The sequence below is a fragment of the Rissa tridactyla genome, chromosome 4, assembly GCF_028500815.1.
Source record: "Rissa tridactyla isolate bRisTri1 chromosome 4, bRisTri1.patW.cur.20221130, whole genome shotgun sequence".
In the NCBI taxonomy this organism is placed as follows: domain Eukaryota; kingdom Metazoa; phylum Chordata; class Aves; order Charadriiformes; family Laridae; genus Rissa; species Rissa tridactyla.
In genome coordinates, this window is record NC_071469.1 from 56101185 (window position 1) to 56173273 (window position 72089).

At 43.2% G+C, this 72089-nt stretch overlaps 1 protein-coding gene across 1 annotated transcript; it reads left to right on the plus strand.

Moving 5' to 3' along the window:
- The first annotated feature begins 5358 nt into the window (after window positions 1-5358).
- On the plus strand, window positions 5359-35392 carry LOC128908041 (protein TUNAR). The gene is made up of 2 exons (XM_054197496.1): window positions 5359-5480; window positions 35207-35392. Exons 1-2 carry the CDS (start codon window positions 5442-5444, stop codon window positions 35390-35392), a joined length of 225 nt encoding a protein of 74 aa, XP_054053471.1. The 5' UTR covers window positions 5359-5441.
- The last annotated feature ends 36697 nt before the right edge of the window (window positions 35393-72089 follow it).

Below are 72089 nucleotides of genomic sequence, written 5' to 3' on the forward strand. Positions count from 1 at the left end.
CCTTTACATACAATACTGCTTTTAAAAATCTAATTAAGTTCTCAAATGGCAGCTACCAGAAAAGGTGCAACTTGCAAGGAATAAAGTGATGGTCTCTGTCAAGTATTAAACCATGATTGAGATGAAGGTCAATGTTTTGGTAAATGGGCTATTTCATTTGCTTCTAGTGGCCAGGCAGCTGGGTGGAGTGGAGAGGAGGTTTCCCCTGTCACTCAGCTCAGAGCCCGTATGGGTGGCCCTGTGGGCAGGCATCTCCTGGTGACAGTGGCTGCTGAGGTGGTCTGAGCACCCAAGGAACAATGCTGGCACACCTCTACTTCCAGCTCCCTTGTCTTCCCTGCTCCTGACACTTGCAGGGAGATTTCTGGGAGATTTTTGTGCTTCAACTTCTTAAAGCCTGACAGCCAGTGCCCACATCTTCCAAGTCCCCAGGGGCCTCTGCTCTGCTTCAGTCTAGGTAGGAGACAGCAATTGCCCAGCACGGTAAGGAGCCCGTCCACCCTCCATGTCTTCCTGGGGACTTTCTCTAGTTACCAGGTCTCAGCAATGTAGAGGAGCCAGTCTAAGATCTGGAATGGGCTTCTGCCCAAGCGGTTGCCAAGGCTTGTTGCATCTCCTCATTATTTTGATGCCCAAGGTCTTGCAGCATGGGCCCTGTCTGGCTACGGGGCTTGAACATGGAGGGATGCAGCCGGTCTGATTCAGCTGCAGTAACCTACGTGGTTTTGGTCGCACACCAGTTGTACCATTCCCCCGGGGGATGAGGGCTGACTAGGTACTAGCTTGCTCTGGTTCTTAGTCTCACAAGGCACTTGTTTTCTCAAGGAGGATAATGTTACTATTGAAAGGAAGGTAGAAAGGTGGGAAGAGAGAAGATAAATAGAAAATGGAATAGAAACAGAGCATGTGTATTAGTCAGCCTTTTCAATGCATAATAAAAAGCATTTATATGAGATTAAATTCAAGCCTTGTGTAGGTGAGAGACACTGCACTTGCTTTCTGTAAGAGACTGAATTTTATCTAAGCAGCTTTACATTTTCTAAAAAAAAAAAAAAATAAAAATTGCACAAATGTCGATATCTCCAAACCTACCTCTCCTACGATTTCTTTTAATAATCTAATGGCTCCTTCTTACACGCCAAACAGTTTGCCTTCATTCTGAAATCACCAGTTGTTGACTTGCTTCCTTTCTGTGGTTGTTTTGTTTTATTGCTTTGCCCTTCAACTGCCCTTCCCTAGCACTTTTTGTGATATTTGCTCCAATACAGAGAGGTTCAACACTGTCTGGTATTCCTCTTTGTAAAAATAAAGTGCAAAACAAGGCACATTAAAATATTAATAATTTGTTGTCACACTTTTTAAAGCTTGTAGTATTGAGGATAAAAACAGGCACGGGCATGCATGTAAAGCAGTAAAAGTGGAAAAGATAAAACAACTACAACTTATCATGTTGAAACAAATCTTCCTTTACTATGTGTGTGGTGAAATACGTTCACGTAGACTTAATTTCTTTGTGAGAATTTGGGAAATCTCTCCACCTCCCTTTGTTCCTTTAGTCTAAATGTTCGTATGTTTTCCAGCCTTTCATCACTCCCAAGCACTTACTCCGCCCCCCCTCAATCTTTTCTCTGTTTCTATATCTACTATCTACTTGAGTTCTTGTGCTAGCTTCCCTCTTCTATTTAGTATTTCATAAATCGTTATACAATTTCAAAGGAAAAAATAGTCTTTTTTTCCTTATGCCCTTAAATTGAAACATCTTCTTCCACAGGTTGGAAGGACTTATTGACAGAGACACACAACCTAGCTGTATCGAATCTCCCCCTTTCTGTCACCCTATTTCATTCAGAAAAGAAAAAAAAGAATATTGAAGCACTATTTAACATTATTATCACGGCTAGATGAAGCAGTCCCCCCTTGTTTTCCAGTTCCTATGTTACATGGCTCACTTCCTAAGTGAGACACTCTCTTTAGTACCTTTTACTTTATCACGCATTACTGTGCATCCTGTACACGTGTAATTTCACACTCAGTTTTCTGTACTCGTATGACTCAAAGGTCAGCGTGTGATTAAACCATTCTCTAAAAAATTGACAGAAGAGTAAAGGCTCAGATAAGTTTTTAATCTAGAAAGGGAAAAGACTGAGAAGAAACACAATGAATTTTATATACATAAAAGGTATTCGCAAGGAGGAATGGAGGAGATCTATTCCTTGATTGTTATGAATAGTGTGTTTAATTTTGCAGCAATGGAGCTTAGAAATACCCTTTTTGTAGTTATAGTAGTGAGGCACTGGAATAAATTGCCTTTTATAAGCATGGAGACTCCAGAAAGGAGACCAGTAAGCACTGGTTAGAAAGCCATTTCCCAGGACTGGCATGTGTGTGATTGATCCTGCTGTGGGACAGAGATGGATTAGCTCCCTTTCAACCCTGTTTTTTGTCATTCTTCAGCACTTTGTTGCAAGCAAGTAAACTTGTGGGCTAAAAGAAGCAATGTCATATACACAACACAACAAAATACACTATTTGCATCAACTACTGCTAGAGGAAACTTTGTTGGATTTATTCCCGTCCAGGAGCGAAGATTAGGTACTGTGAAAGATAGTCAAAAGAAATGTCCGAAGAGTTAGAAGAAGAGATAAAGGGAGAATCACTGATACCAAATTAATTACATAAATTGGTATGACCAAGAACTGTCTATGTTTATTATGTGTGGTTTTAATGTGTTTAAGCTATGTTTAGTATGTTAGAAGACTTCAGGAGACACATTTTCACGGATCAGGTGAAGTACAGGATCTCTTGCTTGGAAATATCCTGCTGTATTCTGTTGTTGCAGGAGGCTAAATGACTTTCATTACTAAATAATACTGAAGTTCCCATATTTCTTTGTGTGTTGTACTTGAGGGATTAGGAATACCTAGTATATGCTCATATCAAGAGACGTATTGGATGAACTAAATAAGTCTTGCTGTTTCATACTGCAGCTCTGCTAACCTGATCTAATGGTCCTTCCTGAGCTTTGAGTATACATGAAGCATCTGGCTTTGCTAAGAAAATGAGGCTAAACTGACTATGGTGGGGCTAAACTACTGCCAGAAAAGTTACTTTTGCTTAAGATAACCTGTCACTTTTTCACAAAGACCCTGTGTTTGCCATTTAGATAGCACACACAAGCTATAGGTTAGAGTTTTTCAAGGGAAGAATTGGATAATTCTGTTTATTTATGTGACTGCAAGCTAAGGCAGTTCTCAGGGCCTTGCCCTTTAACTTGTCCTATCACTGTAACAGAAATAAAGAGCTGATCTAGCTCAGGTCTTTGACGGTAATCACACGTGAGCAGTTTGGCCAAGATCTGATATTGCACTTATTGCCAGGTCACGGGGAGAGAAATCTTACATCTTACCTGTGTAATGGAAAGACAGCTTACTCAGTGCTGAACAAATGCCATGATCTGACTAAGGATTTATCCAAAATGAGAGAACAAGAGAAACATCTTGTTTCGGACACTGGGTTGCTTTGGAGATCTTTTTTCAGGCTCTACAGTCACAGAAGTCAGCGGAAAGCCCTGCTACAAATTGCAGTGGTCAGGCAGTATTCAGGGTCCATCCATGTGGCATCAACCTTGCAGGAATCCTCTATGTCGCTCCTATGGGGTCATCAGTCGAGGTGCTCTAAAAGGAGCCTCTTGGAGCCATCTCCAGTTATCCCATTTCTTTTAAGGGCCAAAACTAAATGGCCTCATTGCTGTTTCTCTCCTATGAGGAACGTAAACACAACATTGGTTAAAGCAGTGACAAGTTTATGTAGAGCACTCCATTTTGCAGTCTCCGGCAAAGATATCCAGGCAATTCCTCTGGATGGTGGCTTTGGGATACTGTGTGCCCTTTCGGCCAGAGAAGCATCTGCTCTATCTGAAGTGCAACATGATAAAGAGGTCAGAAATAAGTAATACATTTATGCCGTTAATGCAGGGACAGGGCTTAAGTGACCACAGCTTCAACTGGAAACTCACTTTTTAACCCGTGAGTTGGCATAAACGTGAGAGTTGTTTTGTCATTTTAACGACATCTTTGCAGTGTGCCTGGAGAACCGGAAGGTTAACTCAGCTTTGCTTTTCGGAAGGGAACTGCACCACCCTGGTTTGTCTACCTCCCGCCCTGCCTGGGTGGGTCTGCTGTGGCTGCCAGCCCCACTGGCCTGGGGTGGAGGATGCTCTTTGGGGCTACAGCCGTGCTGTCAGCGTGAAGCAGGGCAGCTCGCCCGAGTCCTGCTGGTGCCACACAGGGTCGGGGGAGCGACTCATCTCCTCCCCCTGCTGCATTAACTTTTTCCTGGCAGCTTTTTCCTGGGCAAAGCTTCCTGGGGGTGGCTGAGGGCATCCTGGGGAGGGTGAGCAAGCCCCGGGAGGAGGAGGGAGACAGAGGAGACTGTACCCTCTCCCTGCTGCTGTTGCTGAAGCTGTGCCGGAGCCGTCGATGTGGCTCCCCAGAGTTAGTTGCTCAGCAACCAGAATCAATTAATATGCTTTGCAGAAAGTGCAGGGGAAACCCAGGCTGCTGTCAGTGAGAAGGCAGGAGGCTGAGGGTGACTCAGGATCCCACTCCCTTCTGACACCCAGTAGGTCCCACCCCATCCTCTCCAAGCCCCCCTTAGCCACCCATTCTTTATCCCTTTCTCCTTCCCTATGATGACTTAGTGCGCGTGTCCCCAGGCAAGGCATCTCCTTGCTCAAGAACACTCCTGCTTTAGGGGTTTTGCTTTTAGATCTAATTTGTGGGTTTGGGTTATTTGTCAAGCTTTCTCCGACAATTTTCTAGAAATTCTAATATTCATGTTCTTTAGGAGGGGGAAGGTACAGCTGATGTTTTTTGTCAGATGGTTTTAAAGATTCCTCAGGATGAGAAGGCTTGTTTGGTAGTGCACAGTTGAGCAGCAGTAATGAAAATGCATCATGTGTGAACTGGAAAAGTTTTTGCCTCTTCCTTTATTACAGGTAATCAGCACTGCATATATGAGACCAAAGAGGTAGTACTGATTGTTGTGAAACACGTAGATAATAGAATAAATGAGGGGTTGTTTTATTTTTTTTCTTCTCCTTTTCTGCATAGTAATTTTAGGGCTTCGGTAAGGTACTATTTTCTTTTTTTTCTTCCTTTCTTTCTTTCTTTGATTTTCTTTGGAGTCCCTCTGATGACACCACGAATCTGGGAATGAAGAACTTCTCAGAGCTGATTGGAAATGGCATTGCGGAGCTGAAACTTAACTGGAGGAAATATATCTCCTGAAGAAGAAAATATAATGCACTGTAAGGATCTGACTTCTGGTGAAAAATTCAAGCCTAGAGAAAACTTGTCCGCTTTGTTAGGAAGAATGGGTTGGACAATTTTCTTCAATTCCAAAGGATATCAGAATGCCATGCTGAGCTTAATCTCTGCAGCATGCTCTGTGCTTCTCATCTCCTCCTGATGCACTGCATGGTAAGGCCTTTTTCCTTCCTTTTAATAATAACCATATTTCTGTTATGGTGAGAGGTAAAAATAATAGCAATGATCAAATGAAAATTGAAAAAATGCAGAAAGCTAACAAAAGAGTGTATGTTTGTATGGTTTTTTCCAGGGGCAAGTGTCTTGATTACTGCAGCAGCTTTGTAAGATCATTTCTGCCTTTCTCCCTCGCTTTGTGACAGCGTGTGTGTGTGTGTCCACACCTGTGCTGTCATTTGCACTTGGACTGGAGCATCAGTAGCTGTATTGTACACATTTCCACGATAAAGAGGATGTTTAAGAATTTGCTTTGACATTTCTTTCTCTTTTTCCCTCCCTCCATTCCCCTCCTCCTGCCTCCTCTTTCTCTCGCTCTGTCTGTCTCTCTGGGGTCATGGTGCTATACCTTCCCTGCACCTTAGTTGTGCCCTGACCGCTAGAAGGCAAAAATAGAAAAGAAATCCTGTACCAATGTAAGAATAGTTCTGAATATGTATTATCTGAGTAAATAAAAGCTACAGAAGGGGTTTGAATGTCTGCAAGATCTGCAGGTACAAAAGATTATTTTGCTTCCCAAAATCAATTGCAGACTTGGATGCTGCGTTTTAGATACGGTGGGAGGCAGATCCTTTTACACATGTCAGAAAGCCAAAAAATGACCACTGTGAATTATGACAATGTTATTCTTGATGACCCAAGTCATAAAATGAGCAAAGCCAGTACGAGATGTTCTCGTATCAAATAATTTTTGTCATGTATTAGCAGGGTGTTGAGAATTATTATAAATGGCTCCAGTGAATGTTGCAAGATATTTTTCATTAACAGCTGCCATGTGCTTTCATCTTCCTGGATGAAAGGTGCTAGGGGAGTGCAAGGTGATGTTATTAACTAATTACCTGACTTACTGAAATTTAGGGTCATTATCAGCAAATTACCAAGCAGATCGGGAATTATCTAGTGAGTTGTTCTGAGATGGAAGAAAAGAAAGCCTGGTTTACTTGGATTTCTGTTTCAGAAATCAGGGTAGAACTAAAAGATGAAGGAGTGGTGATGTGAAATATATATATTTTCTTATGCATTCTGGTGGATCACTGAGTTTGGAAGAGGGAAAGTTGAGTGCCTCTTGAGGAGCAAACTGTGATGAGGGCCTGCCCCCACCCTGATGGTAATTCTCTGCAAATCCCACTGCTTTTGATGGGGTTAGAGACGGACCAGGAGTGGGTTTGTGCGGCAGTTGTCATGGGCTGTCCAGCTGGGTGTGGAGGTGATGGGTTCCTGGCAGCAGCTGAGGGTGAGGGGGACACAAAGAGCCAAAGCAAAAAGGCCAGACCAGGCCACACCAGGACTCATGAATGAGCATTAAAGCTTAAAACCTATTCAAAAGATGGAATTTTGTGGTAGCTTCCAATACATCTTCTCCTTGTACGATGAAGGACTCCAGAGGACAGTTTTTAGAGAGAGAATGGTAATGCGGGTTTTTCAAATCACTGCAGTAGGAAGAGAGATGATACACATTCCTGCGGTGTGACAGTTTTTCTGTAGGGTTCAGGGAACCAGCCTTGATTTTAGGAGTAAAGGTTCAAAGTATGTATACGTGTGCACTGAAGTAGATTTTGGTGTATTTTACCATCTAAAATGGTAAGTAGTGACTAATGGTGACTAGTATAAAAACCAATAAGGAAAACTGAGGAAGGACAGCACAACCCTTAAATATCATGTTCCAATCTTCACTGCTGGAAGCAGCTCTTACGTGTGGAAGTGGTCCCCTCAGCTCTTTATGTGAGCAAGGACTGCATCCTAAACTCAAGTTTCCCACTGCAAATCTCTCCTCACATCAGCAGTTCTATTTCAATCAATGGGACAACTCGTATGAGTAAGAACTACTCATGTGAATAAATTATGAAAGGTTTTATAAGACCAGGCTCTTTGATTGTCATGGCAACAGATTTATTAGGCTTCAGGCATAATTTGTATTTCCCTTCTAAACAAAACCATTTTTCCTTTTACCCCTGTGAGTCCTTTTGCCTTGTAATTAGGACAAGAAAAATAGGTTAATTACATTCTTAAAGATCATGCAACTGTACAGATACATTATTAGTGAAGAATTATCAGAGTATGTGAAAGTTTACTTTTATTAGTGGTCTCCAAATCCAAGAGATGTGTATTCTTACTAGCATCATTCATTGCCTTATTTATTTTTGTGACAGTATTACCATTGCTACTAGGTATTGTCAATTCTTCCGGCAACTCAACCGAAAAAAAAAAAGAAAAATAATTCCTTCTTTAAAATATCACTGCTCTTATAAAAGTATCCTCTACTATTAGGTTCAAGGATACTTACCAAGCTTTCTTCTACATTAAATATGTTCATTTTTCCTTTAATACATGATGTTTAGCTCTTTACTTGATCCAGGAACGTATTTATCCTTAGGGTATAGAAACACAATATGAAGTCATAATTATAATAAACTTCCTACAGAATATAGGTATATATTGAAATAGGAAGCATAAAATCATCTGGATTTTCTTTCCCTGTGCAATTTTGCATGCTTATAAATGTCTATATTATTAGGATATATATTACATAACAAGTAATATTTCCTTCATTGCAATTTGTAAAGAACAGTTCCTTTTCAGGATACAGTGCATAGGAATTTTTATTGCACTAGGTTATGCATTATGGAAGAAAGAAAAATATTAGAAAAAGCAAGCATGGCATCCTTTAAATTGTATCCAGTACATTAATGCAGCAATAGGTTTGTTTGTTTCTTTTATCCCTATAATAGCAACATGTACATAACAAGAATAGCGGATTATTTTCTAAAGAGTCTGTGATCTTGAGAGAAGGTTTTGCACAATAGAGGATATTCATTATCTTTAGCAGACATTTCTGTCAATGATTCACCGTGACTTAGAACTCTTTCTTTAGTGACATTTCTAATAATTTACTTTAAACGTTTGCACAACAGCTGTATTTGGCTTTCTCTGTCAATTCTACAGCAAGTAAAATTAGTGCTTTCCTTTTCTTTTAAGATACTATTGAATAAAGGTCTGATGCTGAAAACACATGTATTTCATTTCAGTCCATTGAACTGTTTCTTTAGAATAAACTATGTGAATTAGAGCTTGAACCACCTGCCTTATCAGGGATGTTCTACTGAACAGTGGAAATACTTTCCACACTCGCAGCAACTATTTCTAGTCAAGAAAAATGTATTTTAATGATAGAACACATAAGCAGTTCCTGTGCTTGGGCTGCCTTGAGCTGTCTTGATTCAAGATCCAGCAAAAACCTGATTTTTGAAAGGCCCACAAAAAACCCCAAAATAAAGCCAAATCTGTCTTAAACTTTTATTGTTTAAACAAAAATAGCCACAGAAAGAATATTTATCGGACAAGAAATTTCAGTACACCAGCATCTGTGTTTTTCGTAAACCAGGATAAAAAATTGCAAAGGCATAAAGTTTTTAAAAAATTAAAAGCTCTAAAAAAAAAATATATATATATATGGAAATACTGATTTCAAAATGACACAGCATTTCATTTTAACATTTTTAATCAGATTTTAATTTGTTACAAGAAATTGTACGGATACTTGTTCACCTGTTTTTCTCAGTGCAAATTCGCAACATTTTTAATTAATTTTTTTTTTAATTTTTTTTTTGACAGGAAAACATTTTGTCATATATTTTTTTAGCTAGATCTGTTAGAGTTGTCCCAATATTTATTGGCTCCCACAGGTCAGCTCTTTAATTAGAGGCTCTCTGAAGGGCCATCTTTAACACTACATATTGTATAGACCCTGATGCTAAACCACAGTTTTTACCAGGTCTGTGGTAAATGTAAGATCTGACTGCGATCCCATCCTTTAATTCGTCTTGTGTCTTTGACAAAAAGCAGGCCTCCATTTTGCTGAGAGTTTCACAGATACCAGAGGAAGTAATTTCTACTACAGAAACCTTCAAAAGGCCTTCAAAAGGCAAACAGGCACGGAGTAGAATTAATCGAGTATTAATATCCTTATTAAATAGATATGGAACTGAGGAACAAAGAAACTGCCCAAAGCTATACTGGCAAGGGAAGAGTTCGGAATTGAACCCAAATGTCCTTATTCTCAGTTCACCGCTGTCCCTGCAAGGTTGCTCTTCATTTTGTTCATTTTTTTTGCTTAATGACTTGCATTTGGACTTTTAAGTTAATACTATTTGAAGTATCAAATGTGAAAGGGAATTATTGATGCATACTTCCTTTCCAGTCTGACACAGTTGTCCTTAAAAATTCTTTTTTCTTTTCCGAACCATTCTGTCTGAATGTAACCATTAATTATGCAATTGCGTTACTACTCAGGGGAAGTATATTTTAGATTAAACAGAAAATTACTAAATAGAAATATCCTAAACACGTCATACAGGTTCTGGGGGAGACGCACGTGAATCTGTTTATGCTGTCAGGGTTTGAGGATCGCTGTGGGGGTATGTAATGGTTTTGAGGGCCCTTGGTAAGTGAATCAAATTTCAACACAGAAAAAAAAATCTAGTTAAATCATAAAAAGACTGATCATTTGCTGTCTAGAATTCACAAAGGTCATTATGAATCTAGCACTTGTGTGCAAAAAAATGACACAGAGAATATGGTACCTAACAGTGATTCTTATTAACCCCGATATGCCTCCTCTGTCCGAGGGAATCTCTCAGCTTTTTATCCTCTTTATGAAAAAGGAAAAGATGGTTTGTACAAAAAATACCTAGCTGCTAAAATTACATTTGAAGTTGGAGAAAAAAATCTGCCTTGGCATCTTAATACAAACCCAGGAAAATGTTGTACATGTTGAGAAGGAAAAAAAGCTTTTTGCTCTATTAATAGACTCTGGTCTATTTATACAGCTCCAGATGTGACACACCTCTGGATGCTGACAGGGACTGCACTTACCCAATTACCCAATGACGTATGAATGTAGAAGAGTATGAAAGACTGATTAAAAGCAGTACTTTCACTGGAAACCTCATCTCACTTGTGTTTTATTCCTGAGAAATGTTAAGAAGAGAACTTAAAATGCACCCTACAGCATCAAATACATTCTTTTTTTTTTCCTGACATGAACTTTTTACTGGCTTACAATGGAAGAGGGTTAGAAAGGAATGCCTTAGTGAAAACATACTCCATGCTAGTGAGCAATTGCATAACTTGATTTAAATTACTGTTCTCCAATGCACAGAGCTCAGGGCAGCCAGGGGGACCACCTACACTCCATTTTCATCAGCAGTGATGGTGCACAGGGTCATCCCCGCCTTCCTCTGTTCTAAACTAGACCTAATGTTATGTATAAATATCATAGGAGAGGTTCTGAAAGGCTTTTCCAGTTAAGCTGGCAATTTTTCCATGGAACCTGGGATATTGTAATACATAAAAACGTTTAAGTTCAAACACATGCTGGTGTTTAAGAACTTAACATGTCATATAGCCCTTAGTTCTTTTTTAAACCAGGGCAGGTAAGGGATCTAAAAATACCTTTGAGGACCTGAGCACGGGATTTATAATATTTTTATATATATTAATAGATCAGGAAAGTAAATCAAATTATTATAGTAGGGTAATTATTGAACCCTGACAGGTAAGGTGGTTTTTAGTTGCCTAAGAAACATTGGAGAACCACTGAAGTCTGTGAATATAAATAAAAAATTTCATTCATGGTAAGGGCCTCAGAAACAAAAGGCCTGGAGAAAAATAGAAGAGCCAAAGAGATCAGTAAGCTTTGATGAAATAAAAGGTTGCAAAAAGGGTAAAGGATGTCTGGTACACCTCTTTATGAGAAAACAGAGTGGAGGAATGCCTGTTCCAGCTTTCAACCAAGCTAGACAGAGAGAGTAGTGTGAGTAGAAAACAATGTGGTGTTTGTGGATATAAATCATGCCGTAATAGTTTGTTACCAGTTTAATGAGGATAGTAATGCAGTGCATATTCTTAATTTCTGACTTCTAAAATTTTGGGACTTACAATTTTATGCATACGTCTTTAGATATTGAAAAGCACCATTTCCTCCTCCATGTGAAACTGTGATGTAGGACTTCACCTTGACACATCCCAAAACCTAGCAATACTCTGTAAAGTGAGATGTTACTGAACTGTGTTATGAGTACCAGAAACGTTCCTTTAAGGAAGGCAAGTCTGATGCTTAAAAACAAAATCATTTAACTTTTTGGATGAGAAAGCAGATAGCAAGACTCTTTATTAAGACCTCTGACCTGTGTGTTGTTGGAATTTCTTTTTTACTTTGGGCCTAAACCAAAGACTGGTTGAAAGGTTTTTGTTGTTATTCACAACAAATGTAACTTTTCACTGACTATAGAAGCAGTACAAAATACTTAGCAGGAGAAAGTAGGATTTTTGCAGGGCTTTTAAAGCATTCTTGAAAGTGGGTCTTAATGGATGACCGCAATGGCCCTTAGGATAGTGTTGTTTCTGTGCTGCTGAACATAGTACTTGTTCTCTATCTGTCTTAATCAAAACTAGAAAACAAAACTTTCCTTAGGAAGAGTCATCCGTTTCACTGATGTCATATCCATTTATTTTGGGTTCCTGTGTTTTCATTCCATAGCAAATGCTTTATGTGCATCAAAATATTCTGGAGCTTGGCGCAGCTGGAGGCGTTCTCAAAACACTGTTATGGAAATGTGTGACAATCTACGTTGTACCTGCTCCTTTGGAGCCACGCTGAGATATTGTTAACTCAGTATAAAGGGAGCAGCATCTTTGCCATGATTTTGTGTAATGCTCAAAGTGTTTCGGTGTGTCACGTTACTGGGAAGATCCTGAGTGTGCAGTGTTACGTACCTTGTAATATGGTTTTAATATCATTAGCACATCAGTGCTGACTGAGGAATGCTTGGTCTCTTACTTTTTCTCCTAATTGCTGTCCCTCAAATTCTGCATCTGATCATGTGCTTTTGAATGGAATTGTAAGGGATCACGTGTATCTTTGGGTCTAGTCGTTGTCCACACACTGAAAACCATGCAATGGATGTTTAATGCAGAAGAGCCCACCGAGCATCTGCTCCATCCATTCGTGCTCACCACAAAATAGTTCTACTCCTCCTCACTGAATTTTAGGAAGCCAGTAAAAGACCACAAGTCACATCTGCAATGTTTCACAAAAGGAGATAGATCAAAAGCATCACTAAAGTCGTATATTCCTTTGGAGGGAAAAAAAGGCAAGTAAAGCATGCCTAAAGTTACAGAGAGAATCCTAAAATAGTTTTGCTGAATCTGTCTCCAAATTAGTTTCAGTAGATTTATGAGTACATGAAGAAGGCACACCAAATGGGCGTCACAGGGATTTTAACATCAGAAACACGAGTGCTCCCTACCTCACAACCTGTTCCTACACCCGGCCCTCCTCTGGAGCCTCACGTGGAGGTGCAGCATCTCCCTGCAGAAGTCAAGTCGTGCGTGAAGAGAGAAACAACCTTTCAGGATCCCTGCAGGTTAAGCATGGGAGTAGTACAGTGTGGATATGATGCAAATAGACAGGATCAATAAGCAATTTCCTTCCTAAAACAGAGGAGACTTTCTGACATCAGCTGTTTAAGGATAAATCACAAACATTTTTACTAAGTAACAACATCTGAAGAGACCACTTGGCCAATCTGGACATCCATAAGTCCATGGGCCCTGATGAGATCCACCCGTGAGTGCTGAGAGAGCTGGCAGATGTTATTGCTTGGCCACTCTACATCATCTTTGAAAGGTCACAGAGCACAGGAGAGGTGCCTGAGGACTGGAGGAAGGCCAGTATCACTCCAGTCTTCAAAAAGGGCAGGAAGGAGGACCCAGGGAACTACAGACCGGTTAGTCTCACCTCCGTCCTTGGGAAGGTAATGCAGCAACTTGTTCTGGATGCCATATCCAAGCAAGTTCGAGAGCAGAAAGTTATTGGAAGTGGTCAACATGGATTTTCCAAGGGTAAATCATGCTTGACCAATCTCATAGCCTTCTATGAGGTTATAACTGGTTGGCTAGATGAGGGCAGAGTAGCAGGTGTCATCTACCTTGACTTTAGCAAGGCTTTTGACACTGTCTCCTATAACATCCTCCTTACGAAACTGAGGAAGTGTGGACTAGACAAGGGGACAGTGAGGTGGATTGAGAGCTGGCTGTGTGACAGGAGTCAGAGGGTTGTGATTAATGGAGCAGGGTCGAGTTGGAGGCCTGTAACCAGTGGTGTCCCCCAGGGGTCAATACTTGGACCAGTATTGTTTAATGTATTCATCAATGACCTGGACAAGGGTACAGAGTGTATGCTTAGCAAGTTTGCTGATGATACCAAACTGGGAAGGGTGGCTGACACTCCAGAGGGCCGTGCTGCCATCCAGCATGACCTAGGCAGGCCAGAGAGTTGGGCAGAGAAGAACCTAATGAGGTTCAATAAGGACAAGTGTAGGGTCCTGCACCTGGTGAGGAAGAATGTCAGGCACCAGTATAGGTTAGGGGTGGACCTGCTGGAAAGCAGCTCTGAAGAAAAGGATCTGGGGGTCTTGGTAGACAGTAAATTATCCATGAGCCAGCAATGTGCCCTTGTTGCCAAGAAGGTCAACAGAATTCTGGGCTGCATAGGGAAGAGTGTGGCCAGCAGGTCAAGGGAGGTCATTCTCCCCCTCTACTCTGCACTGGCAAGGCCACAACTGGAATACTGTGTCCAGTTCTGGGCTCCCCAGTTCAAGAGGGACAGGGAACTACTGGAGAGAGTCCAGCATAGGGCAACAAAGATGACTGAGGGACTGGAGCACCTCCCTTATGAGGAAAGGCTGAGAGAGCTGGGACTCTTTAGCCTGGAGAAGAGAAGGCTGAGGGGAGACCTTATTAACGTTTATAAGTATGTAAAGGGTTGGTTTAAGGAGGATGGAGCCAGACTCTTTTCAGTGGTTCCCAGTAACAGGACGAGGGGTAACGGGCACAAGCTGGAACACAGGAGGTTCTGAACAAATATGAGAAAAAACTTCTTTATGGTGAGGGTGACAGAGCACTGGAACAGGCTGCCCAGGGAGGTTGTGGAGTCCCCTTCTCTGGAGACTTTCAAGACCCGCCTGGATGCTGTCCTGAGTAATGTGCTCTAGGCAATCCTGCTTTGGCAGGGGAGTTGGACTAGATGATCTCTAGAGGTCCCTTCCAACTCTGAAAAATTCCGTGTTTCCGTGAATTACTACATATCTTAAGAATCTGGTGGCATGTCCTCCTTGCCTACACATCTCTAGCAGATGCCTGTACAGACGCATCCTCCCTTCTCCCTTTTTGTGTCTATCCCAGTCTATGTGAATACATGTTGCTAACCCCTGTGACAGCGTATCTGGGTACATCTGTCCCTGGTGCGTGCGTGTGAACTGAGCCTTTCGCCCCTTTGGTGCATACATGCATGTCCCTCCTGCAAAGGAACACAGCTGTGGGATCCCTCCCCATCTTGCCTCTCCAAGGACCTGCTCTCCCAGTCCCCTGTGGCTTATGGACAACTCCTCAGCCCTCGGTGATACTGCTAAGAACAAACCCCTCAGCTGCATAAATGATGTGTGCACACATGATGCCTCACAGGTGATTAAATGAAAGAGCCAGCATGGCCTCATGAGCCATGGCCGTGTCTCGTTTTGTCTCTTGGTCGGTGAGCTCTGCCAGTATGATCTTGTGGGCCATATCCATCACAGATCCTTACTGCTCCTCAAGGCAAAGCCCAAGCCTTGTGCACAGGACTCAATTTTCACCCACGTGCTAGTGTGTGATGACTGCTGCTGCTTTCAGAAAGATCCCACTGAAATGCAATGAGCTGAGATGCTTTGGATAGCTGTTTGGGTAAGCAAATTGCAATCAGGTAGGACTTTTCAACTTCAGCTGCCTGATTTGCTTTACACTGTGGGTGTGAAATGCAGTGCTCTGCACATGAACATACCTATGTCCTCTCTGCTGGGGTGAGATACTGTCCTTCTTGGGTTTGTAACAGCTGGTGTGAAATCTGTATTTAAGTCACCACAGCCTTGGTTCCCACAGACACAAATGGCTGGGCCAAAGCTGCTCTCTGCTTCACACTTCTTTTTCTTCTGGTCTGGAGGTATGAAGTCCCATCCCCTTCCCTGCTTTTATAAGACGTAAAGATGCTGGGTTCTCTTGGAAATCAGGTTACAACCACTGCATGAGTCAGCTTCCAGATCTGTTCATCAGGGCTACTGAACCTTGCTTGTGTGTCCCAAGGTGAGGATTAATCTGCTAATGTTTGTAAAAAGCTATGTAAATGATCTGTATCACGCTGACAGGTCAAGTACTGCGTTGCTCACTGGCTGCTCCTCCTGACAGTTTAAGATATATGCCAAACAATGTCTGCACTTTCAGGTGGTGTTCACTGATGTAGCTTGACTGGCTTAACCCTCTCGGGATTTGGCCGTACTTCTTCTGGCTTACCGATCGGGTGATAAAGCACAAATATGCAAGGCGGATGCTTTTCACATAACCTAGAATAAAATAAATACATTGATTTATGCTTGTGCAGAACCACGAGCTCAAAGGAAACCTCTTGGATCTATTATAGCACGTATGCAATTCAGGTCCTGAAGGACACATGGACATCAACAAGGGTGAGCAGAGCTCGGTGCCCTGCTGGGCTGTGGGAGAGACGCAGCAGCAGAAGCCATTTCTGCGAGCCATTGGCAGGATTTGGCCCTTCTGCACCCGCAGGAGCTGCAGGTGCTCAGAACGGCTGTGAGGCTCAGCACGAGCCCCTCCGAGAACACGAATTCAACCCAAGAGAAGGGTGGGCTTGAAATCTGGGAGCCTTTTTGTCCTGTGCTTATCACGTAGATTGCAGCTGTTGTCAGTTATTAAGACTAGGGCCGGACAGTGGTAGATACTGTGCAAACAGTAAAAGAAACAGCCTCTTCTAGAGAATTAATTTATAAGTGAATGCAACTTCCATACCTAACTCCACAAGCACACAGAACAACAAAATGTGGCCAAAAGTTGAGTAGCTGCTTTCACTGGCTGCTTTACCACCTACCTGGTCCCAGTTATCAGCATTACATGTGGATTTTTGTGTTGATTTTTTGGTATGAATGATTAATGCTTTCATCATCTTCAATGCTTTTTGCAGTGAAGATCACTTGCCACTGGTCTTTGCTGATGTCTCTGTGGGTATATCTATGCTTTTCCTTAAATACCTAAGCTAAAAAGCAATGCTTCAGCATGAGGCAGGGGCTGTTCTCGGTACAAGCTGTTACTAAACGAGAGTACAACAGCCAAAAGAAAGGGACTTTCTGTGAATCTTCATTGTCACGCAGTCCTCTTCTTTGAGGCTACTGGAGCTGATAACTTGCTGCGCGAGTCATTTGCAGGAACTAACACAGGGATAAGGGGTCAGTACATATGCTTTTGCATGCAGATCTCCACTGGTATTAGCAGAGCTGCATTGTAACTGGGTATCTCCGAGATTTAGCACACGTCTTGTTTAGTTTCACTCAAACAGCCCGTTTGTCAGCCACAAAACTCTGTGAAAATGATCGACAACGAAAGGAACTGATTTCTTCTTCCTCCTCATAAACTGACTGCCAGTCTCCGTTTAGGGTGTTTGCTTACACTCGTAATAAATAACCTGTATAAATGTACCCAGCTCACGTTGATCTAGCTGGATTAAGCAAAATGCAGAGGAAAGATGGCAGAGTGTGGGCTTTGGGGCACGTCTAACAGATGTAGCAGGATGGTGGCTGTGGTTTCAGGTAGCTGCTCCTCATGGGGGTGGAGGCCCCTTCTACTTTCCGGGAGACGACTTCTCCCACCTGGCTCTGTTGGAGCTATCTCGGGCACGCTTACATGTGCAGCAGTCCTATGACTGCAGCAGAGATCTTGGCAATGCCAGTTATAAATGACTGCAAGTTACAACAGGAGGAATTTATAGGCCACGTTTGGGTGGTTTTAAATACCTTGTTTACTGTGCTGTTAAAAAAAAATGTGCAAAATCATAACAAAATAATCAAGACCAAACATCTGTAAATCTTCCTTTGATGAGATGAATAGTGATATTCTAGTGTTTATGGTCTTGACAGCAAAATGACACGGGGGGAAAAAAAAAAACCAAACCAAAATTAGCATTTACAAGAAGTTAGGAATGAGAAAACAGACGGAAGGCAACAGAAACTTGTGCTAACAGAGGGATTATGGCTCTTGAGAGAGGGCAGTGTGCCATCTACGAAGAGCAGTCATTTTTGCAAATCCCTGTTTTCCTGGTTAGCAATTACCACCTGGCAACAGTGAGGGAGAAGCAGCCCATACCGTGCTTTGACAAGATGGAAATCTGGTGCTTCAGTGAAATGTTTGGTGGCTCTGCACAGCACCCTCCTGGCAGCACAAACCTGGGGAGAGAGTGCTACTGAGCGGGCGGGACGGAGATGTGGTTCCTCAGAGCCCGGGTTGTTCATGCTGACCAACCTCCCACCTCCAAAGGGTGTCCCCATCCTCCACGCAGGTGCACCCTGGGACCCCAGAGGTCCTGAGTCCCCAGTGTCACCTGGTGCTTTGGGCACTCAGCCATCCTTCCTGTGATAGGCAACAGCATACAGCAAAAATCTTGTTGCAAGTGTGTTGTGGGAGTTTGTTCTAAACTGGCTATGAAGTGGGCGGAGTGTGACATAGTCCTCACACTGGTAGAGGATGGTGTGGATGCAGGTGTCTATGAGAAAGCTATTCTGTTCCTTAATTATTTGCAAATATCTGCATGTGGTGGTGAAGTGCGGTGCATTTGTAAGTCATGCAGGTTTTCTCCTTAGTGATGTTTACTTTAGCCCCAGGGAGTGTGCAGAGAGAGTAGCTGTGACCAGAGAGGATGACTTCGTCAGAGGAGGGAACTTACCCAGCCTCACTGACAGATTTTTATGAAGGGTTTCCCGAGGCCAGCCTGCAGCAGCGCATCACTACAGATAGGCTTTTGACATTTGTAGTCCAAGAAGCAGCGGTATTCAAAGTAAAACACCGCCAGTGGCTTTCCATAAAAAGCCTGATTCTTGGATTATTTGTGGGGGTTTGAGTGTAGCTTTGAGTTGTACAACCCTAAGCTTTCTCTTGGAAGGACTCCAGGAGCTTACATCCTTCTTCCTTTCCCCCCTCCGAGCAAAGGGAGTCACAGCAACGCTGATTTGCTCTGCAAGCTACTTGCAACAACTCCCAGCCAGGGAGCAGCTCCTGCTTTGGCTTGCACCCTCCAAGCAAGCTCCAGTGAAGAAAGGAATGGAGAAAGGAAGAAGGAATTGGGAGCAACTGGAAGAGAATCATGAGTTTGGGAAAACAGACTCAAGAGTCCTCTGAATGTTTTCTTTCAGAAATAAGACCAAAAATGCTCCTGTCCAAACCTTATCTTCCTGAAAATTTGACAAAATTAATTTCTTCTTCATAAAATAGATTATCCTGTTGGAAAAATAACTGGAATCTTTCTTACTAGCCCATGCAGAATAGATCATCCAGTTTTCCTATGGCCGCTGCCATAGGTGCTAATCTGATTATAGGCATGAAATGTAGGCAAGTGTAATTATGATGCGGACAGATTTATGTGTCCCTAGACAGGTTTTCAAATAACAAAAAGAATATAAATATTGGATCTATGGAAAGAAAATGTCCATTATTAAAATCAACCCACAAGCTTGTACCGTGAAAAAGCTTTCTTCTTCAACTGAGCTGTCAGCCCCGTTGAGATTTTAAATTGGAGTTTGTCTAGTGTAACTCTCACTTTCTATTTAAAAAGCAAAGTCAGAAGCATTAAACTTTTGTCTTGGGTTTTTAAAATACAGGAAAGCTAATATAATTGCTGTACTACTGTAGAGTTATGAGCTTTTAGGCGCTCCAGTTTTTGGCAAAAAAATGTTATGTCTTTTGATTCATGGCATAAGACATTTCCCTCTATAAATTTGCCATACGCATTCTCTTCAGAAAAAAAATCTTCATCCCTTCCTCTCCTCTGAACCATTTGGCTTGGCTCTTTGGTTTTTAACTGCCTGTGCTTCACTCGAGAGCTGGCTGCATTTCAGTCACCAGTCACTGTGCAGAGTTTCTATGTGAATTATTGGAGTGTGCTTGACATCGGGAGATCTAAGGAATCGAAAAATGTGGTTCAAATGTCAGACTGGAACTTGAAAGGCTTCTGGAGATGCAGAGCCAGGTCTGTGGTCTGACTGAGGCAACGCCCGTGCCAAACTCAACAGAAAAAGTCTCTGGGTGACAAAAGGATGTCCCCTGTTGGACCCGTGTTGTGGGCAACATGCCAGCTCACCAGCTGGTGTAAAAAAGAGTGGTTTACAGGGTGACACAAAGTCACAAACCCTGTGAGGAGGACGAGGGTTGGATATGTTACCTGTGTCAGTGATGTTTAGAAGAAGCTAAGGACTGATAAGCTAAGCAAAATAGGACTTAGCTTGAGTTCTTAAGTTAGACAGGTGTCTGTGAATGCAGTTAGCCAGCATTCTCTGGAGCAAGTCTCTGGAGAAAAAGTACTCCAAACAAAGAGAAATCTTTGGAAGGTTGCTTCTTTATCAGGAGGAAATGGAGAGGAATTTAGTTTAAGGATATTTTTCTGAGTTGTGTTAATTTATTTTTATTTGTCATTGATATTGGGTAACACTGAATTGACAGGATGGTGTCATTCTTAATGCTTTATTAATCTTCTCTAGCAAAATAGTATGTATAATAGAAAAAAAAAAAGGAAACCTGCACATTTTATTTGGCTTTTTTGCGCCCTTCCTTGGAGTCTCTAGAGCCATAGATCAATTGCTAGTGTTTAGTGACCTCCTGCCCAAGCGTGTAGGGCCTGTGGGTGGGTCTTCTCCTATGGCTGGCACTTGTACAGTGCGTAATCTAAGATGACACTGACCCTTGCAGCCTTATGGGAATAGTATTTTCAAGAGGATGAATTGTTCTTGAATATTTTCTTCAATGTACTGTGTTACATGCCCAAACATTTCTTTCATCTTCTTGAGCATATGTCCTACATTTCCGCTCTGCTCTTTTTGTTGCATGGTTTTGATTGTAGCCAACAGCAAAGGTCAGAAGACATTTTACTGTTTTTATTTCTATGTTTCTGTTAAGCTGAATTAAATTGTTGGTGCTGCAAAGTGACTTGTTAAAAAGCTTATGCTGCAAGACTTCCACCGGTATAAACTGAAGCTGAGCTGCACCAGTTCAAACCAGATGGTTCAGAGAGAAAATGTGGCCCAAAAAATAGGTACTGATCTGGAAAGCAAGAAAAAGAGTTCGGTTCTCTGGAGCTTCAGTGGGCAGCTTCATGAATTTAGATAAAGTTTTTCATCTTGCTCTGCTTCAGGTTTTCTGGATGGATGGTACAGTGACGCTGTATTTTAAAGCACTTTGCACATTCAATTTTTCTTATTCCTTTCACATCTAGCATTAATCAGTACAACTGCCTGTTTAATTCACATTACAGATAGGTTCTGAAATCATAATATCTAGGAATGCTGTGATATCATTGAATAAGTTAATTATGTTTACCAGTGTCGTGAGTATTCACTAGAAGGCATCACTTCTTGGTCCAGAGTTGAACCAGCACTGAGTTTTGCCCATCAAGCAGCCTTCCATTTCTTTCCTACATAGTGTAGTGAATCCAGAAGTTTTTCTTGGAGTATGACTGATTCAGATCAGAATTTTCATATTAACCTGAATAGTTAGTTCTGTCTTTTAAAAGCTCTCAAATGGCCTTTGGAGGAGTTTGGCCCAAGCGCCTTTTTTATTATTTTTTATTTTAATCCCAGATATGTGACTCATGCAGGATCTTCTTTTTTTTTTTTCTATCTATTAGAATTTCCTTAAATGTCGTGAAATGGCAATACCTAAATATCTCTTCTATGATTAGTGCTTATTTCCAAATTTTGCTTTGTGAGAGTGAAAGTCCTTCCTCTCACCAGAGCCTGAAGAACACTGTTCCACTGCAGGGCTGCCACCTTCTGTGGGTTTTAGGTGGCACTCCTTGTTGCTGCCTTACAGCGCGAAAGGAGAAGAAATGGATAAACACCTCCCTAGAGGACCATTTGGCTTTAAAAATAAGAGTAGAGCCAAATGGATACTTTACAAATGTGAGCAGAGTATCTTAACCAAGAAAGCAGCAGTCCTATAGGGATGTTGCGACAGCTGCTAGAATAGCCAACAGGTCTGTGTGGACAAGCACAATATCTTGGCCAACAATTCATAACCGATAAACACTTTGTTTTGAAAATTAAGTTGAAGGAAACATTGCCAACCTACCGTTTCTAGGCATGTTGCTATTCATTCACTTATCACGGTCTCAGTGCTCTCCCTGTGTGTTATAAGGACGCTGGGAGCTACACACAATCCTTTCCAATGACCAATTTTGCATAATACAAATACTATGAATTTTTTATTTTTTATTGTCAGCCTCTTCATTGCAAGCAATATTTTTAAAGAATCCATTACATGTTAAAAAAAAAAAAAATCAGGGTTAAATTTGGCGCTTTGTTCTGGGGGCATAAATCCACATTACCTTTCCTTTTAACAGTATTTTTACTCAAGATTTTGTGAACAGAACTTGGCTTGGTGTCCATTGAAGAAAAATGTAGCAAGATATACATTCCTCTCCCTAAATCCTTAAGAAGAATTACCAATATGCTACTGAATACTGTTACTATAAGAAAGCAGTGAAATATTTTCAGTTTTGTGGCTATGTTCTTGGTCTTATTCACATTTTATATGGGCATTGTTTTAAATTACTGGCACTACATTAGAGTATGTCAAGACGCATCATATAAACAGATGCAATTTACCATGAGCTTGAGGCAACATGATGTGTATGTTGCATTACATTAGCTACCAAAATATGTTCCTTATATAGTACGGTACTCACTGCAGACAGAGAAAGAACATGGGTTGTTAGGCATACTGTATGGAGTTGGAAGACATATGCAAATAATCTCTCTAGATCTATAGCCACATCCTTCGTATCTTTTTAAAGAGAATAGGAATAAGCTATAGGACAAAAAAATAAATCCAAATGGCTTTGCTCCATATGCAAGGCGACATCCTTTGCTGAACAGTGGAAACCTCTGAAGACTGGGAAACATGTTACTTTGAGGGTGACTGAGCACCAGCACAGGGTGCCCAGAGAGCTTGTGGAGTCTCCATCTTTGGAGATGTTGAAAAGCTGTCTGGACATAGTCCTAGGAAACTGACTGTAGATGGCCTTGCTTGAGCAGGGGGTTGGACCAGGTAACCTCCAGAGGTCCCTTCCAACCACAACCAGTCTGTGACTCTGTGATATCCACAACTCACAACAGCGAGCAGTTGTTAATAGCGATGCGCCAGTGCACAGGGATTAGGAAATCCAGCTCTTCCCATTCCCCTTTCTTCACTGCCCATCCTGATGGCCTTGCCAGAGCATTTGGTGAGTTAATTGTGACCTTTTCACTTCCAAATCCCACTTGTCTGCTGTGCCACAGAATTCTACCCCAAGCCCTGAAGAGGTGTCACCTCACTAACGTGTTTTCCCACACACGCTACTCCCTGCAAAGCCAGCTTGTTTCCTGTCCTGGTTTGAGGTAAAACAGAACCAATTTTATTTTCAGTAATTTCTCTTTGTGGCTAAGCCTCTTCTAACTAACTGAACTTTGTGAAGTTAATGGTGTATTTTTAAGACAGTGTCTGCTTCCAGAGTAAGACCTGATTTTTTACAATTTATGCCAAGGAATGGTGTGCAGAGACGCTCTTGGTTGTACTTACTGCTATAAAAACCAAGGTCAGCTAACTTTGTTATTTGCCCCATTGGAGGGTCGGAAGCGGAAAAGTGTAGAGGGGTCGCACCTGCGGGGAGGAGCGGATAGGACAGGTGACCCCAAAATGACCAAAGGGGTATTCCATCCCATCTGCATCACGATCAGTATAAAAGCTGAGGGATCAAAGGGTCAGCCCTCTTTCTTCAGTGGGCAGTGTCCAAGGAGGACTATCTGTTCACCTGCCTCTGATCCCAATCCATGTGTTCTTGAATCCAGACCCAGAATCCAGTTCCCACCTGTTGCTGAGTCCAGTCTGGGACTTTCCCAGTGCCTGCTGATGATGTCATCCTGGGAGTTTGATATGGTTTTGTATAAATTGTATATATTTAATTATTTTCTTTTTATTATTTTATTACTATTTTCATTAAAGTAGTTTTGTTTTCTTTTAAACTCCTAAATCTCTCTCTCTCTCTCTTCCTCCCCTCCCTGGAGAGAGAGGTCGGGGAGAGCATCTGTCGTTCGTTTCAGTGGCCAGTCCGGCCCAAACCACGACATTTCCTCAGGAGCGTGGGACCTGTGCAAGCGGAGCTGCCTCTGCTCCCGCACGCCTGCGTGCTCTGAGCACGAGCCAGAGGGGCAACTGCTCCCACGGATCAAGGGCCTGGCTCTCCTGCCTGTACTGGGTTTGTGCAAATCGACCTTCAGCAGCTCGCTTCAACCTTCTGTTCTTTCCCCCCCTCCCCTCCCATACTTCATACTGGTGTAATTTTGTAAGCTGCTCGGTCTCGGTACCGTTCTCGCTGTCTGTGTCTGGTTTCTAGCCCAGACGTCAGCAGGGGTTGCCACATGCTGCTGCAATATAAATGACTAATGATGATGATAAAAGGTGTGGGAGTTGGTTGCCTGGAGTGTTATCCTACTTTGATAACTTTGTTTTAGAAACTAGCTTCTTCCTCAAATTATCTGTTATTTTACCTTATTAGGTCTAATATTTTAAAGGCAGACAGGGATTTTTGGCTGCCTCCATTTTTGAATGCTCATCCCAGGACTTTGAAAGAGGCTTTGAAATTTTCGGAGTTTGGATGGTGTTTCTGTCACAGTGCCAGTAGCCTTCAGCGTGAACTGCAGGTTATTGGCACCTTTAAGACTCAGCTGCAGCTGTGTCCTATAAGAGGCATTCAATAGGGAAGTGCTCTATTTTTAAATTTGGGCTGATATAGGTAATAATTACACACAAAACAGTATGTGAAAAGAACATTATCAAGGTTGCACAGCTCAGCACTTGAAGCTAAGAAATGCTGCAAGTAAAATTGTCTCTACTCCGTTAATTTGCCACCTTGCACAGGTGCATCAGTCACAGACTATTTTTGCCCAGGATCCAAGTCTCGCTTGGTGCGCATAATAGATGACACACTTTGTGACTTCAATACTTCATTTTCTTTTCACTGTTCAATGCATAGCTCAGACTCTGCTGTGAAGGCAAAATTATTTTCCGCTGGGGCATTCCAGGGTGTTCCATCGTGCAGGTCCTTGCCACGTGCAAACACTGACTTATTTCCGTTTACAGCACCTTAATAGCAATTCTGGGTATCATTACTCCCTGGTACAGCTGGTAACCTAAGGCAAAAAAGACTAAGATTACAAGTATCCATAATTGTGGGTGCCTGATATAATTTTGAGTACCTGGCAGCACATACTGCAGCTCCCATTGCCTTCCACTGCAATGGCCAGTACTCACCAGTTTCAGATATTCAAGCCCGCAGGCTCCCAGAGATACAGAACAGGGCAGCAGCTTTGAAAAGCCCGGTGTGAATGAATTGTCCCATTCCTCAGGGCTCCTCTTCTCAGGCTCTCCTGCCACCTTTTAAATTCTGCAAATAAATTTGAAGAATCCGACAAGCAAAAGTTTTTTTCTCTCCTCTTCTCTGGCAAATGCTCTGACTGAAGCTGGAATTCGGTGGACACAATAGTGCTTAGCTAAAACTTACCTGATAACTCATGAACAGGAGGAGGTTGAATTTATCCTAGAATTTATCCTAGATCACCTTTAATTGCGGCATTTTTGGCTGGTCTTCTGCAAATTAATTAAAAAAAATGAAATAAAGAATTTATTTTTGAAAAGCAAACTCAAAACTTTTTGCTATTCAAATTTTCATATTGATAGCTGTCAATGTCATTTCAACCCATTGAACTACTGCAAAGGTGCTTTGAGATAAGAGAGTAATTAAGCAGGAAAAAAATGACAATAGTGGTAATTTCTTTTATAACACTAATCACTTAAAAATTAACACATTTTCATACGCACAAGACCTTCTGCAGCACTTATATCAGGCCATCTGTGCTACAACAAAATTGCCGATGCAATTAAGATACTTGAGTATTTCATAGAAAAAGTTGTCAGGTTTCTATATGGATAAACCCCCATTGATTCCTGTACAAAGCAAAACTGAATTTTCCCCAGAAAATACTACCCCTGAGACAAATGGCTGGAATGCATAATTTCAGACTAAATAGTTATAATTGGAAGAAGTTATAAAAAAAGCCTGAACACAACTTTCCTAAATCAGAAAGTGTCAGTTGGCTACAATTATTTGCAGTGTCCCTTGATGTAGCTGCAATCAATTTTTGGAATAAAGATATAGTTGGAACTAAAAGATTCAAGATATTTGCTGTACCCACAAACTGTGGGTCAAAAGCAGAGGTCACTTCAGAGGTGAGGGTGGTTAGATCCATTACCGGCCAAATTATCTTCTGGCCTTGGCAGAATTTAGGGACATTATATAGCAAAAATTTAATACAAATTTGTGTCACTTTTCCATCTCTTAATATTTCTTAAATGTCTTCTGAAGCAGCTCAGTTTCTGTTCCAGCATGCAATGGTGAGGGCAGATCTTCAAATTGCTTATGACAGAGGTTATGTGCCTCCTGGCAGAGAATGGAGACCTGTCTTTCACTGAGACTTGGGTATTGTATTTTTTCCTTTACGGGGATTCAATGTATTTTTACTCCTAAAAGAGAACCCTGGAGATGCCCTTGAAATAGAAAATGAGGTGCTGAGATTTGGAATGATGGAAAGAGATACTTTAAGATCTCATTCTTTCACATAGCTGTGTCATCTAATGCTACTTTTATCTGAGCAAAAACACAAATTTTGAGGCTTTTATCAGGGCTATTTTTAGCTGAATATACCAGCATTCATGTGTTCTCATTGCAGATTTTTGTTCTGCTTTTTTAATCTCAGTAAATATGGGCAGAGGACTAAGAGAGAGAACTCTGACTTCAAACTTCAAATCTTTATTCTATCATAATTTCTAGGGTGTGGGAGGGAGAGATGTTAGCCTTTTTTTTACTTCTTTTTTTCGTTTTTTTCTTTGAATGAAAAGTGTCCCATCTACCAACCTGGGCAAGTATAAATCATAAAATCTTTGGAGTCAGGACAGTACATCTTCAGACGGTTTAACACACAGGCTCCATGTAATACCAGAAGTCCGGAAGAGTTTTGTTCTTTGTTGCTCCAAAACCCCTTTTTATAACTAGCAAAGGCAGAGGGAAAGGCAAGAAAGAGAACCAAAAGCATGGACTAGCTTCTGTTTGAGGAGCAACCAGACAGACCAGGATTTTTCAGTCTTGAACAAAGATGATTACAGGGATACGGTAAGAGACTTACAGCATTCTAGGTGGCTTGCAGAATAAAAGCCAATTACTCACAGTTTCTCAAATTACATAATGAGGAATCAAGTAACAGATTCAAATAACAAGTGGATACTTTTTCAGACATCCTTCAATAATCTTTTGAGCCCATTGCTAGAGGACTCTGTATAGAAAAAAAATAATAACACAAGTTCAAGGAGCAATTAGACAAATTTAGAGAAAACAAGTCTATGAAGGGTCATTAAACCCAAAGATGCTTCCTCTGGGGGAGGAAGTCCTTGACCTGCAGATTTCTGGACTGTAGTTAGGTGCAGGGGGGGTAAGCATTACTGCACACTTGTGCTGTGCGTCTTTGGCATCAGCCACTGGCAAGGGGACGCCTGATCAGCTGGGCTGAGGTCTGGCTCCATTTGGGCACTTTTATACCCATTAAGACAGCAGTGTGTTTGGCTTTTACTGGGCATCATAAGGCAATTCTGGGAAGTCTCCACTGTGGCTAGCTCTATCTGTCCTTTTCCCACCGATGGGAAAGGAGCAGCAGTGAGACAACAAATACCAGTTTGCGGCTGGTGTTTGGTTCTTCTCCTTCCCCATTGCAGCTGCTGCTTTGGAGCCAGGAGCCAGTCAGGCTCTGCAGGACGGGGCTCAGAAGACACTAGACGAAGAGGGAGCTTAAGAGATCTGTTCCCCATCATTGCGTCCACAATATGCAACTTTTATCTCTCAGTACTAACTGCTCATTGCAGCAGAGCAGTAAATTGTCTGAAAATGGAGCACACACATCATCAGTTATTTTTTTAGAACCACTGCACACGTTGCAGAGGGATTCATGTGAACAAAATAAACAGAGACCATGTCATTCTTCCTCTCTTCTTGCTGATAGAGGGTATCAGGAGTTAATCTTGGGAGGAGTGGGAGGGAGAAAATGCCCTTTTGACTCAAAAGGTCTGAAAAGAAATACCGAGTATTTAAAAGGAGGAAAATAGCAAGTGTGTGCTGCAGTACCAACCGAGAGTCAAACACTTCTGAGGTGTAGCACCAAGCAACCAAGCACAGTGCTGTGTATCAGGAAAATGGACTATGAACACAAAATAGGCCAGTCTGAACCAAGAAGAATTATACTGATATTTCACCACTGTTTGGGCCAGAAAATGTATCATCTCTGGATTTGTGAAATTTGGAGTTTGAACTGTACATGCTTCCAGTTGTGTTTTAAGTAGATTGCTAATTTTGACCAATAACAACTCATTCTTCGTAGTGCACCTCATAGCAAAGGGGAGAGGGCTATGTGTTAGTGGGTGACTTACTGTCATTTCAGTCAGGTTGGTTTCTTTCACAAACTCGGACTCATGAAGTTTTGTGAATCCTGGTATGGGAGACCTTGCTGTAGGTGGAGGAGCCAAAGGCTGTCTGGGAGTTTACGGACAGCACTGTCTGCACACAGGCAGGTAAAGGAGAGGCTGTAGTAATAGCCTGGTATTTAAGGATCATTATTCTGCTTCAGATCATAGCTTTGTTTCTAAGATAGGGATACTTGTATTCAAAATACCTGGCCTTCATATAATAGATTTTAGGTATCCTGAGCATTTCAGGGTTGTGCACGGTCCCAGAGACATGAATGAGAAGAGGAAGGTAAAACTGTAGAGCTGGCTGCAAGTCCTTTGCCTCCTCTGAGTTCTGAGGTGCCTGGGGGACAAAAACAGCCGCCAGAACAAACTGGGTTGGACCCATGGTAGGGACCAGGATGAGCCCTCTAATGCATTACCTATTTGAATTCTGCCCTCTCAGAATAACCTCTTTGCCGTTGAGTGCTTCCCTTTATTCTAGAGGAGGTCTCACATTGCTGAGACCTTTGGAAATATCCTGGCTGTAGTGCTATAAATAGCGTGTGTTTCCCACTGACTCAAACCTGCCAGCATAGCAGCAGCCTGACGTGGGTTTATTTTCCTGCTCGAGGACTACACAAGCGCTTGTGTCCTCTCTCCGCTGAGACATCACTTCGCTTTAGGCACTGGTCTCTGCTCACTGCTGGGAAGTGTTATAGAACCTGGCTCACATTCGTGCCCTTTCTCATCTTTTTTCTCTAATGAAACCCCTCTCCCTGGGCACTTCTTGTCTCCCCTCTCCCTTCTTTTCTGGCAGGTGTCTGCTTTTCTCAGGTATTCTGATTGCTACCGTATATTCGTTTCTGCTCACATCATTTTGGTTCATCTGCTCTTCATATGTACTGCACACCGCCTGTGCAAGCTGCTGCGTCTGAATGAGCTTTTAGTAAGGCTCCTTATGACCCCAGAGCTTCCTTTGGCCTTATCTTGCATTTACATGGTGCCTTTCAGTCCCATGAAATCCAGCTCTAAAAATAAGCACATCTGTGTGTCCCGACAACCCATCAGTGTTTCTCTGAGCAGGATCTTGTCTGATAGCTGACAGCACATTTTGTTAGTGGAGTTTAGGAGAGGATTTACCTAGTCAAAATGGCACAAGGATGGTAAATGGATACAAAGTCATCACAGAAGTGATAATAGGCCAGTGTAATGCTTAGAATAAGGACTGCTAACGAGCACAAATGCGTTCGATAACTTTGTCTTCCTACCCCAGGCTGTGGGCAGCAGTTCGGTATCCACTTAACTGACCTGCTCAGCATCTTGCCTGGGGGCTGTCCAGGACTTTGAGCTGAGCACCCAGCTTTCCCAAGTGCCCTTGGAGCAAAATGAGGTTTAAAGAACTTGTTGGGAGGAAAGGAACAAAACTCTGCACGTCTGTGATGTTCAAGTGGGGTTAAATCCTCGAGGAGCCTTTCTCCTCTCTGCTTGGTAATTCGAGCACTTCTTTGTGAGATAAGGGAAGGTGTCAGCTCCAGCAGCATCTGAACTCACGCTCTGCTTTGTATGATTTCTGTGCCCTCTTCAGTTTGCTAATCAAAACAAGTTTCCGCTGCGTGTTTCTTATCCCCGGAGGGTGGAACTATCCTCAGAAAATTAAAGCTCTCTTATCTCTTAATGTGTCATCACAACTAATAGCCTGGGGACTGTAAACAAGTTTAAATATCAAAACAATTTGGCTGGTGATTGTCTGTGATTATGGATTAAGAATACCAAATTTGCGCTCGCTGATATTCCAGCTAGATTGAATACAAGAAGCCGGATCCTCAGCTGGTGTAAACAGAGGGAGCTCAGCTGAGCTCAGGGGAGGGAGGCTGCTTTGCACCAGCTGAGCCTCTGACCCTGGGAGCTTTTCAGAAGGTTTCATTCTTGTTTTTCAAAATGCCAGATAATACATGACAGTATGGGCTGATCAGGAGGAGCAAAGCCGGGGCCGTCCTCCCTTCCTCTGACTTCCCAGGAGCTGCGCTTCCGCTGGCTGCACCCTTCACTCGCAGCCTCTTTGGGGACCTCATAAATAATGCCTTAGAAGAGAAATGATTTAAGATTACAAAACTTTTTCAAGAGCAAGTCAAGGTGCCAGCATGTTCAAAAGCTGCCAGATACGCCGGGGCAGGTACTTTGGGAGGGATGTGCTTTGTATCTTCGATGTGACAAACATAGTGCAGTAAATTCACAAATGTGCACTTGCTGCTGCCTTTTCCAAAGCCCTGCCACTAAGCCGTCACCTTTAGCTCAGTCACTCCTCACGTTGAGTGCGAAGAGACGAGGAAGGATTATCTCCTTTTGCTAGAAATGCTTTGCCTCAAGCTCACTGGACTGTTTGCAGTGACAGTGATGTGCAACGGGTCCCAGTCAGCTGGGGAGATGGTAGTGGGTGTATTTTATAGCATCGTTGCATTCAAAATTTTTCATGTTAGCAGCTCCCTCTTTTGGAAGTGTTTGTGGGGCCTCGCTTTTGTTATGGATCGTTTTCTGGCAGAGTTTGGGCAGTTCTTCAAAGAATCCCACTGAAGAGAAACTGAGGCAGAGAGAGGCTAAGTGGATTTCTCGTAGATATATAAGAAGTCAGCAGTAGTGCGAGGAGTGTCCTAACTGTCCTTTCTCCCTTGTGCAATGCAGAATACATGGAATACATATCTTTTCAGGGATAGCTTTTTGCAATACACATTTTTTTTCAAAAGGCTGAAGTTAGGTTAATGAATATTACAAAATGAAGTAGGAAACACGTGAAATTCGATGTAGCAGGAAAGCATTTTCCTAATGAAGTAGTAACTAAATAAGAAGGATAGTTATTAAAGAACTGGTGAATCTAGTGCTCTCCATCCCTCCTCTCTCAGCATTTCCATCAGCAGTTCTGGGGAAGGAAAAGGAGTATTTCTGACAAGCATGAAGTCCCACCAGAAAAATATAAAAGGAGCAATGTGTCATAAGAATCTTAAAAATATGAAACAATGTCAAATAAATGAAATCAATTTCAGAAGAGAATAAGAAAGGCTGAAAAAAGGTACCCAGAAAGCCAGAAGACTTTTCTATTATCTTAATTAGGGTAATTATACTAAAACTGACAGCAAATATTTTCCCAGTAGCAAAAAACCACCCACAAACCCCAGCCAGCCAAAATACTGCTCTGAGCGTGAGATCTGTGAAGGTTAAAGGCTTGAATCTGCCATTAGGAGAGTGTTCCTCTTCTCCCAAGGTTAGTCCTTAAACGTGGAGAAGAAATTTTGATTCTGGTCTCCTCACAGTTCAAAGTCAACGCTTACCTTGATTTCAACGGTGCTATATTTGGCAAAGTACTAATATAATTGTATTTGGTCCTAGTCTTGTCCTGTTTGAATGTTAAATGCTTCTTAATACCGAGCCCATTGTGCACTCTCTCTCTCATAATTAAGGTGATGTATAAAATAGGGAGTGGTGTGGACCTGCTGGAGCAATCCCTCCAGGGAAAATAATGGTGCCAGTGTCCACACTACACGTGTTTTGGGGTTTTGCCTTTGGACCAGCTTTTGTCTGGACCTCTGCTCCCACAGGCTGCAGTTTCTTTTATTGTTTTTCTAGCACATGAAGAGCTCATGAAGCATATCTCTGGGTGTAGTTTCATCCAAAAACGATTTGGTTCACGCAGTCCCAGGCTTCATCATAGCGTGAGCCAAATACAGCACATAGGCATGGCTGGAGCAACGGAGATGACCTCCAACAAATAGCACTGAGCGTCAGCCCACATATAAACTCACAACTGCTGTTGCCTCCTTGTTTGTTCATTCATATTCATCATGGCCCTGGTCACCAGCTTCTTCATGCATATTTCACTGCGTCACACTGAGGACCTTCTTCCTCAGTTAAGGCCACTTAGTGGGACAAAAATAATCTGGCAGTCTGAGCCGCATTGGTGGTGTTTGGATTTGAAACCACTAAGTCCCTCCTTGCTAATAATTAGAACTCACGAAGAAGAAAAAAGTGACTGTACAACCTCAGATCAGAGATTGTGGAGCCCAGGGACTCCCTCTCTTGCAGTAACCAGTAATGGGTGCCTGAGAGAGACTTTAATAACGAGACAAGGATATGGTGGTACTTCTCCAGAATACTTTCTTAGCTTCCAAAAAACTCACAACTCAAGAATTTCCTAAGCCAGAGGCTTTATCTTTATACCTAGTAGCCTTTCATATGTTTTGTTCTTTTGTGAATTATTTAACTACTTTTTAGATTTATGTTAATTTTAGGATCTATAGTGTCCTGCAGGAAAGAGTTTGACACTAACTTCATGCTGCACACTTTGGATATATTAAGAAAAGAGTGAGGCTGTTAATAAGAGGGGTTCAAATGCCCCTGTGCTGCCTCTGCTCCCATTAATCCTAGGAATAGGATTGTCTAGTGCACGTGGTGCAGAGTCACCATGCCCAAGTTAAGTGTCGGTGGATCCAGTGCATCTGCAAATCCACCCTAGCTGGGGCTCTGCACAACTTTGTGTGGGTTTATGTTGATGTAAATGGGAAACTCGGCCCAAACCATGGGATGCGAAGTGACCCGTTGTATCTTCTCTGGCTTTTTTCAGAGCCAGAAAGGCGGCTTGACCCACAGGATGCCTGGGTATGACCTTATTTCTGTGGGAGCCAGAGTGCTGAATTGAGAGAGCTCAGCTCTCTCAAAAAAACCAGCCAGCAAGGACTTCATCCTCCCCTCAAATCCTTGTGTTCCAGGCCTGGGATTTTATCAGATCGTATTTGTGATCCCACTTGTTTTTTCAAATAAAGAGTGAAATGCAAACGTTTGCCAGAGGGGAAACTTCCCAGTTACTGAAGGGGAAAAGAACACGATATCCAAATGACTCATGGCTTTGTGGGTGAAGTAACAGCTGCATGTCATAGCTTGGGATGTGGGTTTGTGGTCCGATGCCACACGGAGTGGATGTGCTTGGGTTGTGCGGTTAATGTAAATGGCTTTGGTAGGAATTCTGTGACTTCACAGAGCCAATTTGCTTGTTAAGATATCACTGACTGCATGGCAGCAATTAATAAGATAGTGAGGGCACCTGCCAGATGCAACCAAGCCCTCCTCTGGACATCAGCTGGGGGCAAATATGACAAAGCCCTTCTGCTGCTAGAAGAGGTAGGTCCTGCAGGAGGAGCTGCAGGTGGCCATGGCTGGAGGAACTGTGGGGACCAGGGAGTTTCGGAGGGCTGGAGGGAAACCTGGAGGAGGACAGCAGGAGCCAGCATCCCTGGGAAGGTGCCTCTGAAGCTTTGCACTCCTGGGGCAGGTTACCTGCTGGATGAGCATGCTCTGGTGCCTGATGCAGTACGCCTCTGCCTGGTGCCCCCTGCTCCCACTGACTTGTGTCTGTCGTGGGTGTGCCATCAGGTTACCGACTCCCTCGTTCTTGTTTTTCTCTGAATCACTTGGTGTCGTGTAGGCAAAACACATAAATGCTAATGCAAGTGTAAATGTAAAGGCCAGTGGCACCTCCGCAGACCCCCACTTCTGCCTTACTCACCACTAATCACTTGTACCTGCTGGGACTCAACCACAATGCCCTTTCTAGGAAGCTGCCAGCAGTTACTCGCTGTCCTACATACGAACAACTTGCAGATGTGACAAAATACAGGTTGTTTTGTCTGGATTCTCTGTTTTCCCTCTCTGTCTCTCCATTGCAGAATTTCCTCACGTCTCCCACGCCTTTTGGGACTCTGGTTGCTGCTCCGTGGCTGTGCAGCCCAGGAGCTTGGTGGAGCTTCAGGTCAGGCCTCCCCTCGGGGATATTTGCCTGTGCAGGTGGTGGCCTCTTCTCAAGGAGCTCAGACCGCCCTGAACATCCATGCTGCATGGGATCTGGTGGTTTTGCCCCACGGGTTAGTGGAGGGAGCAATGAGGGAAGTGCCTGTGCCCCCTTTCTCCTCCAACCAACCCCCTCCTATAGGCAGGAGCTGTTGGGGAGGATTTTTTGCTACATCCTAACACTGCTTCCTGCGGCAGAAACATCATGGGATACGGTTTACAGCTTGGGAGACAACAGCAGGGCATCGCCTGAACCCAGCTGCTGGCAGATCAGTTGGCTTTGGGAAACCAGCCAACCTTTTTCAGTTTTCTGGGGCGCTCCGGTTTGCCTGTGAGATAGAATTCGCAGCGTTAGATAAGCACGGGTAAATAGAATTTATCCTTTTCTAATTTGAACAATCAAAATGTTTACCCAGGTCTCAGCACCTGGCTGGAAGACCAAAGGAGCTTCTTTGTTTGTGACTCCAGCAGTGCCAGGAGTCGGGGCTGGTCCCACATTTGAAAAATCTTTTTTTTAAGCCGTTCGAAGGCTGGGGCTGCTGCTTGGGAAATGGTTGTGTTCTCCCTGCAGGCAGATCGATACACTTCAGCTCACTGCACTGCGAGTAACTTTTCATCGTACATTAAGAATGAAGAAAATAAAAGCCAAGATGGATGTTATTTTGGTTTTGCTTTTATTTTTAATAATTTATTAGGAAGTCACTGCTGCCTTCCTTCTCGTCAGGAGACAAAATGCCTTTGTCTTTGGTGATTTTTCCTATTAAAAAGAAACGAGGTCTTCCCAGTTTTGTTTCCCTCACCCACTTCTGTAAATCTCGGGTCTCCGCAACTTGACAAGATGGTCTCCTGCAGTCCTCATGCAGGCAAAGTCCCCACTGACACCAGTGGAGTCACACCTCGTTGGCAGATGAGTTGTATATGTTACAAACGATTTCTGGCACGTAAGCAGAGTGTAACAGAATTAACAGTAAGTAATCTCCAGGCTAGCTGAACTACCATTTTAGTTAAGCATTTACTAAATAGCTAGTAAAAATATTAATCTTTTTAAAGTGAGTTCTTAATATAACACATTATGGGGCAAAAAATCTGCAATTGGTTCCACTATTAATCTTAGTTTGCAAGCTCAAACTAACAATCCATTTTGGTGTTTTTCTTCCTAACTGTAGGTTATCCTGAAGGGGAGGATAAAGAAACTGGCCACCAAGATGGTAATCACAAGTGGAAATGAAGAAGATAAAGGCAGTCAAGAAAAGGAAAGCAAAGAAGAAACCATCTTGGCAATGCTTGGAATTATTGGGACAATTCTGAACCTCATTGTGATCATTTTTGTGTATATTTACACAACGTTGTAAAGTAGAAGGCATGCAAATAGACCAGATAAAACGGCCATTAAGAGTGACTACAAACATTGCTGGCTATTGACAAGTTGTTTAATCAGAATTGACTGTGTATTATATTAACACATCATAAAAGCACTGCCTGCAGGCAGCGAAGGCTGAAGCACAATTAATTTAACAAGACTTTTTCACACAGTAACAAGCTTAACTCTTCTGCCCTGCCCTCTTCCTTTCCGTTTGGTTTTAGGTTTGGGGGAAAATGACTGCAATTATGTAAATTGTAGCTTTGAAGAAATCCACCAGGGATATGTTGTTTTAACACAATTTAAAAAGAAAAAAAAAAAAAGAAAGAAAGAAACTGTACACTACATACAACTAGAAATGTATACTGTATACCCGCAAAGATTGAACTTGAAGATAGCTTCATAGCACTGATCACATGTCCGTCAGGTCAAATGGATTTTTTTCTCTTGGTTTTTGCTTTTGCTTACATTGAATCTGACAAGCTTTTTATTTAGAATGAACATATGGTGCAATCATGAAAAAAACAATTCCATTGAGCAAGGTCTGCCTAAACCTGATAAAATGTTGGGAGAAATACATTACGTGGTTATTTTTCCTTTCTCATTTGCTTAACGTCTGTGTCTGTTCATACCAATGTTTATAAATATATATTTTTAATAAATGTGCTATATTTTTAGCATGAACCAAATATTTGGAGACACTCGTATTCATGCAGCTAAATTTTGTTTGACGAAGTGCCCTTTTTGACAATGGATGTTATTTTGCTCAGCAATTATACAGCAGTCTCGTTTGCAGCCCTCTCGCTGTGGTCTGAAGCGAGCTCACATCGTGCTCATATGCATGACTTGAAGTTGGAATGTCAGCTGAAAAGCTTTGCTGCTTAATACGGGAAGTAGCAAAACATTGTAAGGTGACCTTTGGAGACTGGTTGCAGAAAGAAGGCTCTATTTATAGTTTAAAAAAAAAAAAAAGAAAAAAGAACAGGAAAAAAAAGCAAACGAAAGGAATATTGAGGCATCTCACAAGATATTACAAAATTCACAGAACTGACGGCTTTCCAAATCTGGTCACGCTCTCTAAGTGCTTATATTGAGAGAAGAGAGCAGAGGTTTATGCAGTTGAGAAGAGAAATATAGAGCGCCTGTAGTGAGGGGCTTAAGCGAAATCCAGACTGTAAATACAGAGTATATTTTAAATGTGAGGATCATTAACCCTTTATGCTTCTCTGATGTGTGCTTTAACTGAGGTTGGCGCAGTGAAATTCTCTGACTTGTGTTTTTGACAGGAATGTACAGTGATGATGATCACCGTTTTTCTTCAGAGTTCAGTACCTATAAATATATGAAGCATTAAAAATATGAGACCTCAATTTTGCCTCAAGCTGCCTAAGTACATTGCCCATTAACTCTGACATATCCTCTTAAAAAATAGGTCAATTAATTGTTTACTGACTTGTGGTTTGGATTGCGTCCTCGGATAGACCAGGGGGATTGCTATTGAAGTCAGCTGGAGCTGTAAAAAGTTCGATCCTGGAGTCTCATTGATTTTAGTGATCAGTCCTGTCCTTCTGGAATCAGCAATGAGCTTTTCACTGGTTTCCAGGGGATAGGACTGGTCCGAAAAATACAGATTTTCGTTGCAGGCTATAAAAGCAAGCCTGGAAAACCCTGAGGGGCACCTCTTATAAACAGAGGTGTTCAGTCTCTTGTGGTAGCTCACATTCAATAACAAAACCATTAGGAGAAGGGAAAAGGTCGGTAAATAAATTAAAATGAAATCCCATACGGAGACTGAGGGAAAAAATAGCAAAAATAATCTCAGGTTAATGAAAACATGACAGAGGTGAGAAAACGAGCAGAGATTTGAATGAGCAGAGAACGGCGCGGAAAGAGGGTGCTGAGCCGGGGTGGTTGAGGAAACGTTTGTGTTCGGAGGGTGCTGGTAGGGCTGCAGGTCTCGGGGTGGGGGGGGGTGAGAAACATTCGTGGTACAGTTCAGAGGAGCTGCGCAAGGCTGGTCTTGGTTTTTAATTTATTGGTAATTCTTGGTAATTCTGCGGAATTACCAAACTCTACTTTTTGATCATCCTGAACGGAAAAAAAAAAAAGTGGATAAAATATATTTGCCTCCACTCTGCATTTTTTTCTTCTGGTTAAACTCCTGCTGATCACAGCACGTGGCAATGGCATCGCTCGTGTCCTAGGGCACCTGCACACGCTCCGGGCACCCCCCTAACTCCAGCCTGCCCCTCGCGCTGACAGGATCCTTTCTGCAGCGGCTTCTCTTCATCCTCTCCTCCTCCTCCTGTGTCGGCAAATACTGACGGGATCTGCCTGAGGCTCGTACCCATCTTCCAGAGGGGAAGCCTGGGGAGGGATGTGTCCGAGACAAGAGATGAGCTCTCATGCCTGGTACTTCTTTGCCTCTCTCTGCAGCAAATGATAATACCCGTCATCTTCTTGTGGGCACGAAGATGCTTAATGAATGAAATTTTGCTGAGTACTTTTATTAATATTACCAATTAAAGCTCTGCATTGTAAAACAACGTATTACACCCTCACGGCCCTAAAGTAAAGTAGCAACTTTTGCTGCTCATCATGGTTGCACTCCTTCCGACATGGGCCTGCATCTGCAAATAGCCCAAACATGCCTAAGCTGAACGGGTGGATCAAAAAGCGGACGGACTCTGTCTTTACTCTGCCTTTCCCAAGAGAAGACCCCTGAGGGGATGAGTTTCCAGGAGTGGGCCTGCTGTAGTTTTAGCGTAGGCAGAGTGGGCACTACGGCCCTGCGCCCTCAGCAGCCGCGTGCTCTACGCTCTGCCACGGGGCTTTTATCGCACCCTGGAAGAGGAAGAAAGGTTCATCCCGTTCCATAAAAAGTTTAGGACTTAATATTTTAATTTTATGGGTTTCTATTCACGGATAGTTCTAGAAATATCCTGGGGCAAGTACTTCTTAAGTAGATTCATTAAGTATTCATTTAAATAAAAATGAAGAGTTTCCTTCGAGGGCAATTTCTCTGCCTTTTATTTGGTATTCATGAACACTGATATAGGAAAAGTATGTTTTCAAGAATGAAGTGAAATGTTTTATACAAGGATTTGAAAGTCTGTCTTCCCAGGCAGCCGCAGGCAGGCCTGCTTTCAGCTGGACGCCAGCTGGAGCCAAACTCCCCTCCTGCTTTTTTATGTGAGCAGTTTTCAGCATGTGCCTATACGAAATACTCGACTAGGTAACATACATATCATGGATACCTTGTAGTCAGTAACTGCAGTATAAATAGTTGAATAAAACATCTCATTACAGGTGCTGAATGGTAAATCTGTTTTGGCAAGGAAAAAAGCTGATAGTCTCATTTTTGGCTTGACTTGTAGGTAACGCAAATAGTTTCCAAAGTAAATTTTTTTTAGATAAAATATTACTCCATTAGCGACAGGAACTTTCACGTTTGCATTTGCGTAGAAGGAAATTAATATCCAATATCTTAATAAGATACAAAAACATCACCTTTTGCTTCTGTCAACTAAGAATAGCTTTGCATTTTTAAATTATCCTCTGTAGCTTGATGGTTTGTGTTACAGGAATGAGAAATATTTTCCTGAGGTGACAGGAAGGTGACATTCTCCCCACTAGTGTCTGGTGTGTTGTCTGGTGGGTACAGAAGACTTTCAGGAAAGAAGAAGATAAAACTATTTAAATCACATTACACGCACAACAAAGTGAGGAAAAAGAAGAAAGACGGGCTCCCGCTCTCATCGCCGGTTCCGACAACTGCCACTGAAAATTCATCCTCTCCAGAATCGCGTCTTCATACAGGAACATGTCTTCTGCTGCGCTGGCTGACGGGGCGGCCTTTTCAATTATGTACCTTTTGCTCCTTCTGCTTGCGCCCCTGCAGCGGTGTGGGGCTCATCGCACCTCCGCACAGTTTTCACGTCCCCGGCCTGGGAGCCTCTGGGAGCTGCTGCAAAGGTCTACTGTGGGGCAGTTTCATTATTTATTATTATCCTTATTTATTATAAGGACAGTCAGTAATCATCCTCATGTTATTGTCTGATAATCTAGGGGATAATTTGCTGGTTGAATTCCCCGACACATCCCTCCCCTGGCCCAGAGGTAAAATTTTGATTCAGTAGACATCCAAATACAAAAAAGGCTTCAGTTACACTGTGATAAAACTTCATTACGAAAGATTTCTTAAGCCCAAGTGTCTTATATTTCCATTTAATCTGTGTCCTGGAGCTCACCCCAAATGCCCCAAGGTCTCACCCACATCGGGAGTCTCATCGCTTCTGAGTGAGAATTGACATTTCAGAATGCATTGTGGCAGAGGACTTGGCCCAGAGAGGGGAACAGGGATAAAAAGTAACTTGACTTAAAACTCCAGGGAGGCAGCACTGCAGAATTTACTCATTAAATAGTTTGAGGTTTGGCCGGAGTACTTTGTTCCTGGCTAGCCGGTATTTTGGAGAAAAAATATTGTTGTTCCTTGGAAAGTTTCTGGAAGAAATATGTCTAGCTGAAAGAAAGAACCTCATTGAAAACGTTTCAGCAGCAATTTCCAGCAGCAACCTTCCAAAGAAAACACCTAGCAGGCCTCTGAGTGACTCTGGCAGCTTCCCAAGAGTGCTTTTTGGCAGCCCAGGAACACCCTGCATGTATATGTAAGCACCTCTTGCTTACTGAGAGGCTTTGTCTTCTTTGGAGCAGAATGCACAGATTTATAAAGATCTAAAAATGTAAGGAATAGTACATTATGCAGTCAACAACAAAAAATAATCCTGTTCGCCTTCATTTCCAGCAGATACCCTGCAGACACCCTGCAGAACCTGCGCTGCTTCGGTGCCTGGCTGTGCATTTTGGAGGCTCTTCCCAAAGGGTCTTATAAACCCAGCGTAGCTTTCCTTCCCCGCCACTGATCCAAGAGAAACGAAACCTGTTCAGCGTGGAAACCTCCGTGCCAGGCTGAAATCCCACGTGCACCCATACGCATTTATCTACATATGAACCATCTGGTATCCAGTAAGACCCTCCTTGTCTTAAGCATTAGCTTTGCTTATCGGCATTTCACCTGGGGACTCAGATGGGGAACGGCAATTTGTAGGGTTGAAAGCACCCAGTTGTTTCCAATGATACAACTTTTGTCCTGAAATATGCCCTGAAGTCCCCTGAGTGTGGCACACAGTCCTGCGTGGGTAGTCCCTCACTGGCAGAGTATCCATGACTGCGAGGGGGGTGGGTTTGGGCTGTAACTGGCCCCTACAGCAGGGTTTTGTACCGAAACCTAGGTCCCAAGTTGAGCTCTGTAGAGTGGAGGAACACCCTGCCTTGTTCATAGGGGTCCTTGTGAACCATAGATGGTTCACAGCACTGGGATCCCTTCTTCTGCGACCAGTACAAACTCAGTTTAGTATGATCTATCCGCACTCCTGACCCTCTTCTTGGCAGCAGAAGAGTTTGCTTCCACATGGGTGAGGAAAACAGCTTTGGGCTTCCCTAATCTCTGAGAATAGGGACCAAAGTCTGTCCCGCAAGAGACAGCAGCACAAGCACCCGTTTCTTGCTGACAACAACCAGGTTACTCACCTGGAGTGCTGATGGAGACACTTTTCCCTCCCGTTATCCTACACAGCCTGGGAAATGCAAGTTTATGACGTTGTCTCTGGGTTCTCCGCAGGCTCAGTCACCAGTTAGACCCAGGCAAACTCGCTTTATGATGCTGAGAGGTCTTCATAAAAGGTCTTCGGGAATAGATTAAAGGCACTGATACCTTAATCTGGCCTTGAGACCATGAAGATCTCACCATAAGAAGACCCTTGGTCATTGGCAGTCTCTGGCAGCAAAGCGCTGACGTTAGCGAGGGACACCGGATGGGAGCCACCCTGAGCCAGAGCTTGTGCAGGGGAGGTTGGCTGCTTCCCACCGCACGTCCTTCCTTACCTTCTTGAGGAGCAGCGGTATTATGGTGGGCTGATATTGATGGTGGGTAAATGTAATAAAATGTATGTGTGGCAGGGGAGTGATTTTTTCACCTTTAGCTCCCGCAAACTTAATGGGAAAAAGTTTATAAATTATTCTGGCTTTGTCAATTTAAGATATGGATTAAAATTAACTATATATGTTTTCAAATTTTAATGTGCTGCCTTTTTTTCCCTTACCAGTCAATTCAATTTTAGTTTTGCAGCTACTATTCTGCTTTCTGTAATAACGGTGGCTAATGCAAAAATATTGGTATTGAATCCATAAGGAAAGAATGAAGATGACATCGTCAATGTTTTATTAGTTTGTTATCGTGGGCAGGAAAAAATAGGCAATGTTTTTCTTTGCATCCAGTGCACATTGTTAGCAGTATTTTTATAATAATTTGATACCATTATTTCTGGAGCCTGAAGGAATTCTGTGGGACAGAGATTCAGCATTCGGGGCCGTGCATTTTCAAACAAATGTCAGCAGAGAGAGAGAGGCGTATGAAATGTTTGCATTAGCTAAAAGAAGGCGATGTCAGACACATACATTTTTAGCAGATTCAAACTCAAAAGTGAGAGCGCACAACTCCCATTCTTACACCCCTGCTGCCATTGCACAGTACGCACCAAGCCATAATTTAGATGCTCACCCTGCTAAGACGGTGCGCGTACCTAACTCAGACTAAGGGGGTAAGTATCTTTACAGTCAATATGCGTATGAAGATGTATGTACAGGTTTGGGGCATTAGCTGACAATTAGCTGGCAATTCAGCTATAGCAACAATGCACCTAATCAGACAGGGAAAAATACTACATTTCCTGTACAACGAGCTATTTCTCTTTGCCTCATTGACCTTATTTTCAGTTGGTCTGCTTGAGACTCTATGATTGATGACAATGGTACTAAAGCCGGTCTAATATAACCAATCAAAGAATCAAGACAACGGAGGAATATTCAGTCTACATCTTCCCTCAGAAACCAGGCATTTCTCTAAATTGCTTCGAAAAAATCTCAGTGCTGAATGTTTTACATTTTCCTTTATAGGATTCACCATTAGCCAGCAACACGCTAACTCATTAGCGGCTTTATCATGTTTCTATTTGATTGTAGAATAATATTTGCGTACAGTTCCACTGAGCTCTGCGAACACGAGCAAATGGCTTTTGCATCCTTTCTTGCTTTTTAAGTTTTATAAGCCTCTTTCTAGTACATACTGATCTCCCGTTTTAAAGGCCAAGAAGAGAAATATAACCACATTCTTAGAGCAACATGCAATTATCCAAACCTCACGACAAGTTCAGGCAGAAAGTATATGGCCTTTTACACAAACCAGGGGGTCTTATTTCTCGAGCCGGTTCACATGGCCAGCCCCAAGTGACCCCAATACCGCGCTCAGTATGGCAGCCCTACGAAATTAGGTTCTTTTGATTTTAGAGAAAAAAAAAACGGAGTTCAGCTGTCCAACTTCGTGAAGCAGTGCATTGCACCGTCTTTGTGGCAAAAAATCTGGTGAGGACGGGCAGTGCTCAGCTCCTGGCTGACCTTCCCCGTGGCGCGGCAGCCCTCGGCGCACCCCGACGAACTTCACGCCCGGTGCCCCGTGGACTTCGTGAAAGGCAATACATTATATCGTTGAAAGCCAATAATAGTCAGGCGACTGACTTTCCAAAATTTGAAACCTCACCATCACCAATGTGCCTGGTCCCATTGGTGCAAAGACGTAACCTAACACCAGAGCTATGAACAAGGCAGCAGCCAAACACCGGCACGGTTCAACACAGAACCCTTGCTCTTGTGTTTGGGGGTTAAAACACCCAAACTCGGGGCTTTCCTCCCATTGCTGTGACTTCTCATCATCAGAGATGCTGAGAAAATGTGTTTTCTGCCCGCTGGGTATTTGTTATTTTTCAAAATGGTTTTTGACCTGAGCTGAAGCCAAAACCTCAGCAGTTCAGAGATTGTCACAGAATGGCATTTGGAAACAATTGTTTGTCGCAATTTGGATTTAAATGTCTTTTAAACAAGTTTTGGGTTGGCTGTTTTCCTTTTCTTAATAGAAAATCAATTTCAGACTGAAAAGTTGTTGCAGATTAAAATCAAAACTCAGTTCCAGAAAGCCACAGTACTTTGCCCACCTTTTTCCTGAATGAATTTTCATTGACGTCAAAGAAAGTCTGGGGGAAAAAAAAAAACAAAACAAACCAACCTTTTTATTGCATTATCACATTGTCGCTGAGCACAACCTGGATTACAGTGCTCAGACCCACTCTCTCAGTCATCTGTAGTCCCTGTGTATGTGGTAGAAGGTATCAAATAAAGATTTCTGATGCTCTTTGATTTCTTCAGTTATGTTTTCCCCTCTCTCCGCTTACTTTCACAAAGGTGGACGGTTCCTCTCGGGCCAGCCGCAAACCCCACAACTCTTGTGCTTTAACCTCAGCATCACAGTTTCCCCCCTGAGGTGGCCGTCCCCTACAAAGTCCAAACCAGAGCCTGTGTCCGGGCAGCCGGACCCTTGGCCCCGCATCCCTCCCTGGCACTGATCTGCCCTGGGAATGCTGTCCCGCGGACAAACAAAACTGCTCAGTGCTCGGGAGCACCGGCTGCAGACTTGGCTTATAAAACTTGCTGTGTGAATCAGCAGAGCGTTCAGCATCGAATGCAATTTTTTAGGTTGATTTCCCCCCCCCCCCCCCCTCATAAATACTTTGTAAACTGAGACCGCCGCTCACGGCGGAACTCTTGTGCGTCAGGCTGCTTCTCCCACGCGTTCGGGAGCACTAGAGGGAGGCGGAAAGCGAGAGGCCGTGAGACGCCCGCTTGTCGCTGACAACCCTGTAACAAATCTTCAGAGGTACAAGATTCAGGCTGCGAGCACACGGCCACCCCCTCCCCGTGCCCGGCTGTTGGCCACGTTGTCCCTGGTGCTCCCAGGGGGAGCGAGGGGAGCCGGCACATTTTTGCCATCCCCATTGAGTTACATGCTCAGCTGGCTTGGCTGTGGTGACGGTGATTACGGCAAAGGCCAGGGCATCAGGGGACCGGGGCTGGGGTGTCTCAGGGCTTTGAAAGGCTTCTCTGCGGCATCAAAGTCCTGCCGTGGTCAGTGGCTGCCTCGTGCTTCCATGGACCATCTCTATCAGCCAGGGTACGGGAGCTTCCCGATTCATGCTGCCCAGGTTATGATTTCAGGGGGAAAACTTGTCATATCTTTCTTTGGCAGTGTTGTTAAAACGTTAGAGTGAAGAAGCAAAATAACCCCAATGCCTAATATAAAACAGAAAAGCAGCCAGGGATTTTTTTAAGGTGCCCCTAAATGTCCCTCCCCAAAACACATCTTTTTTGAGAAATGGGTCTCAGTGGTATTGAAGGGCCCTTGGCTCACCCGGTGTGGCCCTCGTCCCCAGCAGTCACCGCTGCTCCAACTCAAGTGGACTGAAATGGTGTGTTCCTGAACGGGATCGTGCTGCCTCCTCTGAGGATGTTGTGCGGTGCCGCAGGCCCCACTCTCCATATCTTCCTCTGTGTGTATTTTCCTATACCTGAATAGAATAGAATAGAATAGAATAGAATAGAATTAAATTACAGTTGGAAGGGACATACAGTGATCATCTAGTCCAACTGCCTGACCACTTCAGGTCTGACCAGAAGTTAAAGCATGTTCTTAAGGGCATTGTGCAAATGCCTCTTGTACACTGACAGGCTTGGGGCATTGGCCACCCCTCTAGGGAGCCTGCTCCAGGGTTTGACCACCCTCTCAGTAAAGAAATGCTTCCTCATGTCCAGTCTGAACCTCCCCTGGTGCAGCTTTGAGTGACTCCCATGTGTTCTATCGCTGGATCCCAGGGAGAAGAGCTCACCTCCCTCTCCCCGTCCCCTCCTCCGGGAGGTGTAGAGAGCAATGAGGTTGCCCCTAAGCCTCCTTTTCTCCAAACCAGACAAAACCAAAGTCCTCAGCTGCTCCCCGTAGGAGCTGTCTCACGCCTTGGTAGAGTTTGAAAAGGAACCCGTTTTCTGCATCCTTGTGTTCCCCAGACTCCTGCCATCCCCATGAGGCAGCGTGGGTGGGAGGACCACGGGATGAAGGCCTGGGAATCCAGCTGAGATTTTCCTTCACTAAATTTTTATTTTGTTTGGTTTTGAGTTCTCAGATCATTTAGGGATAGTTTGTAAGTCCAGCTCAGCTTTGAAGAATCACTCATGTGAGTCTTACTTGACTTGTGAGCGCTTTCGTGACATGGTGTTGTGCGAGTTACAATAGTGGCGTGTTTCATCCACAGTGCCTGGAGTGCTCACAAATTCTTCATGTAATAGCTGGAATACTCCCATCATCTCAGACACATAATGAAATGTAAAAAGAATAAACACAATAGAAGAGGTTAGTCATTTAAATTGATTCAAACGTGGCTTGTACTGAAAACAAAAGGTCCTAACATAACCAACGGCTGAAGTAGGGTTGTTTTGCTGCCACAAAACCTGAAGAGGATCAAAATCCCATGTTATTAAAATACCATAATGTTGCTTACTTTGAAAAAAGGGGATCCAGGTAATCAGTCTGGTTCTGAGACATCTCTGCAATTAACAAATAAGCTCAAAAATTTCATACACCTTTTCGTCCCTTCGCAGAATATAGCAAAGGGTCTGGAAACAATGATCCTTGTGTTGTAATTCCACTGCCTGGAAACTAAATAAGGAAATCGATAAGCATGCAGGCTGTTTCTCCATCCGCCCGTGCTGGCTTTGCAGGAGGATGTACTGAAGTGTGGCTAACAGTAAAACAGAGTCTGACTGGTACTTTCCAATATCCTTTCAGATCAGTAAGTTTTTATTTATAGCCCTTGTCCCCTGTACAGAAGCTGGATATTCTTACTTTCAACCAGATGGTTTCTTCCTTCTGTGCGTCTTTTTATTCATCAAGTCCTACATGATAATATTTTTGTTGATATGTCATTGCAGAAAAGAAGTTTTAAGACACAAAATAGTCCAGATGTAAAAATAAAATATATGTCAGTTTGTGTCAATCATTTCAAGCTACACAGAAGAAAATGTATAGAACCCTATAAGCAATAAGTACTTTTTAAGAGACTGTGATTTCTTAAGGACTGGCAGAAGCAGAAGGATGTACAGTATATATCCAGCAGCTCTTTGAAAACTACCTTGGAAGATATATCTCTGTTATGTAAAAGCTAAGTATATTAGTTCACTTCAGTGGCTTCCCCTTGGTAGGAGGTTTTTTTTCCTTGCATTCACAGGTACGCAGGGTGGTGTTTCCCAGCTCTCAGTCCAGCCCTGACTAAAGTTACGTGACTGGAGCAGAAGGCAGAATCGAGCTCCCTGGTCTGAATCTAGCAGAGCATTTATATTCATAATTCTCTCTAAGAAAGTCGCGGTCCTGGTAGCTTTTGGGCTGCCCATAAGCTTGAAAGTAGGTGTTTAAGTGCTTCGCTGGAGCAGAGCAGCATCCTGCAGCCGCGCTAAAACATTCGGTCCAATTTGCTTTGCAGGAAGGTTATTACGGCTTGAAAGAGGTATTTGTCTCAAAGAGAAGAAGGGAACAAATGTCCCAGAGCACTCATTCATTTCCCTCTCTGCTCCTTCCCCCCTTTCTCCAACTCCCTTCTCCTGGTTTCCTGGCTCAGAACATCAGCCCTGTCAATTCCCTACAAAACATCATCGCTAAACAGTCTTGCTTAACGTTGCTATCGCCCTCTGCTTGGTGTGTCTCAGGCTTAAATGGAAAACCTCTTCCTTGCCCAGGGCCCTATTTTCTCTTCTGACGCCATTTCCAGCCCCAACAGCACCGGCTGTTGAGCATCACCCTTTCCCACAGCCGCAGCAGCTGGGGGGGTTTCCCATGGCATACCCTGCCCTTCCTACCAGCCCCGCTCCTTCTTTTATCTAAAGCTTGCCAGGAATACATCCACACCGTGCAGGGATAATACAGCTACCCCTCTGCAGATCTTTTCTGGCTGGGAACAAAAAAAGGCTGGCGAGGGAGACCAGCGTACACGGATCTGTGGCCGCACTGAGTGCTGCGTGGCAAGGGCTGGCTATAATTCTTTCCTTACACGCTTCGGTCAATCGAGGAAAGAGCTGAGGGGTGTGGGGTGGGGGGTGTCAGTATCTCTTTTAATGAGGCCTCTGAGGGTTTTGTTTTCATAAAGCTGCTTAAAAAAAAAGAATTCACTTTGGTTTATTGCCTGGTGCAATCCCCTTCTTCCCTCGGTGTTAGTCTACTCACAGAACTAGTGATGGTGATCACGCTGATTTCATGCTTACAAGGTCACAGCTAATCTAATCGAACGTTTGCAGCAGTCTGTAAAGAAACTGCTGTCCAATAAATCTGCCTGCTTGCAATCCTGTAGGCTTTTTGAGCTGGTTGGTTTTTTTGTTTGTTTGTTTGTTTGTTTCAGGGGATTGGAAAAGCTCTGGAAGACGCAGGCAGATCCAGCGAGACAGTTTTGAGATCTTACGTGCTCAGTCACCACGGATGCGGCCGGGCGGGTGGTGAAGAGGATTTGTGATCAGGGCGAGCGATCTTAATGAAGGCTCCATGAGCAAATGCTCTCTCCTTGCCGTGACTAAGAGCAGGCTTCAAAGAAACACTGGGAAAAAAAAATCAAGGAAGTATGAGTCATCTGTAGAACGTCAGTTTGCATGTGTCTTTATGCCGCATGTAATTATTTTTATACGCATGTTTAATTAATTTTTTTTCTTTGTAGTTCATCTGGGACTACATTTGTTTGTCATTCTCCTTGCTGGGTATGGCGTCACACTGTTACAATGTCAATGACGGTTTTGGTGGTGGGAAGCCTTTGAAGACCATCGCAGCACATTGCGGTTGCCCTGAAAAGTGGCCTGAGTTGCAGGCGACAAGTTTTCTGCGATTAAAATGATACGTTCCATAACACAGCTCCCTCCTGCACCCATGTCCAAGGCCAAATCTCCTGGCTGGGACAGAGCCAGAGATGCTTCAGCTTTGGGACCTGCTCTGCTGGTCCTGATCCTCTCCTGGTTGCAGAGACACCTGCTGAAATGGGAACCCGCCCCATCGACACCCTGCCTGGGAGGGGCACGTAGATTTGGGGCACCTGGGATGTTGTTGAAGCCTGTACCCTGAGGCAGCAAGGAATGCTGGGGAAAACAGGACGTATAAAGCCAGCTTCTAGAGAGTAGAAACACAGGGGAGGAGGGTGACTCAGAGCAGGAGGGCTTGCCAGCGGGGCGTGGGGCTTGCCAGCGGGGCGTGGGGCTTGCCAGCGGGGCGTGGGGCTTGCCAGCGGGGCGGCTGGGGAGGGGGCAAGGGCAATTTCCCTGTTCCTTCATCTCCACAGAGATAAACCTGAGACAAAGGGCTATTGAGCTGTTTGTGTTAGGAAGAAAGCAAAGTATTTTGTCCAATGAGAAGAAAAGACTGGTAGAATTTACCTTTGTCAGCAGGAAAAAAGTTGTATCTTAGGCAGGGCATTGGATTTTTTTTTTGTTTTTCCCCCCTTTACCCATGAGAAGAGGGCTCTGACTCCTCTGGAAAGGTAAGTTCTTAAAGCTGTTCCCTGAAGATGTGGTTTGCTCGTGCGTGGTGAAAGCAGCCCGTGGCTCTTCTGTGTGGTGGAGCCTGAGACATGAGGGAGAGAGATCTTCCCGCAGTAAACCACAGCGTTACTTTTACTTTTGGCTATTAATATAGTTATTGCTGTTGCACAGGAGTTTAACTCCTGAAAGTCTGTGGCTTTTCCTCATTTAAATGAGTGTGTGCCACTGGAGTCTCCTGTGGCTGTGAGCATGGGGTGGGGGACAATGAGGAGGCATCTGCTCTGCCCAGGGTGGGATTCCACCAAAGCAAAGGGCACGAGGCCACCTCTGGCCAAGTCTGTGAACCCCCTTATCTCACCTAGACAATATAGTTCAATCCAGTGTTGTTAAACTGGTACAAAAAAATCTGACAAAACTGGGCTAATCAGGCAATACCAGCTTTCTGTCAGATGCACAAGGAGTTTTTTGAGAGCGCCTCTACTCGTAGGAGTAAAACCCAATGTCGTGGTTTGTGCCAGTTCAGCCGAGCAGGGTCTCAAGGAATGAAACTAGTTTAAGCAGAAGGAGAAATCCTGTCTGCCACTTGTTTCTGGCATTTTCCCAGCATGTTTTCTGAGCGCAGGATGCCCATCGCTGGCCACCTTCCCTTGTCCCCTCTCTCTGCCATCTCATTGGCATTACTTCCAGGTTTTTCTGGCTGGTATAACATCACAAAAGATGTGAAAATTTGCCTCCCTCTTCAGTGTTTTTGATTTTTGGTGTGTGTTTAGCCTATGTGCTTTGGGGCATATAACTTCTTCTCCTGTGGTTTTTTCTTCTGCAATGTTTGGGAAATTAAGTTTTGCTATTGTGCCTTTCTTTACCCGTGATGTTTTTATCTCCATTCTCTCTGGCTATCTCATAACATGGGTTTGACCCTTTATATGTAAGTCCTTGCCAACATTTTGCTTGTTCTAGCATTTTTAAAGCCATAAATAATACTTTTGCATTCTTGCAGATTTTTTAGACTGAAAATACATTGGAAAAAAACCACTTTTTCTGTCTTGTGATGGGGCAGGAGAAGCATGGAGCAATTCTGTCACTTATTTGAGTCTCCCTGTACTTCCAGCTCGGGAGTTCAGCTCTGGGTGCAGCATCGCTGCTAACAGAGCTATTTATACCCTTTTCATAGCAACTTCTGCTGGCCCATCTCCACCTATTTGTGAGATGTATGGTGTGCTTGGATCTATTCTTTTTGTACTTACAAAGGAGCGCAGGTAATGACTTCATCTTTCCTGGAAGAAGCCAAGAAGCCTCTGGCAACCCATGCTCTGCACAGAAAGATCCTTACTCTTACTCTATATGAAAGTAAATCGGGAGTTGCATAACTGCAGGACCCAGACAAGAAAAATTGGAAACAGTGTAGAACTTGCCAAGACATAAGACGACACCACCACCCCTGAAAAAAAAAATCTTCTCCCTCCTATAGCCACAGAGATATGATCAAATAAGAAACAGGAAAGCTTTCTGACTTGTCATATGTATTAAGATGTTAGTTATGCATCTGCACCTCTCTGTAGGTACATCTTTTCAGAAAAAAAGAAGATAAAATTTCTCATGTTTAAGTCTTTGGTTCAGAGCTTCCATTTGTGAAAGGTGCTGGTACAATGCATCACGCGAAGTATCCAATAGAGATTGGACAATTCGATAGGGATTGGATGCCCTTATTGAACTGGGCTTGATGTGTATCTGAATGAACACAAACAAGGGGAAAACTAAGATGTTGTCATTTTCCACAAAGATGACTAAAAGCCAAAAGCCTCTTTTCTGAAAAGTGGTTACTATTTTTAATTGAAACCTTTGAAGAGCGTTTTGCATTTGACTCCATCTTCCATATATTTAATGTAGTGGGCAGAAAGTATCCCACAGTTTCCAGAAGGTCCTTGACCATGGAGGGAACACACACTGTACAGCCAGTATATGTTTCATGAGGAAAGGTTTGATCGGTCCTTGAGACTCAGCTTGTTCTAGCAATGGTTCTTTGAATTCCTGTGAATACATCAAGGGTTTCCCAGAGGTTGTAAGGTGAGCACTGGTGACATGCAAGCCATTTGAAGATGTTGTATGGCCCTTTTGAGACCTGCTGCTCCTTTCTGTGATGTTGTTTCCTATTCCAGTGGCACTGACGGCTCTTCTTGGGCAGAAAAACATTTGTCAAGTTGGGGGATGAGTCAGGTCAGCTGAATGTTTCCCATTCTTTGTGATTTCTGTCTTCATTCCTGGCCAGGATGGAGACATGGGGAGGAGGGAGGTCTCCTTCTAGGCTGGCAGACTGGCTGGTACAGGCTCTGCAGACAAAGAGCCCCACTAGACCCAGCCAACGTAATTCTCTGTGGGGCCCATCAAGAGTATTCAAAACTGGAAATGACTATTTTGTTGCTTCTCTCTCTCTCCCCTGCTTTGGTTAGGGAGCCTGTGGGTCTCTTCTGTGAGCTGTGAAACACTGGGCTCCTTAGGCCTGTGTTCCCCTGCCCAAATGTGGAGGAACCCAGTATCCAAGCAGGATCTGTCCCCACAGAGCTGCTTGCAGAGCAAGGTGCCAGCCAGCCGTAATGTGCTTTCCCCCACGGCTTGAAATATTGTCAGAGAGAGAGTCTGTGGAGGATTGCTTGTCATCTGATTGCATTATTTTTCAACCACACGAGCAATAAATATTTAAAGTCTGGTTGTAGGCAATGTAACAACTCTGTAAATATGCAATTCTGAATAGAGAAGTGAGAGGCTGATCTTTTCTTTTAAGAAGAAACGAATACGTCTCTGTTTGGCATAAAATGTCCTCCTCCCCATCCTGTAAGGAGGAATATGTTGAGGCAATTTTGCTGCTATGAATGAAGGTGGAAACTAAAGGCGGAAAAGTATGGCTGCATGTTTATTGCAACCTCCTGGCTATCCTCTGTTCTCTTCCATTTGTCAGATTGAAGTATTAGATCAAAGCCCAGCAAGGAAAGGCAGGGACTGAGAGAGGGAACCGAGACACTGAATAGCTTCACTCTTGCTGCTGCTTGCGCCCTCCCTGCCTGTCCCCACCGCGTTCTGTCCCACGACAGAGAAGCTGTGGTCAGTAATGGAGACAGGAAGCAGTGTGGGAGTTCCTGTCAGGTTTTCTGCCTTCTCTGCAGGATCACATGAACTTCTGCTATTCGAAGTGATTTGGTTTCAGGAATACTTACAGATGGCTTATGGAAACAGAGATTGATAATTGACGTGACCCTGAAGATGTTGGGCCCATATCAGCAGTAGTGGAAGAGGGCAGCAGTAGCAGAAGAGGCGAGAATGACTTGTGGGAGTGACTGAAAGACAGGGGCACTGCAGGTGTCACTGGACATTGACTACAGATTTTTCAAGTAAGGAAATAAATCCAGGCCCGTTTTGATGTCCTTTATTATGATTAAATCAGGTTTTGTGCCTTTGAAAGAGCTCTGAAAGAAAGAAAAAAAGCCTAGTCTGACATTGACTGAATGAAGATCCAGGCTCTCAGTTGATGTAAGTCAAGCAGCAGAGCTACAGCAGTGGGGGGAGGACCCAGTTCTGCACACTGCTCTCTCTAGCTCTCCTGTTCTGTTTTGTTTTTTTTTTTGCAAGAGTTTCTTGTATTTTTTTTGGAAGTGGTTTTATGAAGTACTTCTGCAGTTCAGAAGTAACTCAGTGATTTGACTCATGTGGCTTGTTTCTCCTCTGTGAGGCATATTTACTAAAGTTTTTTCGAATGTTTAAGTGATTAGCAGAATGCGATGATGCGTGCTGCATCTTACACCTCTGCCGTTCCTAAAATCCATTTAGCGAACAACAGCCCTGGTGGTCATCTCGGAACAGGCCATTATCAACAAAACTGCTACCTACCAAGTTTCCTCTTCAAAAAGCCCATCTGAGGCGTAGTAGAATATTTATTACATGGCTGGCAGTATCCTTCTGCCTGAGGGATGGACTGCAATTACAGCATGGTAAATATTTCATTAGAACAAAGCAAAACTGCATGGAAAGTAGCCTTCTCTTTATTTAAAACATTTATTAAAATACAACGTTAGAATCTACATGGGAATAATTCTTTCTACCCAATCTACCAACTCAGTTGCAGTTTTAGGTGAGACACTTTGGTATTACAAAACCTTGCATATTAGAGTAATCTATCCTTCCCTCTAAGACGGACATCTTAACACAGATTAAATTTAGTGTACGCTGATGTTCCTTATACCATTCTGGCTCCATTAAGGAAGTAATAGCGGGTACGAGCAGAGGCTGACCCCCTTAGAAAAATCGCTTCCCTTCAGAAGGGTGCTGTAAATGTAATTTAAGCGCAAGACCTAAACACAAATGAGCGTGGAAGTCTGCACACAAGAGTGGGAAGCAGCCATTTCAATACTGCGTAATGATGCATGTGCAGTATTGGAGACTAATTGTCTATATTAAATACCTTCTGACTTCCATTTGTTTTAAAAATGTCCACTTCTGTGGACACTGGAAAAAAAAAGACATGAAGAAAACCACTTTTTGAGTGCTCGTCCTGCTGCAGCAATTTCCTTAGTGAATAGAGGAGACATCTAAGAGCACACATGAAGAATGAGGTCTTATTGAACAGTTACCTGGAGATAACTCCTTTTCATTGGAGGACGTCTTTCTACTAGAGGACCAGATTATACAATGTTTAACCAACAATACTCCACTTTATCTGCTAGAGGGTTATGGTGACCCCCTGGTCATGCAGTGGTAACAGCCTTCTTGCTTCTTCAAAGGCTAGGGAACTAAAAGAAAAAGATCACCTCGTCACTGTACCTAGTCACAGGGAGACCCAAACCCCTTTTTGCCCCTGTTTTCTGTCATTATTGGAGAGATGCTGCTTCCCCTTCAGGTTTCCAGGTAGTTGAACTCCTTTCCCATGGTATCTGTTGTTTGGGTAGCAGGACTTCGCTCAGTGTCTTTCTCTCTCTAGGCTCCTGGTCAGTCCTTCCCTGCCAGCAAGGAGACTGCTACCTGCTTCGCCTTGAATAATTTGTAGGCTAGATGTGCGGTTGCAGTGTGGAACGCTGCCGTTCCTGAAGCTGCATGCTGTGGTCACGTAGGAGTGTGAAGCAGACCTCTCTGAGCATCCTGAGCCAGACTGCTGTCCTTCCTGTGCTGCAGAATCAGTTTTGCTCTTGATCTCTTCTCTAATCCTTCACAAAGTACTGAAACTACTTGATTATGCTGCAGCATGTACAAAACCGTTTCTCACAGGTCAGCGCTAACCTCAGAGCTTGCCTTCCCATCCCCACGAGCCGCTGCCTCCACTCCTGCCCAGCGGTGGACTTCTACGGGGAGCTGCTGACTTGCCTCTGAGCCAAATGTGCCCTTCCATGCCTTTTCATCCCCTTTTAAGTTGTGTGACCTGTGAAGAAGCAGGATGACTTTAGCAGAGAAGAGTCAACCAGAAAGATTTCTGACTTACATTAGTTAGTCGGGCAAATTTTATTGTCTCGTTGGTGTGCTCTGTCCTAATACCCTGAGCTCTGATAGGGACTTCTCCAACTGTACTGGAAAGCCGACGCAATGCAAAAGTTAACGTACAGTGAAACCTGTCTCTAGAGAGCCCTTACCATTCTTGATGTTACAGGCATGCGGATGCTGAGAAGCTGCATCCCCTTGTTTAAAGCCATGGCTGGCTCTCACCCTGGGAAAGGGATCCTGCAGTAAATCTGCCCGGGGCAAAAAGTAGCATACAGCATGAGCTAGCTCCCGAAACGCAGCATCAGCTCCGGAGTCCAAAATGTGTTTAGGTGAAATGCTGGCTTCCCTTGGGTGGCCTCCAGACTGTGAGGATGCAACTGCAAAGCGTTCTAGCAAGACTCACAACAGTCAGCAAAGGCATTGCAAGCGAGTCTCCAAAGTGTTCTCCCAGGGTTGGGCTCCATGCAGTGCAGCACAGGGGCCCCAAAACAGGGATTTCAGCCAGACCTTTGCCAGAGGACTGAGCCTGAGCCATGGGATCCCACAGGTGTACTGCTGTCTCCCCCCCTCAGCCTGCTGGACAGTTGGTGAGGGGAGGCCATGCTGCGCTTCCCGGTGCCACCTCATCCAGGGTTAGGGAAAAGCAGTCATTCCAGAGCCCTGTGCAGCTGCTCTGAACTACTTAACTACTTGAGCTTAGCTGCTTTAAGGTTTGTTTTTTTTTTTTTTTAATTCCTTCTGTCACAGGTAGAAATAAGTTGCTCAAAGACAAGGAATCTGAATATGTAGAGTTGGCCATTGGGATGCGAGGCACTGCCTGAGCAGTGGAGGTTGAGGATTTCATGTGATAAAAGCAGCTGAAGTCATGCTAAAATAGCATTTGGGTGCCTAGTTCATTTGGAAACCTAAACCTTGGACTCACCCCTTTGTAGGTGTCGCGGGTGGAAATATTTGACATGGTTCTGATTTAGCAGCAATTCAAAATTTATTGATGATTTGAGATAGATCAAGAGGTTGAATTTTAGTAGCACTTAATGATTAACGGATCTAAGGATTTAGAAGATGATTTAACAACACATTTGAACAGGGACTTAATTAGATTTGAAAATGACAAGATTCACACTAACTTGCTGTAAGGTATCCCAAATCAGTACGTACGCACCTGAGCACAAACATACAAACACCTACATGAGTTTTAACTGCTAGGACCAAAGATCCCTTCGCAGTGAGTGGCTCCAGTGCCCCTTCTGACTCCTTATGTGTGCACAGACAAATGGACGTAAAGTATTTGGATCCAGTGAAGGATAAGAGCACACATACTCATAAGAGCTAATGTGTATATTAGAGACACATGGATGGAGAGGTGGATGAAAGAGAAGCTAGCCTATAGTTAAAATTTCCCTCTTCTCGAGTTTGAAGTAACTACTCACAATGCATCAGAACTTCTCAAAGGGTGATAATTGAGACTCGAGAGGGTTGACTTGCCCTGGGTTTTTAGCCCTGGAGGTATCTGCCTGAGCAGCATCCCAACTCAGGGGGATGCTGGTCACAGCCTGCTGTGATCCAGAAGAGCTCAAAGGGCCTCACTAGAATCGCTACTTATAGGGTATGAGTGCTCTCTCAGTGGGAGCACTGGCGTACCTCCAGCAAATCCCTTACTTTGTCTCATATATGTATATATATGGATGTTAGGAATCCCAAAGACCCCCAACACTAGCACTTTGCAGTTATATTTAATATTTTAAGTAGTTATTGAAGGCATGACTATGTTGCCATCCTGTGATGAGGTACTCTTAAATTCTATAAGCTAAAACCTTTTCTGCACAACAAAGCGTGTGAACAGCTGGCTTCTGGAATGGTACCTTGGTTTGCCTTTTTGATCATGAATTTCTATGTCTCTGTGCTTGTCTGGATTTTGTTAGAATAATTTTTACATTCAAACTCACGTGTATGTCATCTGTCAAGCAATTACTGGAGGTTATTCAAAGGTTATATTTGAAGTACTCATTTGACATACAAAGCAAGCATTTCTTTCATTGATAATGGTTGCTGAACAAAGGCCTGAAGATCCTAAAGGAACCATCAGAATAGATTTGAACTTCTACACTGTGGGAAGAGCGTGGTGAATTCAAAGCGTGACCTTGACAGAAGCAGCAGGTAGCTGTGCTCACACCTTCTGAAGTATGAGGGACACGTTTGCATAATTGACTGAAGGTGCTTTTCATGTGACTGACATGTTGACAGCGATTAATTATCTCAATATTTGCTTGGGGTCCTGAGCCGGCATCAAGTGATTAAAGATACTTTTTGGAAGTTAGTGGTTTTGTTTGCACTCCATCCTCTAATTGTTTGCTAAATAATTTACCATCATTGTGTTTCAAATCTCTGAGTACTGCAAATAGCACTTAAATAATATAGGTTAATGCAGAGGGAAGCAAATACAGATGTGTAAAGAGTATGTGGAAGAGGGGAGGAAGGAGTAAGCACACCTGGGCTTTAGGGGCGGAGGTTAAAAGGAACATGAGTATCTTCCTCACCTGAATAGGAGGTGATAATCTGCAGATGGTTGGTACCAAAGAGCTGTAATGCTTCAGGCAGACCTGTGGGATCTGTCTTTGTTATGAGGATGTTAAGTGGACTGTTACGAACTTAAAGACTGTAGCAAATTTTCCAACCGTTTGCTTTTCAGAATATCAAGTAATGCACCAAACAAAGTCCCTCCAGAAACCAAACTCTCTACCCCTCCTTAACAGATACCTCTTCTGCTGTGCACCCATTTGTTCTCAGTGGCCCTCATTTGAAACTCACTGGGCATCTTTCTATGTTATTTCACTGTTTTCTGGAAGGCCATAGTGATGCCTGCAGTATTCAGGCTGTTCTGTAAACATGGTAGATAACCTTTCAGCATGAATTCAACTTAGCATACGTTTCACCTCTTTGTGCCCTACGAAATGCATGGCTCCGGTTTGTAAGTATGTCATGCATTGCTGGTCTCTCTTCTATTGAGACGAAATAAATCAAATGGTGCAGTGAGGTTATTTAAGCAGAAATTGAAATTTGGGAAAGAGGAAAAAGATGGAAAAGTTCCATCTTTGTGATTTCTGATCTGCTTTCAAAGTTGTGAGTAAAAGGGAAGCTATGAGTCTCTTACCCTTTTGTTATCTCGCTTAATCCACTAAAGCCCCTGTGACTTAGATAACACCATGAAGTCCAGAAGTGAGGGTGGTGAGGCAGTGGAACAGCTTGCCCAGAGAAGCTGTGTCTGCCCCATCCCTGGAGGTGTTCAAGGCCAGGCTGGATGGGGCTTTGAGCAACCTGGTCTAGTGGGAGGTGTCCCTGCCCAGGGCAGGGGGTTGGAACTAGATGATCTTTAAGGTCCCTTCCAACCCAAACCATTCTATGATTCTAAGTCAATGACCGAATGAGTACCAGAAGGCATTGGTCAGCCTTGGATGGCTGCAGTACCTGCAGTTGTTACTTCTATGCCTCATCAAATCTACAACAGAAACTTCTAGTATTAGGAAAGAACTCTGGCTAGCTCGGACCCGATATCCTGTATTAATCCTGGGCCAACTACCAACCTTGTGTGTGATCCACGTTATGTATGTATATGACAGATAAAATTGATTATGCTGATGTTTTGTAAGAAAATGGCTGGAAGCACTGATTTCCACAAAATACTGACCAGCTTCCCCTCCTCCTGTGTGACAATCCATCCCTTCATTAATCCTCAGGTCATCCCACTACTAAAGTCAGCTATGTCATCTTATGCAACAGTCCAGCATCAGTGGATGCTGAATGGTTGTGATAGCACTTTTTTGGGGAGGAAAAAATTAATGGGGATGACGTAGTGTTAATGTGGGAAAGTGCTGTTTGCAAATCTCAGAACAATCCTGGTAAACTAGCTTAGTTCTTCTTTTCTAGATAAAAAAATAAAAGGAAACAATTGTGGAGTGCCTTGTGCCTCAAATTCCCTCGTGTCCCTGTTCATGTAGTGAGTCCTTTGTATTGGCATTATTCTTCACCCAGCCAACCCACTGGCTATCCACAAGCTCATACTGGCCAACTCTAGATGACCTATAGACCTCTGGCAGTATATCAACCTACATAAAGACCTTGATGCGCATATAAATGAGAGTGTCTGAGTCAAAAGAAGCAACAGTAAATACCTTTTTAAAATAAAAATGAAAAGGAACCCAGGCAGTCCTTCCTGCTTCTCTCTCATACGCACAGTTCCACCTTAGTTTGTTCAAGTTGTGAGAAACAAGTTCCAGTCCGAATGAAATAGGCTCAGGCAGAATCCTCTGTGAAGCACATTTTTATTTACGTTCTTGCAAGAACGGGTGACCTAGCAAGTAGGCACACTTCCAGTTCTTGAAACACACCTTTTTATTCCCTAATCCCGGCCGAATTTTTCCCTCCCCTGTTTCCCGTTGGTTAGGTACTCCAGGGTTCACAGTCTGTCCGAGGCGCCTAAAATTCTTCCCACATGTCCTGCCTCTGTTTACTTCTCTTTATGCTACACCTAAAGGGATTATCTGACTAGTTTATTTCTTTCCTTTTTGGTAAAAGACTGCTCAATGTCATTAGCCCTGGTTAAATGTTTGACTACCCTTCTAGACGCTAATCCAGTAGGAATCAGTTTGTCCTTTTGTCTGTGTGATAAGAGATGTTCTACGAGCCTTTGCTGGAGCCTCTTTGTCTTAGTCATTCCCTTATCATGCCACCTCTGATGGAAACGGCTTTTCTCCTCTGCAAAAGCAATACCTGCCTTTCTTACAAAGTAGCCCTCTTTCTCCAGTCTTCATGCTTTATCTTGGATTTCTGCCTTTTAATTTATTCTAATTTTTCAAAGTAGAATTCTTGGATCACTTCTTTCTTTAGCTAAATATTCAAGATATCAGCAACGGTATCATCAAGGAAATTTCCTTGTCTGCATCCAAATAGAGTTTAACAGTTACCAGATTTCATATTTAGGGGTGCAAAATAAGGTCTGGGCTACAACAGCCTCAAGTGAAAGAACCACAGAAGCCTTTTCCTAAGCCTTACACTGTCAAAAGGAGTCTTTGGTATGCTGTCAGTTGATCTAGGTAAAGCAAACAGGCTCGTGTGCTCAGTCAAAGGCTTAGGCTGGGCTCTTTCGCATTCACCAGATCATCAAATTGTCTTATATGCAAGTGGCACTTTTTGCAATTACGGTTTTCTTTCTGCAGGAAGAATGAAAAACAAAACTTTGTATTGAACAACTTGGTGAAAATGGTTCATGTCAAACCTAGAATAGCACAGGCAGAATTGAGTCACCCAAACCAAACACAGATTCATCTTAGAATGAAATGCATGCTCTCTTGAGCAAAATTCTTACCCTTTAAGCACGTTAAGGCTGTGCTTTTCTTTGTATCAATTCTTAATAATGCCTTCCCTCCAGTTACCTCTGCACGTCTCCTCAAAAGTCCTGTTCTTCTCCATCCCTTACTGGTATGCAATACATATTCCCTCCCTTGTGAAAGGTACATATGTATGTCCTGGGTTGCCTGGTTGTTGAGTAGCTCGTTCCTCAGGCTCCCAGTGTATGACTGTCTCTTCTTGCACACTCAGCTCCTACTCTTCCAAATGGCTTTCTCTTCCAAACAGCTTTCCCAAAAGCTATTGTGTCTGTGTTCCATGCACTTGTGGTATTTGGCCCTGTAGATATGATATGAGAGAAATCTAAGAGCTACGAGAAATCTGGAACCTCTCATGTGACCTTTGGAAGTTGTGTCACATCTCCATATGCCTCCACACCAATGTTGTTACACACAGCAGGAGAAGGTAAACTGAGCCTCTATGTGCTGGCAATTCAGCTAAGTACTTTTTCAATGGAAAGCCATTCTTTGCCCTAAAGCTTCCAACCTTTGCCACACGGTAGATGATAGTAAAGATAGCTCCAAGATTCTGAGCACTTGTGTTATTACATATTACAAACCATGGTACCCAAACTTGCTAAACAACCAAAAAACTCAAGGCTTTCTGCCAGATTAATACAGGCAGCTCCTTCCAGTTGTTATTTGGCTGTTCTGAGTGCTTGGCCATCATCTGTTCCTCTCTGCTCTGTGTAGCAGGGCTGACAGCTGGGGACAGGAACCACAGCTTCAGTTCTCCAAATTGAGAGAGAGACAGCAAGCAGGCTTCCAAGCCCTGAAGGCTACTAATTTCCTGACTGTTAAAGCAGAAAAAGCATTTGTGAATAGCAGGGCTAACCTTTGGAGACAGAACGGCAGGACAAATTCTCAAATCTTGTTGAATATCGCATAAATAAATATCATTTCTGCCACAGAAACCTGCAGAAATGTTGCTATGCTATGCACACACTCATGCACACCAGCCACGTCCTTACCCCTGGTCAAGGCAAAGCTGTGCGCAGTAATGGACATGGGAGAGCATGTGCACCGCAGCCTGATTATTTCCTCTACGTTATATGTGAACCCTGTATGTGTTCTTCTTGACTCCATATAGATTCCTAATGGCCAGAATATTTTTGACAGACCTGAGGCAAAATTCATTCTTTTCATGCCCAGGAAATAATGAAGTTCTATCTGGAAGAAAAAATAGGCTTTTTATGGGTGTTTGATTACATAGTGAATGGCAATATTCTGAGTTCCTTGAGCTGAATTTGCTAGAGGAACTATGCTTATTTTCTTTCCTTCTTTCCTTTGCCTCCAGCTGCCTGTTCCAGAACAGGACTGCTATTCTTCTTTGTCCATCCATTACAAAAGCATAGTTACAGGAGAGTATTTGTGCAGAGAATGGTAGTGCTGCCACCTACTCGTTGAAGGAAGCATCAACGCTTTCTTGTTAATCATGAACACAGCTCGGTTTATGTCCCAAATCACCTTTGTTTTCCTTAAATCTAAATATTCAATCAGATTTTTTTATCTCACTTGCGCTATGCATCCACCAGACAATCCACCCAGGCTTTCCCTTTCCCCTTAGCCACAGCAACACAAAACAAGTAGTTGCATGATCGCTAAAGTTTCGTGATGGGATTAGGAGTACCTAATAAGATGACAGCTCTGACAGAAACGTTTCCTATAGCTATGGCATTAATAATGCCTCTCTTTCACATGGAGTCTCTTGATTTCTACTATGGCTACGTTCTTACTACAGTGGGGACCTTCGTTTGGCAGACCCTTCTTGCAAAACTTGTCTTTCTGATATAATAATATACATCTACTGTAAACACAATACCAACTTCTGGTTTGTTTTGTTTGGGGTTTTTTTTTTTTAACATTTGTGTTTGAGGGATCTTTGAGATTCATGAAGGTGCCTGCCTGTGATCAAGAGCAAGTTTTCATCCTGTATGACGAAAACCACCATGACTTAAAATTTAACTAAAATGTAAAGACTCCAGAAAGGGCTATAACTTGCTCAGCAGGACTCCCCGAAGTCTCCGTTCCCTTTGATGTGAGTGGAGGGATTTTTCTGATGCGTGACTTGCCCTCATGGTGCTGCCGTGTTTAACGTGCTGTTGGGTGCGTTTTGCTATCTGTGTGTCTATCGGGAATTCTGCAGTGAAAATTTTCTCTAGAATGATTTCAGCTAAAAAAAAAAAAATCCTGATTTTCCTCTTTGCTCCTTGTTCTGCTTTTAATTTTGCTGCCTAAAGGGCACCCTATCAAATCAGCCACAAAAAAAAAACCAAAACCAAACAAAAAAAACCCAACGTGGCTACCAGCTTAGCTGCATTATTGGAGCACGAACATGCCTGTCTGATTCCTTTATGGAGTGGGTATTGAGGACATGCTTAAAACATTTAAGGGAATGTCGTTTCCAAAGCGTCTCATTGCTGAGCCTTTATCTGTCTGGGGATTTGCTACATGTCAAAATTAATACTAAACAGCAACTGTGTCTTGGAATTATTGGGAAAAAAACACTGTACAGATACTTTGGTTCTGGCAATGTTTGTGCAATATATAAATGTAAAGCAATAGAGCTGACACTTTCTGATTTACAAGTTTAGTCCTCTTTAGCAAAATGTCTTGATCTTTCCTATGATACTCTTTTCAAATGCCAAAATTGCTCTGTGTATTAAAACACCCTTGCTGAAAGTTTTATACATTGGAGCTTCCTTCTGGCCTCCATAAATGCCATTACAGCACTCAAAGGAATACTATGGTCTGGAAGCACTTCTAAAAGCCTAGCGACAGAAGAAATATGTTAGATCTTGAAGAAGCAGGAATTAATGAATGCATCCCACATTCTTTCTTTTCTGTCTCTTCTTTCAAACCTTTACCACTGGGACATGAGTTCCAAGCGAATTTTAAACCTGCTTGACTCGTTCTTCCCTTGGAGCTGCGCAAAGGGCTGCAAACAAAAGGAGGTGCCATGGAGGAGTCCACGGCCCGGTTTCATCTCCGAGTGACTCTGGGTTTGTTGAGGAAAGCAACGATGGTCTTACCATGAGGCATCGAATTTGCTCAAGGACACTTACTGCCTGCTAAGCAAGGGGAGCAGCTGGGTGACATTCAGGTGGGCGTGTAAGAGAGGTGCAGCCACATATTGTGCACATTTAGTTGCCTATTAATTTGTTTCTCAAAGAAACAGAGTGTGCAGGACTAAGGGATGCCTCCAGTTGGCATTGGTCAGAGTTTCCACAGAGCTACAGTTTTCCTTCACTGTGAAACCCTCAGGCAGAAAATGGTACAGAAATTCAAATGATCATTTCAGAGAATACAACTTTTTATTATGATTTAATTCTAGACATCTCTGGTTCGCTTGTGCGCTGTTCAGTTAAAAAAAAATTGCTTTCCTTTTAAGCTCTAATGAGCAAAGCTACATTTTTGCTGCTAGATTCAGTGATCTAATGCATCTTTTACATCTATAAATGCCAAAACAGCTATTAATAGCAACTCTGCACCAGGGATTTTCTAACTATAAATATTTTGGTATATATACTGCGGAAAGCTCTTATAATAAAATAATAAACAATTTCATAGTGGTAAGATTTATATCCACAGCATGATTTGGTAAACTATGTCCAAATTTTAAAATGGATCTCAGTAGATTTGTAGGGGGTGTTAGCAATATCAATGGTTTGGAAAGAAAGAGCTTGAGATCGGCAGCTAGAAATGAATTAATAAGAAAATCAGCAATAGGGAAATAAACATTTGAAGGAGTCTGTACAAGAACTCATACTTAACAGGTATATTACTGCTTCAACAGTCTGCCAAAGTATCTTTTTGTTTTTTTAATGCTAGAAAAGGCTGATGTTTCTGCCCCGTCACTTAGAGCGTGGCCATTTTAACAGTAGAGCCACAGACCTCCAGCAAAGAGAGGGGAGGAGCAGGTGGGGTCTGGGCTGGATGTGGGGAGATGGATGGATGGATGCATGGATGGATGGGAGGAAAAATCTGCCTCTGACACAGAGTCGCTGTTTGATGCAGCAACTGATCCAGGTAGGGAACTCCTGGCCATTCCCACTATTTTCTTTTCATCCTCTTCTGGAGGCTTTCACCTGAACTGTGTTGTGCTGGATGTACTTCTCTGTACAACCGTGGTCTCACAGGGAAGTGAAATAAGAGCTGAGACCAGGAAACTTAATAAATCCATGCTGTAGTGAATCTATGTTATTTCACAAAGTCCATTGGTCTCTCTGGTGTGGCACTGTACGTGTCAGTTAAGGACAGTAGTTTCAATTTTTTTGTGTGTAATGGAAAAGCATAAAAGGGCACAGAAAGGGCACCTCTGAAGGCGTGGGAAAAACTTGCCTGAGAACTGGAAGCTGGGAGGATAGGAATGAGGAAAGACCACTTTCTATTTCTGTATTATTGTATTAGTTCTTTAAACATTTGCTGCTGGCCACTCTGTGACAAGCCACAGGGCCGGAGGGACCTCTGCCCTGACCCCATGAGTCTGGGCTTGGAGGCTTGCTCCCAGGGACAAGGACCAAGGCAGGATGCTGTGCAGGAGGCTGGCATGGAAATTCCCAGCGGACCATCAGGACACACTCCCAGAGCCGCCACTGAAGGCGAGCAGATGAGCACCAGGTTACTTCCCTTTGGAAAGCATCCCACAGCCATTGTCACATTCTAAGATTCCATCAGGATATTTTCCCACATACATTTCTGTTCAAATAGACATGACAAAAACAGGGGTAGTAAGCTGTATTACATAAATTCCGGAAAGCTGCATCTAGCCTGTCCTCTCATGCACACAAAACATCTAAATTTTGTCACAGGCTCTACTCAGGGAGGGAGGAAGGATGCTCTTCGGATTTGTGCCCGTTCTGGAAATAGTGCTCAAACTGATCCAAAAAAGGTAGTCTTTTTCCTCCAAGGTGATATATTCTGGATGGTGATTTCTTACATGGCAGAGACACCTGCTGGTGCTAAAGTCATCCTGCAGAGCACCCAGCTTATCCCAGCGTCACCCCGGGGTGCAGGCGGCAGGGATGAGGGAGCCCATGGAGGGAGGGGACCCGAAAAACAGGGAGCAGAGGTCCAGCCTCATGGCCGCCCTCTCTTTATTTGCAGAGAGGCATAATAATACCACTTTGGAGTACAATTTGTTAGGAAGATGAATTAAAATTTTAATCATTAAGAAAACTCACTATAAATCAATAATCGTACCTGTTTTAAGGCACCACCAGAATATAAATCATACGCTTACCCAGCTGCGGTGAGTTTTGCTATATGATTAATACCATTAGTATACAATTCATGCTCAGACAGCCAGTGATGCTGGTATTTCAATCTCAAAGCAAAATATTTTGCATTAGTGTCTGTAATGTTTTATGACAGTAGGAGGAAAAATGGAACAAGGTTAGTGTTCAAGTACCTGTAGAAGTCCCAAAAATATGGCTGTTTGCCATATGCGATGAGCATATCTAACGCACATCACAATATCTGTTCTTGCCAAACACAGCTTCTTTAATGGTCCCTGTGAATGATTTCCATGCTGCTGGTTATAGTGCTGGCGTGGCTGAGCCTTCCCCTTCCCTATCTCCATCCTCATTCTCCATGGTTTTATCACGCAGAAGGGATTTCGGTAATATGACTTGCATATCAATAAGCAGCTCCTAGTTTACGGTGGCTCTGGAGAATATTATATGAAAATAAACCAATTATTGTGCAATACCATCACTATTGATTTTTGGACCGTGCATTTAAACTTTGGAGGGGGGCTGGGAGGGGAGGAACTTACCTAAGGAGCCCGAGTCAGTAACTAACTTTCAATTTTAAAAACCTATCTTGCTTTTGAAAATCTGTGGCATCATAAATTAGGGCAAGAGAAACGATAGTCATCTCCAGCAGTTCTCAAGAAAAAATAATGAAATTCTACCTGAGAAAAAAATGTCCACTTTTTACTTTCCCACTTTCTGTGTAGAGGGAATCATCGGTATTTTTTAAATAGTCTGAGTTTTCATGTGTCTGTATTTATATATGTAAAAGCAGCCGTGTAAGGGAGGAGAGCTGTTGTGTATATGTGTATATATATGCGTGTGTGTGATGATCTGAGGCTGTTATGGCATCGCCCTGCGGACTGGCTCCTTCTGCACCTCCACAGGGAGCCTGAGGGCTTAGGCCCAGAGCCTGAGGAGGAAAACAGCCTTTCCCTAGAAGTCCTAGGGAGAAAGATGAGGTAAGCAGGAGCCCCTTGATGTTTGTTGAGCAGACACATTCAAAAATGGTAATGGAAGCTCACTGGAATGAGTCACAGCAGACTGGGTTAGCTGGGTTCCGTTTTTATGGGAGCTTTGTGATATTTAAGGGCATGTCTGTTGAATCTCACTGTGTTTGAAAGTTGCTATAAACATAAGCAACATTAGCAAAGAGATCTTGCGCAGCACCATGTTCCCAGGGTGTCTGCGGAGATAGTTATATATAATATTATATTATATTATATTACATACCGTTCATTATTATATTATACTGCAAAGCTTCCATTTTGCAGCTGGAGAAAAACAAAAATTTCAGATTAAATTGTAAACCTGTTTTATGTGGTGGTTTGGGAATTTTTGGTTTGGTTTTGTGGTCTGTGCCCCCCCGCCTTCTTCTGTGAGTAAAACTCCAGGGTCAGTGTTCTGCCTTCCCCTGGGCAGAGAGCCCTGGCACGGGGGAGTCTCAGCGTGTGTAAGCACAGCCACCTCCTGGCACACTGGGAGCCAGTTTTGGGAAGGGTTGAGGATGAGAACAAGAATAAATTTGATGTATTTACACAGAAAAGAGCTGCAGAAAGCGTATCGCAGTGGTCACAAGGGGGCAGAAGCAGCCCAAGATTAGATTTGCTGCTCAAAGGTGGCTTTCCCTCCCCTGGATTCCTTTTTTTTACGGTCAAACTCATGAAATCCTCTTTGAACAAAAATGTAAGCACACGACTTAATATAGTTATGGCCAGCACATTATTAGCACAGCCCCGAAAAAAAGGTCTGAAACGATTTTTGTTTATAGTCTGGTGAAAGAACTAAATCTTGGGAACGAGGGACTCCAAGGAACCGGGGGTTTTAATGGCATCGTTACCCGCTCTCACGCTGTTCTCTTAAAATCCAGCTGCAATACAAGTGCTGTCGCTGGGGAAAAGAGAAAATGCAAAAAATATACTAACCTCTTCAGGTGCGATACACTTAAAACATGATTATCTCCCCTTGCACCTCTTTGTATGTTCATCTTTTCGTTCTGATACCAAAAGGTTGTTTGTACGCATTTGGCTTTAACTGTGTCAGTATCCTTGCTAATTCCAGCGAGGCCATAAGAGTAGAGCAAAGACACAAGGCTTTTCAGGATCATGGCCCCATGGTGTAATCCTTTAATGCACGGGTAACACCTGACCTTATATAGCTGGAAGTCCTGGAAATCTCTCTATGCGTAGACATTAGTCAAAAATTATGACAAATTACTACAAAGAATCATCATGAGATTGGGCATCAAGTTATGTACATTTGTGGGGTTTAAGCTAAAATTAAATCAGAGCCTACTTCTTCCTGCCAACAGCTCTGGATCTGATGGGTATGCAGCATCCCCCCGCTGCTGTGTAGACACGACCTCCTGAGCTCCCACTCTGCTGGCTGATGGCTTCCAGCAGCGTGGAGCAGCCAACACGGGCAAGCACAGGCCCTGTTGGACTGGGTACAGCCATTCCAAACTGATCCAGAGCTTCTGTATTAGACAATAACCCTTTAATTTGGAGCTCTGAGCAATGACTCATTTTTTCCATACTGCTGAATACCTTAGCTACTGAAATATGCATTATGGACAAAACTTGTAACGACCATTTTTAGAAACAACTCCATTTATCACTTAATGAAAAGGACAGGCAGAACACCTAGAGAACTTAGCTGAATCCTCTCCTTAATATAATACATGCCTACTGAATCAAATCCATTTATTAATGGGGAACTTAATTTACTGGGGAATGGAATAATATAAGTACTAAAGTAATAAATAATACAATAATATAAAATAAATGAAACAAAGACAATAGCGTGAGTGGTGAACAGAATCAAGAGTCAAAGCCTCTTGTTTGGTGTCATTTGCACGTTACCTTGGGTAAAGAGATAGACCTTCACACGTGCCAGACCCTTGGGTAGTGTGAGACACAAAGAATGTGGAGATAAGTAAACAGTTTCCCATTGCACCAGTCCAAAGAGACTTTGAATTCTTGTCTGTGTGACCTTCATTACAATTTAGAGGCAGCATGAAATGAAATCTTGATTCTTTTCAGGGATTTCAAACCATGATTCATCTTGCAGTGTACTAATGATGATGGCTTCTAGTTTCTACTAATTAATTCTTAAATTAAAATTGCAGATGTCACTAAACCAAGAAGGACAGCAAATTCTTTTGATGACAAGAATAGAGTTCAAAGTGTCCCTGACAAAATGGAAAATGGACTTAACAATAGGATGAAATTAAAAAGAAGCCAGACTTAAATTAAAAGAAGCCAAAGGCGTGATATGTAAGTGGAATTAATCATCTCCATTGATATGGATGGGGAGCAACTTTCTTCAACAGTCTTGAAGAAGAAAATCTGGTCTAGTATGGTCATAAACTGGCCTTTGGTCAGCCATGTCATATCATTACAAAAATGGAAAATGTCATCCTAGGATGTATAGACAGGAGCAAAACTTGCAAGATATGTGAAATAATTCCTTCCACTGTTCCCTTTGTCGGTAAAGCTTCGGCTCAAATACATTATTCACTTTTGAGTGCTGCCCTCTGAGGAATAGACCAATGGGATCTACTTAGTTTAAAGAAGTGAGGAAGAAAGAGAGTATTGACTCCTTGCTACAAGGTGAGAAGCAGGAGAACTGAAGAAATTCAACCCTCAAAACTGGGCTTTTACAACTGTGAAGAATAAAAAAACCCCGTCTCTTAAAATCCCGACCAGAAACTCCAACAGGAGAAAGGGAAGAATAATACGATACAATAAATTAATAAATGAATGTGTTCAAACCGTGATGATAGAAAGGAATTAAAGTAAGGAATTTAGAAAGTTTTAATCTCTAATTTAGAAATCACTAAATGATGGCCAGACATTAGAAGCAAAAACTTTGCCAACTTCCCTGATAATCAAAAAAAAGGCTTCCGAGAAGACCTAATAATTTCTGTGTCTGGCCTCTGTATGAGTATGAACTCAGCCCACAAGGACCGCTGTTTCGGAGGGAAGTTCTTCCTGCTTACCGTACCACTAACATAAAACTGTTCTAGTTTATGTATGAGAAGTGGGTATAATTATGTTGTTATTTGCAGTTAAGGTCATTTTGCAAACTGTGCTTCTGGAAAGTTCCAGCTCATCTCTTGCTTTTGAGACTTTTTTTTCCCTGCTCTTCTCTTTCTGAGAAGTTTACTTATGCTAAATAGTGCTAAGGAGAGGCTAAGGTGGTCTTTAACTCTTACTGCTTATGGTTTTCTAGGTAATTGTCTATATTTCGAAAGCAACCTTCAATTTAAATTCACTTCATTTAAGACCTAAGAGGAGAGATACTGTAAGTCTGGTCTACAAAATGGCATAATAACGTTTTGTAAATACTTAAAAGATAGCTGCAAGGACGTGTGGTGGGTTGACCTTGGCTGGCTGCCAGATGACCACCAAGTTGCGCTCTCACTCGCCCTTCTCAATGGGATGGGTGAGAAAATAAGATGAAAAAGCTTGTGGGTTGAGGTAAAGACAGGGAGATGGCTTAGCAATTACCATCATGGCCAAAACAGACCAAACTTGAGGAAGATTAATTTAATTTATTGTCAATAAAAAATAGATTAAGGTAGTGAGAAACAAAGACAAAACTAGTTCATCTGGCTCGGAGGTGTCGCCAAGGTTAATTCAGCCTATGCCCTACATCAAAACTGCTTCCATAAAAAAAAAAAGACAGGTTATCGTCATATAGGAGACTCCCTTCTGGAGGGAACAGAAGGCCCAACATGCAGACCAGACCCACTTCTTAGGGCAGTGTGCTGCCTCCCTGGCACCTGGGTTAAAGATGTGAAGAGAAAGCTTCCTACCCTGATACGGCCCTTGGATTACTATCCGTTATTGATTTTTCAGGTACGCAGAGATGACATTGCAACAAGAACCCCGAGGGCAATCGAAAGAGACTTCAGAGCCTTGGGCACAAGTAGACTTCTCCTGTATCCTTCTGTTGTAGGGAATGATGAAGGAAGAAACAGGAAGCTGGCTGAATAGGAGCCAGCAGCGTGCCCAGGTGGCCAAGAAGGCCAGCAGCATCCTGGCTTGTATCAAAAATAGTGGGGCCAGCAAGACTAGGGAAGTGATTGTCACCCTGTATATGGCAATTGTGAGGCCCCACCTTGAGCACTGCGTTCAGTTTTGGGCCCCTCGCTACAAGAAAGACACTGAGGTGCTGGAGTGTGTCCAAAGAAGGGCAATGAGGCTGGTGAGGGGTCTGGAGAACAAGTCTTATGAGGAGCAGCTGAGGGAACTGGGGTTGTTTAGTCTGGAGAAAAGGAGGCTGAGGGGAGACCTTATTGCTCTCTACAACTACCTGAAAGGAGGGTGTAGCGAGGTGGAGGTTGGTCTCTTCTCCCAAGTAACAAGCGATAGGACAAGAGGAAATGGCCTCAAGTTGCGCCAGGGGAGGTTTAGACTGGATATTAGGAAAAATTTCTTCACAGAAAGGGTTCTCAAACATTGGAGCAGGCTGCCCAGGGCAGTGGTTGAGTCACCATCCCTGGAGGCATTTAAAAGACAGTGTAGGTGTGGTGCTTAGGGACATGGTTTACTGGTGGACTTGGCAGTAATAGGTTAACATTGGACTTGATGATCTGAAAGGTCTTTTTCAACCAAAATGATTCTATGATTCTATGAAAAACACCTACCCCCACTCCCTCTTATTTCTTCTTCCCAGGCTCAACTTCACTCCTTCACTCCCAGCTCTTCTACCTCCTCCCTCCAAGTGGTGCAAGGGGATGGGAAATACGGGTTGTGGTTAGTTCATAACCCTTCATCTCTGCTGCTCCTTTCTCCTCACACTGTTGCCTTGCTTCAGCATGGGGTCTATCCCAGGGCTATGGTCATTTAAGAACTGCTCCAGTGTGGGTCCTTCCCACAGGGCACAGTCCATCAGGAATAGGCTGCTCCAATGTGAGTCCTCATGAACCCCAGGTCCTGCCAGAAAACCTGCTCCTGGGTTGGCTGGTCTCCACGGGCTGCAGCTCCTGCCAGGAGCCCGGTCCTGTGTAAGGTCTCCATGGGCTGCAGTGTGGGTATCGGCTCTACCATGGTCCTGCGTGGGCTGCAGGGAGACAACCTCAATGCACTAGCCATTCTTGCAGTGAGACTAGTGAAGCACTAGGATTTCATGGGAAGGCTATGAAATTTTGATTACTGGGTATGTTTAAAAACAGACCAAAAAACCTTCTGTTGAAAGTGATCATATTGCAGAGCAGGGGTGGAGGAGAGGTCCTCTTGATACCTTGATGTCACATAAGGTAACTTTGTTCTGGGAGCTAAGCCATGATTTGGGACTTTAGTTGACTGATTTATTACATTTTCATATTTGGTATTTTGTGATAATGTCTTAATTTTTTCTTGCCTCTTCTTTCTTACCTTAAATTAAGTTTTTGCGGTTGTGTAGTCTCTTACCTGCAAGCTATTACCTGTTTCTCTGTCTGGAAGTTTTATAGCACTGTCCATGTCCATTACCATTCCAATTTACTATTTACTGCATGTAATCAATAGCAATAGTAGTCCCTAGCAGACTTCATAAAGTGTTTGGCTTTTTGTTTTGCTTCCTGGCTAAAAACTTCTACTTTGGGGATTTGCCCTTTAAAATGTAGAACGCATTTATGTTTTGTTTGTGCCATCAGCATTGCTCCTGTTAACGAACAGACTGTTTCCGAGAATGGATATTTTCTGGTTATTGCATTTTTCCTCAGGTGCAGACATCATACATTCAAATATTCGGTGATGACCTCTTTCTTTTGGGCTGTCTACACAGGCTGTTAATGAGCTTGAATATTGCATTAAAGGCTTGTTGACGGCTCCCCAGAGAAGAGTAGTCTTCTCTGGATGGAGTAATAGCAAGTAAATATTAAAGTCTGTTCCCAAGACACTCAGCCTGTGAGCTTTGCGTAGTGAGGAAGGCGGTTTGCTCTTCATGACGTGTTGTTATGGTAGAGGAGGGAGCACGCTGCCGCTGCCCGCGTCCTGGCGTGCCTCTGTGGAATGCCACCTCCAAGACTGGGACAAACCAGATACCACCAGACAGCACCTCCTTCCCTGCCCTTTCCTCTCTG

Bases quoted from the DNA above. Each gene is read 5' to 3' on its own strand.
- LOC128908041 (XM_054197496.1), top strand. From the start codon at position 5,442: ATGCTCTGTGCTTCTCATCTCCTCCTGATGCACTGCATG. The intron at 5,481-35,206 runs GTAAGGCCTTTT...TCCTAACTGTAG, and splicing joins TCCTCCTGATGCACTGCATG to GTTATCCTGAAGGGGAGGAT.